General features: G+C 44.7%; 1 protein-coding gene across 1 annotated transcript; it reads left to right on the top strand.

Moving 5' to 3' along the window:
• Positions 1-32,534: 32,534 nt before the first annotated feature.
• On the top strand, positions 32,535-45,550 carry LOC144790675 (uncharacterized). Its single transcript, XM_078665400.1, has 3 exons — positions 32,535-34,833; positions 36,106-36,244; positions 41,858-45,550. The coding sequence occupies exons 1-2, from the start codon at positions 33,407-33,409 to the stop codon at positions 36,119-36,121; spliced, it is 1,443 nt and encodes a 480-aa protein (XP_078521526.1). The 5' UTR covers positions 32,535-33,406; the 3' UTR covers positions 36,122-36,244; positions 41,858-45,550.
• Positions 45,551-72,089: the final 26,539 nt, after the last annotated feature.

Genomic DNA, 72,089 nt, shown 5'->3' on the forward strand with positions numbered 1-72,089 from the left:
TGGTGAACGTCTCAGGCCTTGTCTGCTTTGAAGGCCATGGGACTAAGATCGTGGGTCACAGCTCTTGCCAAATAACGTAGACTCTGAACACTGCCGACCCCTCTTCATTTGTTGCATCACCCAACATGTACTTCATCTGTGGTACCAAAGCCTACACCTGGCTCCCAAAAGGCTGGGGGGCACGTGCTACATCGCTTTTGTTCTGCCTCCAACCTACACAGCACCTGCAGACCACCACAGAGAAAGGCGCTCCGAAGACACTGAACAAGCAGACTCTGCCCCAGCACAGTTCCTCGATGCAGCAAAAGGACTCATCCCACTATGGGGTCCGATGGCAAACAGCCGAGCCATCCGGCACCTAACTCAAGCAGTTGAAACAGCTTTGAACATCACTGCTGGCATCCTCACCAACAACACAGCTGAGCTTCAGGCGGTCCGCCTGGTGGCTTTACAGAACCGTGTTGTTCTAGATGTGGTACTAGCGGATCGTGGAAGAGCATGCCGCATCAGAGGAGCCAGTTGCTGTACTTATGTCCCTGACAACTCTCCCTCTGTTTTCAAGGCCATTGAACACCTCCACAGACTAACGTCAGAAATGCATCAGGAGTCAGAGACTTGGACACTTGGAAGCTGGTTTTGGGGCATTTTGAAAGAATGGGGCTGGGAAATAATGATGATCCTCTTGGTTCCAAAATTAATAATATGTGGTTGTTGTTTGGGGATACATTGTATACCACTTTTGTGTTCTATTTGCCTGAACTCCTTGTACCCTCAGACTATGGACACTGAGCTCACGAAGATGAGAGTAATAAATGATAGAGAGATACAGGACATTATGGACATTGAGATAGACTAACAAGCTGGCTGGACTATGTTCAAAGGGAGGACTGTAGAAAATAAAACGACAAATATGAACATTGCCGGCGCCATCTTGCTTAGCGAAGGCCTTTACGTGCGCGTAAGCAGCAACCATTTTATACATCGCGGCCATTTCATACTCTGCTGGTCACCTGTGAGTTACCCCGACCTCGCTATCATCCCCCCGCGCTCTGACTAAGCCTGAACACATGTACTAGGGTCGTAAGACCTTGTCAGCATGACAATGCCCCGGAGTCACTTCTCGCACCCAACCCGCTCATCCTTTCATCCTCCACGCACGGGCAAGCCCCCTTTGATAACCTCCTTCCCTGCACCTGGCCACTCAATCCGGTCCCAGGCACTAACCGAACCCTGTGGACATAGTTTATTACCCACACACGACAGAACTTGCTTCACCAACAAAGGGGCCGGAATTTAATCAGTGACACGACCCCTTAGATCTGACCGATTCCACATGTTTTAGATCCTGTCTGAATGTCCAGCTGCGAGATAGCGATCATCTGTTAGATCTGGGTGGAGGGACGATTGCTGCTGGGTTTGTGTGGGAACTAGCTTGAGGCGGGGATTCCAAGGATGTTTGAATATGCAATAAACTGATGCCAGGAATGTTTGACCATGTAATGAACTGACGAAAAAGCATATAAAAGGCCATGCCACAGAGATGCAGTTAGAGCACCTCCTGACGATAGCCCTGGTATCTGATGTGATGTGTTTCTCCTCCAGAGAAATAAACCTGTTCTTCGCCTTCCAGTGTCCAGCGCCTGCCTCGTTATTTTGATCGCTAATCTTAGGGTGAATTAGAGATGGTTTGCACCAAGCAGCATCGAAATTCTTGGGAGTCTTGCTGCTTTTCATCACTCACACACACCCTCACACACCCTCACACACCCTCACCCTCACACCCCCTCACCTTCACACCCTCACACACCCTCTCACCCTCACCCACCCTCACCCTCACACACCCTCACACCCTCACCCTCACACCCTCACTCTCACACACATTCACCCTCACACACCCTCACCCTCTCACCCACACACTCTCCTTGACACACCCCCTCACCCTCACACCCTCACCCTCACACCCCCTCACCCCTGTCACCCTCACACACCCTCACACCCTCACCCTCCCTCACCCTTGCAACCCCTCACCCTCACACCCTCTCACCCTCAAACCCACTCACCCTCACACCCCCTCACATCCCCTCACACCCCCTCACACACCCACACACCCTCACACACCCTCTCACACCCTCTCTCACCCTCATGGACATGGCTTGCCTGGGATGACGACTTCCCTTGTAAACTCCTGGCTCGTGAAGGGAGAGTTGGGCTCGCAAGACAGTTTTATCGCTCTCTGAAAATGCTGCGTATTTCACTTGGAGAGCGCGGGGTGTGTTTATGATTTCACTTGGAGAACGTGGGTGTGTTTTTTTACCCACGGTCGCTGAAGCCGCATCTAGGCGCTGTATAGCGTGCCTTCACTGTTCGCTGTCCCGCCTTCTCGAGGATTATCTCTCTCCATCTAGACATATGTCCCGGATAGCACCCCCTCCCATTGTCAGACGCTGATTGATCCAAAGTCTGATGGTCCTAATTTACACCTTTGCCTTCACATGTACTGACTAATTTGTGCCCCCCTCTCACTGCTAAAGGGAGTGCAGCCCCCTCTTACCCTGAAGTGGACGCCTCTCGCCAGTGACCCGGTCACGCCCACTTCCTAATCTGCCACAAGGCTTTCTCTCACTGAAGCGTGTGCTCTTCCTTTGACACCCCACCCCCACTCTCATATGTTCCAAGTCTTCACCCCTTCCCTCAAAACAGCAACAGGATCGCTATTCACAGAGTCGCAAATATGCAGAAGGTGGTCGACACCTTGTCCCCTCCAAGGTGACCCTGTGGGGTCTCAGCCCCAGACTTATAAAGGGCTCGGGGTCTCCTTCAGTGTAGGGACCACAATACCCCTGGAGGGTAGCAGAGGATGCCGGGATACCCAGAGAATGTAACCAGTGATGCTCCCTACCAAGGGGGTGTAACCTTAGAAGTCTGTCCTCACGGGAGACAGTGCCAAGAGGCTTGTCTGTGATTGCTGCTGGGTTTGTGTGGGAACTAGCTTGAGGCGGGGATTCCAAGGATGTTTGACTATGCAATAAACTGATGCCAGGAATGTTTGACCATGTAATGAACTGACGAAAAAGCATATAAAAGGCCATGCCACAGAGATGCAGTTAGAGCACCTCCTGACGATAGCCCTGGTATCTGATGTGATGTGTTTCTCCTCCAGAGAAATGAACCTGTTCTTCGCCTTCCAGTGCCCAGCGCCTGCCTCGTTATTTTGATCGCTAATCTTAGGGTGAATTAGAGATGGTTTGCACCAAGCGGCATCAAAATTCTTGGGAGTCTCGCTGCTTTTCATCACTCACACACCCTCACACACCCTCACCCTCACACCCCCTCACCTTCACACCCTCACACACCATCTCACCCTCACCCACCCTCACCCTCACACAACCTCACACCCTCACCCTCACACCCTCACTCTCACACACATTCACCCTCACACACCCTCACCCTCTCACCCACACACTCTCCTTGACACACCCCCTCACCCTCACACCCTCACCCTCACACCCCCTCACCCCTGTCACCCTCACACACCCTCACACCCTCACCCTCCCTCACCCTTGCAACCCCTCACCATCACACCCTCTCACCCTCAAACCCACTCACCCTCACACCCCCTCACATCCCCTCACACCCCCTCACACCTTCACACCCCCTCATCCTCTCACACTCTCACCCTCTGACCCTCTGACCCCTCTCCCTCTCACCCTCACACCCTCTCACCCTCACTCACCCTCTGACCCTCACACACCCTCTCACCCTCACACACCTCCTCACCTTCACACCCCCTCATCCTCACACCCCCTCACCCTCACACACCCTCACACCCTCACACACCCTCACCCTCACAACATCACCCTCACACACACTCTCACCCTCACACACCCTCACCCACCCTCACCCTCACACACCCTCACCCTCACACCCTCTCACCCTCACACACTCTCTCATCCTCACACCCCCTCACCCTCACACCCCCTCACACCCTCACACCCCCTCACACCCTTTCATCCTCACACCCACACACTCACACCCTCTGACCCTCTCACCCTCTCACCCTCTGACCCCCTCTCCCTCTCACCCTCACACCCTCTCACCCTCACACACCCTCTCACCCTCACACACCCTCTCACCCCCTCACCCTCACATCCCCTCACCCTCACGCACACTCACCCTCACTCACCCTCACACACTCTCGCCTCACACCCTCATGCTCACACACCCTCTCACCCCCACATCCCCTCACCCTCACACACACTCACCCTCACTCACCCTCACACACCCTCACCCCCACACTCTCATCCTCACACACCCTCTCACCCTCACACACCCTCTCACCCTCACACACCTTCTCACCCTCACACCCTCTCACCCTCACACCGCCTCACCCTCACACACCCTCTCACCCTCACACACCCTCTCACCCTCACACACCCTCTCACCCTCACCCTCACCCTCACACTCCCTCACCCTCACACCCCCTCACACACCCTCTCACCCTCACACACCCTCTCACAATCACACCCCTTCACCCTCACACCCCCTCACCCTCACACCCTCACACCCCCTCACCCTTCCACACCCACACCCTCACACCCCTCACCCTCACCCTCACACACCCTCTCAACCTCACCCTCACACACTCTCTCACCCTCACACCCTCTCACCCTTACACACCCTCACACACCCTCTCACACACTTTCTCACCCTCACCCACCCTCGCACACACTCTCACCCCCTCACCCTCACACCCCCTCACCCTCACACACCCTCAACCTCACACACCCACTCACCCACACACCCTGTCACCCTCACACACCCTCTCACCATCACACACCCTCTCACCCTCACACACCCTCACTCACCCTCACACACCCACACACCCTCACACACCCTCTCACACCCTCTCTCACCCTCATGGACATGGCTTGCCTGGGATGACGACTTCCCTTGTAAACTCCTGGCTCGTGAAGGGAGAGTTGGGCTCGCAAGACAGTTTTATCGCTCTCTGAAAATGCTGCGTATTTCACTTGGAGAGCGCGGGGTGTGTTTATGATTTCACTTGGAGAACGTGGGTGTGTTTTTTTACCCACGGTCGCTGAAGCCGCATCTAGGCGCTGCAGGGGCGCTGTATAGCGTGCCTTCACTGTTCGCTGTCCCGCCTTCTCGAGGATTATCTCTCTCCATCTAGACATATGTCCCGGATAGCACCCCCTCCCATTGTCAGACGCTGATTGATCCAAAGTCTGATGGTCCTAATTTACACCTTTGCCTTCACATGTACTGACTAATTTGTGCCCCCCTCTCACTGCTAAAGGGAGTGCAGCCCCCTCTTACCCTGAAGTGGACGCCTCTCACCAGTGACCCGGTCACGCCCACTTCCTAATCTGCCACAAGGCTTTCTCTCACTGAAGCGTGTGCTCTTCCTTTGACACCCCACCCCCACTCTCATATGTTCCAAGTCTTCACCCCTTCCCTCAAAACAGCAACAGGATCGCTATTCACAGAGTCGCAAATATGCAGAAGGTGGTCGACACCTTGTCCCCTCCAAGGTGACCCTGTGGGGTCTCAGCCCCAGACTTATAAAGGGCTCGGGGTCTCCTTCAGTGTAGGGACCACAATACCCCTGGAGGGTAGCAGAGGATGCCGGGATACCCAGAGAATGTAACCAGTGATGCTCCCTACCAAGGGGGTGTAACCTTAGAAGTCTGTCCTCACGGGAGACAGTGCCAAGAGGCTTGTCTGTGAAGGGAATGTAACTAGCGCCTGCCTACAAAGGGAATGTAAGCCTAGATGGCTGCCTGACAAAGCATTGTTGTTGTAGACGCCTGGATGCTCTGAATGTACAGTCCCAGATGTCTTAATACAAGGGAATGACTGTGGAATCCAACCATACATGTGTACACACTGGAATTACTAGATGATGTAACCTCCACAGCCAGGAAACGTAGGTATGTAAATGTCCCTGTAGTATGTAGCTGTATATATCCTGTTACGGCTGCAGTGTGACTACCAATGTCAAAGGTTACAAGGAAGCCTAACCGCATAATTCTAGGTTCTTTACGATTGTGGAAATGTCATTAAAGACTGTTACACACCCAGGGAATGTAATTGCAGATGATAGAGCGCGCAGGTCACCCGGCCAATCATTTCACCATACACGTACCGGGCCCATATACTTTTCAATTTGTCATATACATTAATCAGGTGACCTTGCACTCTACTACCAGTAACCCTTATTCCTTCCTATTTATTTCTACTGTACCCGACTTACCAATCCACCGTTACGGGTACCTATGACCACAACAGATCAGGGAGCTAGCTGTAAAAGAAAGGCAGGCAACAAAATACCAGTTTGTATATTTCCTTGTATTCATCAAATAACCACAAACTCAAAAAGTTTTAAAAGCTTTATCTAGATTTCAGATTCAGAGAGTATACAGTTTACGACCAATAGACAATCAATGATCAAGATAATAAAGATCACATAACCATATAAAAAGTAAATCAGGGCAACCATTTATGAGACTTAACGTGAGGTAAGAACAGGGAAATATGCTAAGCAGATTTCAGGAGGGTAACTTAGGAAAGAACAACTATAGATGGGGTAAAATGAAGGCACATACTAAAATTTTACTACGGGGAAATATTTTAAAAGTTTGGGTGAGAATTGGAAATCCTATACATCTAAAGGAAGGGGAAAAAAGGGAACACACTATAGTTATAGCAACCTTACTTCAAATTAGCTTGCAGGAGAAAATTATAAATCACATCTATATGTCATAAACGGTATGGTGAAAAGTGCATAAAGGAAGGGTAACATAGGAACATGCTAAGAAAAATAATGCATGTCTTTTATAAAGTGGATTGCGAAAAGCATGGAAATATAACATATGCAATGGTATGTCTTTATTGAAGCAAAGACAGAAAAATAGAAGGTGCAGTATAGACTTTTAGCACTATAATTACCTAGACTGGTGTGAAGACCAACCCTTGCCACGGGTCAGTTAAGGACAGGATAAACCCCACAGAAGGACAGTCATCGACAGGACAGCAGGTGCAGAATGGACACCCCAGGACAGGACAGGAAACCCAGGTTAGGATCAGGACAGGACCACCAAGGAAAACGACCAGCACCCGCAGTTTGGAAGCAACGCCTGCGCTCCACCCTCTCTGCAGCTATCAGTCAGAACCCTGATTGGGTTAGCGAAATTCCCCAGCAAAGTGCTCCACCAGCACTTAAGGTTTAGTAAAACCTCTCGAGTCTATGGTATATTTCGGACAGAGTGCTCCGCAGAGCTCTGTATCAGTCACCTATTGAGTGCGTTGGGTCAGTGACAGGTCAGCTATTCGGACAAGTCGGACAATTTCTCTAGCTAAACTTAGGCTAGTTATACTGTTTTCGGGTCAGTGTACCACCCCCCAAATGTTGCAAGTGTCAGAATCCCCAATTTCGGTTGGTCCCCAAGTAGGATAGGTCAACACACCAATCACAACTTACGTCTACAAGCCTAAATTTACATACTCTGGGACCGCCTAGTGATTTCGGGGTTCTCATAAGATAGTCTATAGAATACAATGGAAAAATTACAAATGTAACAATTGCGGTACAGTTCAGCTCCATCCTGCTGGGTCGCAGGTCACGTTCTCAGGAGCATCTTGACTGTGGCTGCCAGCTGGCGGTGTTCCACTGTTCAAGGTTGCCTTCTCTCTGCCAAGGTGACATGCGCAGTAGAGACTTTCAAGATGGCTCGCGTATCCCTCAGACCCCCAATATCGCGGTACATGAAAAGTAAGCGAAAACAAATTAAAACATAGAAATACATGAATTCACTGTATACCATGAATAGCTACTCTATACCCCTTATTGTATAATATACTATTGCGTGAGTGATTAGTGCAAACAGACAACAGTCTGCGCAGTAAGAAACCCGCCAAGCAGAGGCCATTTTTAGGAACAAGAGTTATTGAATTAGTAAACACATATGCAAGCGTCACTAGGACACCCCAAATGTCAGAATAAAGGGAAATTAGTAAGACAAACAGGTTGAATTACGTGATTATAAGTTATTCGAGGTTCTTGAATCCAAGCAAGTCGCGTAAAATGCGAAATCTTGCTCCATCAATCCCCTCTTTGATGATATTTACTATCATCACAAACTAATGGAATTAGATGCCAACTTTTTTTTTTTATACTTTGTTCATTTCACTCTCTTCCAACATTCGATTCAATTTCTCCTTCACATCTTTGTTAGGGTGAGAATTTGTCACCCTTTTGTAAATCTGATTATTCAATTCCTCCAATTCAAGTTCATCCACACTCCTTTTCACACCTCTCTTATTCACAGTGTACTTCTTTTGGTGTTTGCGGCATTTGCAACAGACAAATATAAGGAATATGATGAAACCTATTATGGCAATTGGCATCAGTACTTTAAACAACAAACCTCTACCTAATTGGGCAAACCAATGACCTACAGCAGAGAGACCATCAGTTAGTCTTTTCCAGGCACTGTCAACCTCCAGTGGTTTAAGTTCTTTTTCCAAATTTGTAATGTTCCTCACATACCTTTGAATTCCTACGCTTTTATCAGGTATGTAAGTGCAACAATGTTGCGCTTTCAATATTCTGCAGACTCCGCCCTCTTTTGCTAATAGAGTATCAAGGGCAAGTCTGTTCTGTAAAACCATTGATCTGATCGCAACCATTTCGGTATTGACCATCAGGAAACCCCCAGCAGTGTCGGTAGATAACCGATCTACTACTGTAGACAATTTGCAAAGTTTGTTCGAGTTTAGAACCACTCCCACTGCAGGTATTATTGCGCTAAAAATATCTCCTACAATCTCTCCAGCAGTTTCTCTTCTATTGCGTACTAATGGGTTAGTTTCTTCATTGCTTCCAGTGATTTTTCCCACATGGTATATCTTTGGGAAGACAATACCAAAGTAGCAACTCCCGTACCAATGGTCGGGCAATTTGAACGAGTATGCTTCTTCAGTACCGCCTGGAACCAATTTATGGACTGGAGTTGTTGGACTGGCGACGGCGTCTTACCCAATCTGGCGAGAGATAGAACGCACTTGGTCACCCAGTTGCTTGCAGTACTCAAGTACCAAATCATCAGAAATGCTTATCAGTTTATGTCCTGGTACCCATGCTTGTCTCATCACTCTTCCCATCAGGATTTCATGGGGGCTCAGGCCCGTTTTTCGATCTGGAATACTTCGGATTCCCATCAGAACAAGAGGTAAAGCCTCTATCCAGTTCATGCCAGTAGATTCACACATCTTTCCTAATCTCGATTTGAGAGTGCCATTTATTTGTTCCACCACTCCAGAAGCCTCTGGACGATATGCACAGTGCAGTTTTTGGGTGACCTTGAATGCTTTGCAGAGCTGATCGATCACTTCATTCTGGAAATGCCCACCTCTATCTGATTCAATTATGACTGGAACCCCGTACCTAGGTATCAACTCTCGTAGTAATAACTTGGCTACAGTCAATGCGTCATTCTTTTTGGCTGGGTAGGCTTCCACCCATTTTGAAAACAGGCAGACAATGACAAGGACGTATCTCATTCCCTGACAAAGGGGCAACTGAATGAAGTATATCTGTATTCTTACAAAGGGACCTCCTGATTTCCCAGTTTTTCCCAATTCGACTACTGTTCTTTTCCCAGCGTTGCACCGTTGACATGTTAAGCACCTCTGGCAGAGCGACTCTGCTACTTTCCTGAACTTCGGGTTGTACCATGTTTGTTGGAAAACCAGAACCATGGCATCCCTACCAACGTGTGAATCTCCATGTATCAGTCTGGCCATTGAAGAAAGCAGATGTCTAGGCAACACAGGCATACCATTTGGGCCAACAATGACACCATCCTCACTTCTCTGTCGACAACCAAGTTTCCTCCATTTTTCCTTTTCTTTTGATGGTGCAGCATGCTGCCACTCTCTCAACTCTTCCCATGTAGGCACATCCTCAAACATCATAAGTTGGCAGCTGTTTCCATATCCCCCAATTTTATGTTTATAGACATTCGATGTCTGGCACAATGTTGGGCCATTTCATCAGCATATCGATTTCCCACTGTTACATGGTCAGTGCCAGATTTGTGAGCAGCACATTTGACCACCGCCAATTCTTTTGGTAACTGGATTGCATCCAGTAATTCTTGTACAACTTTTCCATTTCTGATAGGAGTACCTGAAGAAGTCAGGAACTCTCTCTGTAGCCACAGTTGGCCGAAGTCATGCACAACCCCATAACAGTATTGACTGTCAGTATATACTGTTATTCTTTTATTTTTTCCAATTTTACAGGCTCTTGTCAATGCAATTAATTCGGCTACTTGTGCAGACTTTACTCCAAATAAACAGGATGCTTCTACAGAGTGTTTTACCGTGACCACAGCATAAGCAGCGCTTAGGCCTACAAGTTCGTGTCTCATACATGAGCCATCCACAAACAGCTCGCTATCTTCCACAGGCAGGGGCGTTTCCTTGATATCTGGGCATGGTTTAGTACTGAATTCTGTCAGGTCAATGCAGTCATGCTCGACCTCTCCCTTAGCTTCGGCAATTATTGAGTCTGGTAATAGGGTAGCTGGATTCAGAATATTACACCGAGTAATAACTACATTTGCAGCACCTATGAGAATCCTCTCGTACTTAGTCAGCCGACTAGGTGTGAGATACTGGGTCTTAGTTCTGGTCAGTAGGATTACAACTGCATGTGGGACATACACAGTTACAGGATGTCCCATAACAATGGATTCACTCTGTTCTAGACTCATGCAAGTTGCAGCTACTGCTTTCAGACATCCGGGTAATCCAGGAGCCACTGGATCTAAAGTGGCAGAAAAATATGCCACTGGACGTCTAGTCAAGCCATGTGCTTGGGTTAGGACTGACAATGCACAATTGTCTCGTGTATCACAAAACAATGAAAATTCCTTAGAATAATCAGGCATTCCCAAAGCAGGGGCTGTACACAGACATTCTCGCAGTTTCGTGAATGCTGTCAAGCTTTCCTCAATCCATTCCACTGGGTCTTTTGCTCCTTTCTTGGTCATCTTTATTCAAGGCTTTGCTAGGACTGCAAATCCCACAATCCATTTCCTGCAATAACCTACAACTCCAAGGAACATTCTGACTTCTTTCTGAGTGCGGGGTAACTGCATGTTCCGAATTATTCTGACTCTCACTGAAGTAACCTTCCTGATACCTTTTTCTATCTGGTGCCCCAGATATTTTACTGACTTGGTACAGAACTGAAGTTTGTCAGGTGAAACCTTGTGTCCTCCTTCACCTAGGTGATTCAGTAAGGCAATGGTGTCAACAACACAGTCTTTCTGACTTTTAGACGCCACCAAGAGGTCGTCTATGTATTGCACCAAAACAGATTTTCCAGGTAAGCCTAAAGATTCAAGGCACTTTTTCAGAATCTGATTAAAGATAGAGGGACCTTCGGTATACCCTTGAGGGACACGATTCCAAACGAACACGTGACTGTCGAATGCAAATGAGAAAAGAAATTTGCTGTCTGGATGCAATGGGATCGAAAAGAATGCGTGACACAAGTCAATCACGGTGAACCACTCAGCATCCCAAGGTATCTGATACAGGATCACTGCTGGGTTCGGGACAATAGGACAGCAAGGAACGACAATCTTGTTCACTTTTCTCAGGTCCTGCACTACCCTGTACTTGTCACTAGGTTTCTTGATTCCAATTATGGGTGAGTTACATGGGCTACTCATCACTTCTTGTATGATGTTTGCTTCTAGCAATCTTTTTATTTCAATGGCAACTCCTGCTCTCACTTCTGCACTCATTTTGTAAGGCTTGGTATTGGGGTAAACTGCATTTTCTTTTATAGCTATTTTGATTGGGTCTACATTTGCCATTAAACCTACATCCTTTCCGGTAAAGTCCCATACCTCTGGTTTCACTGTCTTTTGGAGTTCTTCAGGTAAGTCTTGTATAGTCAGGTGTTTAATTTCCGAGTCTGGTCTGATTAACATTAATTTGTATATGCCATCTTCGTCTGGGGTCTGAATTTCGACGCCTTTTGGTGTGCAAAAGATGGTGCAGTTCATTTTGCACAACAAATCACGTCCCAGTAAGTTTACTGGACTGGTATCACAAACCACAAATCTATGCATTTCCTTGAAGTTCCCTATTGTGATCTCCATGGGCTCAGTAACTGGGGTACTAATCAATTGATTAGATACACCCACTACTTGGATTGCTTCTCCCGAGAGGGGTAGGTTTGGAACGTCCGCTGTTCTCACAGTGGAACGGGTAGCACCAGTGTCCAACAGAAAGGTGACATCATTGCCTTCAACCTTTCCTTCAATGTATGGCCCTGACTGGTCTACCGGCAACGAGGCGCCAAGCACGCACTCCTCGTCCTCCCCTCTCAGGCCCCGTCAGTATTGATCGTCACAGAGGAAAGTATCATTCAATAAAAATTGCGAAGTTGCTGCATTTCTATCCTCATTGCCTCCCCAGATCTCTATGTCATCACCCTGCGGTGTTTTCCCCTTGTAATTCGGCTTAGGTGCACGGGGCAATTGACTTGCCTTTACCTGATGCTGGGTCTTTCTTGGTTTTTCATTCTGCGTCTGTGGATTTAAATCAGGGTTTTGGGGGTTACCATGCTGTAAGTATGAACATTCGTCTCTCCAGTGCCCGATTTCTCAATCACTGGTGACAGGGAAATTTCTTTTTTGCTTCCTCTCGACTCATTTTCACTCTGGGCTTCCCTCCACCCCCTGAACCTTGATTTTGGGAATTCTTATTCAATTTGCCTAATTGCTTTTCCTGCTGTTCCGCTAGCTTCACTTGTGCCCACATAACCTTTTCCTACAGAGCCTTTCGCTTATCAGCCATCTCGTCTTCACAGTACTTTGCGTAACGTAAGACCTCATCCATCTTCTTAGACTGCCAACAGATTTTATTGTCTTTGATCCACTGACAAATTTCGGGTCTTAAACCATTTACAAACCTGTAAATGAAGTGCGTCATATCCTTCATCTCGATGTTATCTATACCACTGTACGTTTTAAACACCTGTAACAGTCTTTCATAAAATGAGTGCACAGTCTCATCCCTTTCCTGCGTGGTTCTATACATCTTGGTCCAATCAGTTTCCTTTGCAGGCACCTTTCCCTTCAGGTGTAACATTACCTGTTCGTTTTTTTTCATTACCTCATTGGAAGGAGCTCCTGTAATAGGGTCCCTCGGGTATTCCTCACTAGGCCAACCTATGGCAACCTTACATTCAGTCCATAAATCCACAGGAACCACTATGTCGAAAAACCCATCCAGGTCCTTCCATAGGCATTTTTGCACCTTTACAAACCTTTCCACTTGCCTGTACCAATCCACAGGCTTTCCTCGTAATTTTGGAAAGTCATTGGTAAAGGACACAATATCCTGTCTGGACCATGGAACGTGCATATACTTTCCACCTGGCACTTCTCGCATGGGGTATAACTGTTCTGGCTTGTCAGCTTCCTTTAAACAAACTCAGAAGTCGTTTGTTTAGATCTAGCCTCATCCTTTTTCTTTGCCCACCTGGCTTTCCATTTGTCTATGTCTCCCCATTTCTGCAACACAGTCAACAATTCATTGATCTGCGTCTTTTTCCCTGACACATTCATATTTTCCAGGTCTTTGTCTGAGAAATCAGCTCTATAGGGTTTTTGTAGGGGTTTTGATTTTGAAATATCTATTCCCATACTAGCTGCAGTGTCTGTCAGTTTCTCATGGAGCACTCTGGTATTCCGGGTAAGACTCTTGCCGATAAACAGCAGCTCCTCCTCAGAATAGGTATTCAATCTATCTAACCCTACGTTTCCGGTCGTCAGTTCTTCCATTTCTACTCTCAATTTGTAAATATCTAATGCGTTTGTCTGTGGAGTTTGCTTTTCTAGGTCTCGACTCCATCTCTCAATTTCTTCAGGAGTCACCAATGTGACACTCTTGGTACCTGAAGTCGATTCCATTTGAATCTCTTTCGTATTGAATGGATTATGTCTTTTCTGTAACCTTTTTCCTGCATCCCTAATTGACAGATCCATTAAAGAGACCTCAGATTCGCATTCACTCGTCTGATTATCTACGATTAAGGGCTCTTGTCTCGGCTGTACTATAGCTGGGGTAATAACTGGAGTCTTTGGACTCCCTTGTCTATCCCCATACAACAGAACCACTGGTCCAATGGTTACCGGGATTGTCAAGGCTTCGGGGCTTGTATTTAACTGGGAGATTTTCTGAATTATTTCGGTTCTTTGTTTGGCTAGGGCTTCTCGCTCTTTTTCCTGCAGTATTATTTCCATGCTCATTTCAGGTACTATTTGAGGAGATAATGTTGGGGCAGTTGGATGTGACATATTTGGTCCTTCACCATAATAAGGTTTCGGGAACAAGCCTCCTGCGCTTAAGGCTTTTGGTTCTTCCGCATATGGAGGTCTTGAGAACGGATTCCCTGTAATTGAGGGTCTTGCCTCACCTTCATAGGGTGGTCTGGGACTGAAGTCTCTCTCACCTGAGTATCTTGACTCCCCACTAAATGGTAATCGTAGACAGGTGTCTCTAGCACCTATGGGTCCTAGGCCCTCATTATAGGGAGGTATTTGACAACTGTCTCTTGGGTTTACAGATCTATTCCCTTCCTGACACGGAGGTCGTTGGGAAGTATCCCCTACACTAGAGGATCTGGGTCCTTCATTATAAGGAGGCGGATTTTTCATAAACATGTCATCCAATAAATCATCATCGGAATCCCCACAGGACACCCAATGCTTGGACTTTTCGGTCTTTTTCTCTCCCGCAGGACCACCCATTGTCATCATTGGATACAGTCCCTCGACTATCATATTTTGTCTCCACTGTTTAATTTTTTTATCTCGGGTTTCCTGCTTCAATTTCGGATAAAATTTTGTTAACCCTTTATCCATTCGGGGCTTATCTCTCTCAAAAGCCTCGATTTCCCATTCCTCTAATGCTTCGTACTGCGTTAATCTAGGTCTGGGATGCAAATCATCCATTCGGGTTCTCAAATAAATAAAATCCTGCCATTAAATGTACCCTCTAACGGGAAAGCCAAGATTCCGTCATCCTTTGTGTATTCCGCCCAATTTTCCAACCACACACACGAATGGTACCCTTTATCAAACATCATGAAAGATGCGGGAGTATTCGGAGGCGGAATGACAACACCTTCTCTAGTTTTTATGGGCTTGTCCTTTTTGAAATAATTCTTCACTTTGTTTACAAGGGACAATTTTCTCTTATTTCCGTACATAATGTCGGTTTTATGGCCTTTCCACTGATCGTTTTCAAACCCTAACAGTCTTGGATCAGGTCTAGTCGCAGGTCTATACGAATGCCACATATAAATTCCTACAAGCGACTTTGTTTACAAAATCACTTTCAATCTAAGTGAGTCTTTTATTTTCGTGCGACCAATCAGATGCACGGGTTCAAATAATCTCAACCAATGGGTGCGCGGCCTTTTCGCGAGACAGATTATCACGCTTTGGCACTCACCACACCTTTACAATTCCAGCTCCGCTACACACCCGCTGTCTTGACCAATACCAGCGCGGCACGGAGTGACGTCAGAGCAGCTCCGCAACTGACTCCCTCCTTTACAAGGTAACGGAAACTTGATTTCTCTTTTAAAGTGCAAGTGCTTTAGTTATTTAACAACGTAAACACATTTGCCACTGTACTCGAGTGTCTAGAAAGGAAAGATTACGTTTACTGCAAGTAAACCTCTTCTGTCTACTTTTCACACTCTACGGATAGATCTCTTCTGCCTACCCTTCACTTAAGCATTAGGGAACCTGCTACTTCTTTGACTCATCCACTTCTTTCCGGGATATATACTAAGTCTAAAGTTTCACCAGCTAACCCCTTTTGCTGTCACCCAAGCTCCGACGAACCTGCTACTCCTTCCGGTGTGACCCTTACTAGGTTATATCACAATAGAAGTTTTGCCAGCGAACTCGTTGCTATCATTTATTCAAACATATATTCAGAAAACCCTAATTAGTGCTTCCAGTTCTGCCTAACCTGCACCAATTTTCCTTGAGCCAGTGACCTCAAAGCGCAGTGGATTCTCTTCACCACTCGCTATTCCATTCCCCGGGGATTCCAGACAAACATTTAAACGATTACTAACGAGTGGGTTAATACATTTATCAGTATATCAATAAGAAAAACAGTTTAAAACATTTCATATTTTTTCAAAGCGAAACATTTCCTGTGAGTGATCAATTCCCAAAAATGTTCACCGCTTTAGCAGCAATAAGATTTTAGCAGCATCCAACCTACCTAGCTTAACTAGTCCTACCTAACTTTAACTAGTCCCTAACCATAGCTCTGCTACCAGAAAATTACTGATAGAGCGCGCAGGTCACCCGGCCAATAATTTCACCATACACGTACCGGGCCCATATACTTTTCAATGTGTCATATACATTAATCAGGTGACCTTGCACTTTACTACCAGTAACCCTGATTCCTTCCTATTTCTTTCTACTGTACCCGACTTACCAATCCACCATTACGGGTACCTATGACCACAACGGATCAGGGAGCTAGCTGTAAAAGAAAGGCAGGCAACAAAATACCAGTTTGTATATTTCCTTGTATTCATCAAATAACCACAAACTCAAAAAGTTTTACAAGCTTTATCTAGATTTCAGATTCAGAGAGTATACAGTTTACGACCAATAGACAATCAATGATCAAGATAATAAAGATCACATAACCATATAAAAAGTAAATCAGGGCAACCATTTATGAGACTTAACGTGAGGTAAGAACAGGGAAATATGCTAAGCAGATTTCAGGAGGGTAACTGAGGAAAGAACAACTATAGATGGGGTAAAATGAAGGCACATACTAAAATTTTACTACGGGGAAATATTTTAAAAGTTTGGGTGAGAATTGGAAATCCTATACATCTAAAGGAAGGGGAAAAAAGGGAACACACTATAGTTATAGCAACCTTACTTCAAATTAGCTTGCAGGAGAAAATTATAAATCACATCTATATGTCATAAACGGTATGGTGAAAAGTGCATAAAGGAAGGGTAACATAGGAACATGCTAAGAAAAATAATGCATGACTTTTATAAAGTGGATTGCGAAAAGCATGGAAATATAACATATGCAATGGTATGTCTTTATTGAAGCAAAGACAGAAAAATAGAAGGTGCAGTATAGACTTTCAGCACTATAATTACCTAGACTGGTGTGAAGACCAACCCTGGCCACGGGTCAGTTAAGGACAGGATAAACCCCACGGAAGGACAGTCATCGACAGGACAGCAGGTGCAGAATGGACACCCCAGGACAGGACAGGAAACCCAGGTTAGGACCAGGACAGGACCACCAAGGAAAACGACCAGCACCGCAGTTTGGAAGCAACGCCTGCGCTCCACCCTCTCTGCAGCTATCAGTCAGAACCCTGATTGGGTTAGCGAAATTCCCCAGCAAAGTGCTCCGCCAGCACTTAAGGTTTAGTAAAACCTCTCGAGTCTATGGTATATTTCGGACAGAGTGCTCCGCAGCGCTCTGTATCAGTCACCTATTGAGTGCGTTGGGTCAGTGATAGGTCAGCTATTCGGACAAGTCGGACAATTTCTCTAGCTAAACTTAGGCTAGTTATACTGTTTTCGGGTCAGGGTACCACCCCCCAAATGTTGCAAGTGTCAGAATCCCCAATTTCGATTGGTCCCCAAGTAGGATAGGTCAACACACCAATCACAACTTACGTCTACAAGCCTAAATTTACATACTCTGGGACCGCCTAGTGATTTCGGGGTTCTCATGAGATAGTCTATAGAATACAATGGAAAAATTACAAATGTAACAATTGCGGTACAGTTCAGCTCCATCCTGTTGGGTCGCAGGTCACGTTCTCAGGAGCATCTTGACTGTGGCTGCCAGCTGCGGTGTTCCACTGTTCAAGGTTGCCTTCTCTCTGCCAGGGTGACATGCGCAGTAGAGACTTTCAAGATGGCTCACGTATCCCTCAGACCCCCAATATCGCGGTACATGAAAAGTAAGCGAAAACAAATTAAAACATAGAAATAAATGAATTCACTGTATACCATGAATAGCTACTCTATACTCCTTATTGTATAATATACTATTGCGTGAGTGATTAGTGCAAACAGACAACAAAATAAAACATCCGCGCAAGCTTCACCATGTGAAGACACAGACAGCCATTTCAGAAGCAAATGCGCAAGCGCACAGATTCCCACCAGAACTGCAAGTGCGTCACGTCACGTGAGTGTGACTAACGCATGCGCAGTATGAAACCCGCCAAGCAGCGGCCATTTTTAGGAACAAGAGTTATTGAATTAGTAAACACATATGCAAGCGTCACTAGGACACCCCAAATGTCACAATAAAGGGAAATTAGTAAAACGAACAGGTTGAATAACGTGGTTATAAGTTATTCGAGGTTCTTGAATCCAAGCAAGTTGCATAATATGCGAAATCTTGCTCCATCACAGATGCATCTTAAGCAGCTATTGTACATTTCTGGTGACCCATCGGGTGTTAGCGCAGCTGTTTGGGAATGTGCAGTGCTGCTGTGTTATTCAGTAGATGTGCAGAGGTGGGGCAGCTGTGGGAACAAGGTTAGACAACTCGGGCAATGAGTAGGTAAGTAGGTGATCGGCCTAAACTGGGGAATGACTGCCCGAATGCTGACTGACCAGCTTTGGAAATCTCAACTGTTCATTGATTCAGAGAGCAGAACATGCTGCTGAGAGGAGGGAGGGGGCAGGAGGAAGGAGGGGGCAGGTAGCCATGAAAAGTGAATACTGTGTAACCTGGTTCCTATGCTTCGAGCCTTTGCTGGCTCTTGGAATTATGCTCTGGGGCTCTGTGTATGTATGTGTGGCTCTGTGTATGTGTGTGTGGTCATGTATGTGTGGCTCTGTGTGTGTGGCTCTGTGTGTGTTGCGCTCTGTGTGTGTGGCGCTCTGTGTGTGTGGCGCTCTGTGTGTGTGGCACTCTGTGTGTGGCACTCTGTGTGTGTGTGTGGCGCTCTGTGTGTGTGAATTTCGTTGCTTGCACTGCATCGCATTTGGTGATGCAGTACGCGCAACGAAATTCATTTTATTTATTTATATGTTTACTTACCTGTTAAACTCCGTGATCCATACATTACTACCCCCCACCCTGCCCCTCCGCCTCCCCACGTCACCGCCCTGCAGGAACTCCTAATTCCGGCCGCGGCTGCCTAGAGCTACAGCATGCCGCCGCCATAACTGTGCAGCCTCAACACCACCAGCCCCGTGGTCCAGTTGTAATGCAGTGGCGGTATGCCGATGGATTGGCAGTGCTCTCTCAACCGCCGCCACTATGGGCTGACAGTGCCACCGCCAATGTCATAATCAGGCCCATAATCTTACCTCGATTGTAGACTGGGAAGGAGATTAAGGTAAATTTGCTCAACGGATCATGATGCTTCGGATTCTGTACCGGCCAGAGAATTCATCTGTAAATATTTTAGAAGCTGTAATATCTGAGCATAGTTTCCTCCATTACAGTAGTTGATTTAGTGATGGCTATGTCCAGAATGATACTCAGATTAATTCATATTTTCTTTTTTGTGGTGGATAAAAGGCTATTTCTATTTAATAAATAATCTGTGCACTCTCAAAGCTAGTTAAAAATGAAACCTTCAACCCCCATTTCTTCTCCAGCACTAACAGGAAGAGCAGACCTAACAAGAGGCTGTTCCATGTGAGATTTGTATTCTTAAACCAAGAAACGATTCTTCACTTGCCAAGGTGACTTTTTACATTCCTTTGTTGGGGTGTTGAATGAAAACCATAACATTGCAACACCGTTCTTTTTTAATATATGATACTTGTTCTATGAATCAACCTCACATTTTCATAAAATACTCGGTGGTCTGCAATTTATGTGTTTACACAAGTTCTGCGGATGAGTTCTTTGGACAGAAAAGATTCCTACAGCTTTTTAATACACATATTTCACACCCTTTCTCAGGATGTCACGACTCTGTTAATTGAAGGGAATAGACTAGAAATATGGATTGTGAGCAACAGGGAAAGAATAAGCATCAAGAGAAATGATGATCTCTTTTTTTGCAGTTGAAGTAAAGCCAACAGAAGAAGGGCTGGCATTTAATTTCTCACAGACAAGGCAATCTATAACCTTTCAGTTCAACCCTGAGGGTCAGAGGATGGCAACTCAAACTTCTATCTATCAGAAGTTGAGAAAGCCTTTTATCAATTTGATTTGCGTAATGAAAAAATATCTTACAGTGAACAGCACTTTGGTGATAAAGAAAAAAATATTTTGTGATCTAAACATGTCTTTATCAGCGGCATAGCCAGTGTGTCATAGGCCCTAACGGAAGGAAGGAAATGTTTAGATGGTAAAATATAGAAATAATGAGGGTTCAGTGGGCCCTTCATGCCTCTGGGCCCCAGTGCTACTGTACCTGCTGCGCCAATGGAAGCTATGCCCTTGGTCTTTGTGAAACCGAAAAGCAGATAGTGCTCGGTGCTTTTGGATACGTGAATGAACGTCACTCTAGGGGCGTAAACCTGGCCCCGCAGCCCCCCCCCCCCCCCCCGGTGCGGGGGGGGCCCCGAGCTGCAGGAAGCCCCCGCAGCACAATACTCAGGCCCAAAAGCTCTGGATTAAATCCGGAGGGGGGCCCCACCGTATACGTGGCAGGAGGCCCCCTCAACTTTCGTTACGCCACTGCGTCACTCCTCAGAAGTGTAACAGTGACAGAAGGACCTCACATTTCGACCTCCATTTTGAGTTGAGGCTGAATTCCCATGTTTTTGCCAAATAAAGGTAAGAGTGGCTGGCCAACGTCACAGCAGTCACTATATGGCTATAGGAAGGAAAGGCCTAGAGCATGCTGCTCCTGACTGAAGATAGAGGACTACCAGGAGAAATGGAAGCTGGTGGGACATACCAGAATGCAGAAGGAGATTGGTCTAAGCACTTCTTACACCAGTATAAGAGACACAAGTATGATGCCCTGTACAGATGCACACAACATACACCAGGCCTTTCACTGCTGGGGTGTTTCTGCATCACTGTGCCCGAGTTAAAAAAAAAAAGAAAAGTTAGCTTTTTTACACACCTGTATCTCGTTGGTCTCTTTGTGTACCCATACAAACTATTTTTTTTTGTAGCATATTCAGAGCAATGCATTGGTGTAAACTCCATATCAATATTTCATTGCAGACTGGAGATATAATGAAAAACATGGAGCTATTTTCATTTTTTAACGAATTTCCTCAATATGTTGTTGCATTGCCTAAATGGATAACCAAATAAGTCCTGGAACACTAACCAAAGAAATGTTGCCCTTAATGTCTGGAATCCTAACGTTAGTACTTCTAAATGCCTTTTGTGAATACCGAAAGTCTTAGTTAGGGTTTTTCTCAGTTTAGGAGTAGTAAAGCTAGGATTCCTAACTTTAGTATTCCTAAATGCCTTCTGTGAATACCGAAAGTCGTAGTTAGGATTTTTCTCAGTTTACGAGCAGGAAAGTTAGGATTTCTAACTTTAGTATTCCTAAATGCCTTCTGTGAATACCAAAAGTCATAAAGTTAGGAGTTTTCTCAGTTTAGGAGTAGTAAAGTAGGGCACCTGTATCTTGGTCTTAGGTATCATGGCTGGGCAGTATGGAAACATAACACAACCAGATATTTTTAACTTCTTCGCTCCACCTGAGTGGTTGGCTGGTACAGCGTCCTGAAAATTATACTTTTCAGATGTTCAGCAACTTTTTCCCAAAACATAAATATTCCATACAGCCTTCCTCGTGCAGCAAGGTATTCATGCCAGGGCTTGACCCACATGTGTATTCACTAGTATCCTGAGTTTATAGGTACCAGACACGCTCAGCTTGTCAATGTGTTTCAGTCTTGATCCATATAGTAGACACCAAGTAGTTTTTGATTGTGAATCTTCCATAGAGAATGTGTGGCTTATATGAATCCTAACACATTTGATTATAGAGAATAGCCAGACAATGTCAAAGGATGCTTAGAAAAATTTGCAGTACATTCAGGCTTCAGTTTTCACTTCAAGGAGCTATGCACACATGCAGAGAAAGTCAAGGTCGAGAGTGGCAATTTGCGCCTGTTTCCCCGTTATGGGTAAGGACCCTACCTCCAAGAATGAAGAAGAAGCTCTGCTGCTGTTAAAAGAAACAACGTGGGGGAGTACTGTACTCATAGATGACCTGTCCCTTTCGGCTAGAGCCTGAATTCAGTGTGTAAAACCTTGTAGTGAGGGGTGAATATATGGTGATCCTGCAGAGAACAGAGGGCTGCAACTGCTGTCTAGTCTGATCTGTATCCTCCCTTGTGAGCAGCCCCTAAATCAATGTGCTTTCCTTGCTGCAGGCAGAGGAGATAGGTCGAATAGCTTTACATATAGCATTTATCTTGCAGCTGCATTCTGTATTCTGAGTAGGTGTCGTATAACTGAAAGTGATAACAGATGAGTGCAGGGACATCACCCAGGACACCAATATTACCTGCCCTGGAGCTTGGAGCACCATCGTCTGCCTACTTGCTAAGACCAGTATGCTCTGTGAATGATAGGAGAGAATTCAAGTGAGTGAGGTCCAGTGGAGAGCCCTGCATGAGGATTCCCTGAGCGAGGTGTGAGACTGTGCTCTGATCAGGTCGTTACCAGTGTGAAATATCAGCTCTGTGACTCCCCATATATTAGGAGGTGGCCATCTTTTTCTGAGACGTATCAGAAGCACTGTACTGGAAGCACCAGGCCACACCACTGTGATGCCTTGACCCCGCCACCCGGAAAGAAGGAATACTGCTGTGACCATTGGGTCGGGCCCGCATGCTGTAATCTGCACATAATAGTTTCCCCCAGAACCACCAGATGCCGCAGAGGATGTCATACCCTCGTTGGAAGCTCTGGCCAGGAGCTGTAGGATCACACCAGCACACCTCTGAGTAGGGGAAGAGCAACTTATCTTTGTTTCCGCCGAGTGGGAGCAACTCAGATCACTGGAACAAACCGCCAGTGATGCTTGACAGGGAGAGAGTGTGCAGCTGGGCGCTGCGGCATGCATCGTGAGCAGCACAATTTCACCGTACAGGATCCAAACTCACAAGTAGCCGAGGAGAGGTCACTTGCTGCACCGCTGAACACCGCCAAACCGCCGGAGCAAATAAAACTGGAGTTTGGCCATTGGGGTACCAGGGGTATTGCTGCTAATGATATATGATATGATATGATATGATAAGATTTGATATGCTATGGTGTGATAGACTCTTGTAAAGTATGCAAATGCCTGGGGCGCCTTGGCACTGCAACTGTTAGAGAGAATCAAAGATTGAACGGCCAATACTAACTGGCAAACAGCCACTTTTTTTAGCTTTCCTAAAATGAAGAAGATTGGTCAAAGATTTAAAATTTAAATGCTGGCTAATTCATAGTTTGGAAGTGCAGCAAATAAAGCTACTGCTGCCCCAGGAAGATCGTTTGAATTTAGGAACCCTCAAATATTTTGCAAAGGTGGAGTGAAGCGTCCTAGTGAGAGTATGCCACTGAAATCTACACTTATGGTAATCAGGGCCCATATAATGAAGGGACTTTTGGGTGATACAGAGAGCCTTAAAGTCAATACGTTTCCTGATTGGTAGCCAGTGTAACTTATGTAGGGCCTAAGATACTGACTGGAACTTGGGGATCCCTAACACCTGTCGCTGCTGCACATTCATATACAGTGCATTACAGTAATCAATTTTGGAAAGAACAAGGGTCACAACTACAGTCTTCTGGAGTTGAAAAGGAATGCAAGGAAGAATTGTTTTAATTATCCTTAAGGTATGGAATAAGGAAGAGATGACTGAGTTAATTTGATCTCCAAAGGTCAGCTTGTCATTAAACATGACACCTAGACTCCTTACTTTCTACAGGGGTTGGGAGAATTCCAAGGTCATGTGGCCACCAAGTGGGGAACTACAAAGAGATGTCATTCCCGAACAGGAGGACTTCAGTTTTCCCAGAATTTAGTTTAAGACAGCTGCCCTTCATCCAGTTACTCACTTCCAACATACGGTCATGGAACCTGGTGGCTGCATCTCTGCATCTTGAACATTGCTAGAGATTGAGACGACAATTTGTGTGTCATCAGCATACGACACTACGAAAAAAGCAAAAGTTTTAATCAGACTGGCCAATGGTGTGACGTATATATTAAAAAGCGTATAACTCAATGACTACCCTTGAGATACCCCACAAGGGAGGGAGAAGGAACTAGAGACAAACGCATTCAGGGTGACAGATTGTTTTCTGCTAGAAAGAAAGGGCTTAAAATGCCCAGAGTGGCACCCTAGATCCAAATGTTTTGAGACGATCAAGGAGCAGATTGTGGTTGATCTTGTCGATTGCGGCATACAGGTTGAGAAAAATAATCAGTTTAGTAAGATAATGCTTTCCCTGTGATTTAGAATTACCGTAATTTACTCTGAGGCCACAATCAATGATAATTTGGTACTATAACCACTTCTAAATCCGAACTAGCTGGAGTCAAGAAGTTGATTATTATTTTTTTTTAAAAGGCTAGTACCAGTTTCATAGCCCTCTCAACAATTTTGGCAGACATAGGAAGATGAGAAATGGGGCAGTGGCTGCTAGGTTCCTCAGGACTGAGTGTGCTTTTTTAAATTAATGGTAGCACAGAGGCTATTTTCCACAGTTTGCGGAAATACCCAATCCGATCTGAACATCTCATAAAAAATATTTGTGAGATGTGAAGCTGCAATTTCAGGGGCCAGCTGTACAATTGCTGGAAGACAAGGATCAGGTGGAGAGCCCGAATTGACTGATTCCAGTAATTTCTTTACCTGCTCAGCTGTAAGAAAAGTAAATTAATTCAAAGTTTCAGTCACCAGAGAAGAACTGAGATCCTCCATTCCGCCTTGATTGGCTTGCTTGTTCGAAGAGAATTCATTATAAAACAAAAGCACTTTTGGCTGAATTTTTTGACGATTTTTTAATGAAGTAAGTTGACGTTTCTGCCTAGATCATGGCTTTACAGTGACTAATACATTGTTTATATTTATCTCTTTCCCTAAAATAATACTTTTCCTCCATTTACATTCCTGTTGTCAACAAAGTTGTTTTGAGTACTTAATTTATCAGTGAACCAGAGGGCTGGGGGATTGCTTCAGTGGTAGTTGCGTGATTTTAAAGGAACAAGATTGTCTACTGTCAAACCCAGGTTGGAGAAGTTCAATGCTGCTGGGTCTAAATCCTTCACACTATCCGACTGGGTACCTAATAGAATCTGATTAAACTGACCAGCTTCAATTTTATCCCATGCTCATGTTACAAGGGTTAAACGTGAGGTGTTAATAGGGCGCGATTTGTCAGTTTCCTTAACCTGAACATAACCGCCTTGTGATCTGACCATGTCAGAGGTAGCGTAGCAGTAATGGCAAGCAAGGGATTATTCATAAACATGTGATCTAAAGTATGGCACGCCAAATGTGTAGGGGAGTGTACTGATTGGACTAAGCCCAGGCTAGACACTGTACCCACTAAATTGTCTGTGTCTCTGTCTGCTAATGATGCTGTGGCACCATAGACACTTTCGACTAATTCCTAAAGAATCAAAAGGGACAACTCTCGAGTCCGGCTTAATAGTTTGCATTCCCTGGATGTACTAGACATTGATTTATTGCTTCCTCTGTTTGCACTTTGAGTTCTGAGTCATGTCCTGTTACCCATATGGACATCCTGCCCCTGAGGGAGCCTTGACTGTTCGACCATTGCTACCACTGAGAGTCAAGTGCAGAAGGGGTTCAATTGCTCAGGATCCATAGTAGGTTGGGTTCCGGGACATCAGGAGTAAAAGGCTTCTACCAATACTGTTTGGCCCAGTAGCCACCATATGCCTGGTGGCCCTCCTAAAGATGTTTTGACAATATAACAAAAAAGGTAGTTGCCTGAATCTTCTGTACGAATCCCACATGAAAAAAGTATATTGTAGCTTCTGTATGGCTCAGAATGCAATTATAGTCACTTGATTAACTTGTAGGACAATGGAGAGGTTAGAGGTCATAATAATAAGGAACATTTCTTGTTTGTCTTGTTGAGGTTGGGAGTAACCTAGGTTTCTAGGGTCAAGGTGCAAGAGGCTTATAATTTGTTCAGTCTCTGCATTTGAGAATCTCTGTTCTGGGTGCATTGTGTTTCAGTTGCTTTGTTAGGTTCCAGTGTTCAATGGCTCAGAGGCAATTGCTTGGTATTAAGCCATCGAGATTGTGCCTGCACTCCAATTTCTTAGTGAGGTGTTTATCATCTGCATAATTATAGCATGTGAGGTTAAAAGATTTGATGAGTACTGGTATATGGCTGAGGTATAAGCTGAAGGGAAAATTCCTCACAATTGTATAGCGAGGGGTACACTACCGCAAACAATATCTGTTTCAAACACTGTCACGAAATTCCGCCACCCTTTTTGGGTCTCCAAAATGGACCACTAAAGCTCCCAGGATATATATATAGAATGTTCACACACCAATACAAAAACATAAATATTTGTCTATCAGTAATGATGTAGAGTAATCACCAAAAAATCTTCAAGTGTTTTAATTTTCTCCAGAAGCAAGGTTTTTGATTTTGTCTCGCTTGATTCCAGCTAACATGTGTATCGTCAATTGGGTGAATAGCTCTTGGCTTCATTGGTGCTAAAGTATATGTACATTTTTATTCCAATAGTAAAAATTATTTCAACCATGTCATTTAAAATGTCATTATTGCATTTGTATTCCCATGAATTGAGACCGGTATAACAACCAATCAAAAACTTTCCGTGTCCAAGTCATGAATAGTGAACAACTTTCCTCCATTTTGGTGTTTTTAGATGCAACTTAGGACAGGATGGGTTAGCTAGATTTTTCTTTTCTGCCTTCCTTCACTCCAACTCCTTGACTGGACGTTGTCAGTTTCTTATCGATTGAGCATATGAGCAAACCGTCTGGCTCTGTAATAAACCCACAAGGGTTTGCTTTTAGCTGGGCACTCTTTATTGAGAGAGATTCCTAATGTCTACGTGACTTGTGGTACGGTTCCTAGTTATCTCAAGAATGCACTCGTCACCCCAGTTTAAAAAACAGCTTCCTTGGACCATGACACTGTGTCCTGCAGCCGCCCCTTTTCATAGCTCTAATTCTTGATCAATTTCTCAGAGCTTGCCGTTTTTCTGCAGTTTCAGGACTTTGTAAATAGGAGCTCTGCCCTGGCCTCACACAGAGGTGGCATTATCATCTATTGATGACATTCATTGCTGTGCCAGTCGCAATCTAGCTGCCACACGGATTCTTTTAGACCTCTCTGCAGAATGGTATACTGTTATTTACCTTATGCTTTCAATAGGCTTTCTGAAAATGGCATCAAGGGTACCACTCTCTGCTCTCTAGTTTTCTATATGACAGAAAATTTCAGGTTGCAATCTCCTTGTGTATGTCTACAGTCAGGACCCAAGATTGTGGAGTCCCACAGAAATCTATCTTCCCTTTTTTTATTATTCAAGCTGCGTATGATCTTGTACTATATAAACAAATAAATACAAAAATAATAAACAATGTTGGGGGCGTATTGGACAAATGAAGGAAGGAGTGGCATCCTACTGAGACCAGTTTTATAACCCTCCCCCCATGTCTGTCGACCTTGGTTAGGCACTATACAGTTTTCAGTTTTTTGGACTGTAGATGACTTAATGATATTTCAAATGACAAAGCTTGGAATCATTTATCCTTTTGTTATAAATACAATGTCCACTATAGCCCTGATTAAATCAAGGGGTCATACACTCAGTTGACAAAAATCAGGTGAGGCAAATTAAAAAATGGGATTGGCTTGTTTCTGGAGAGAATTAGAAAGACTTTAAGATTTGTTGTCATTACTCTAGCACATTAGTAATGTACAATCAAATTGTGATATTGTATTGGTGTGTAAACATTCTCGGCCTTTTGTTCACAAAGGTAATTTACAACTTTTCAGTAATTTACCTTTTTGAGTAAGTTTAGTACTTTTTGCTTATTCACTAAATCCGAGTTTAATTCTCACCTAAAGAAAACATGGCATGCATTAACATTTAATAAAAATGATGTATAGACTTAATTAAAATTAAGTTAGTGAAATGTAATTTTCAAATTCAAAAGAGGGTATTAAAATATGTTATAATTAAATAATGAATACATTTTTTTTAATTATCATTACATTATATATATTTATATTTTTTTACTATTTAAAATAATTGTATTTAATTTAACAATATTTCCTGTGTTTTATTTTAATTCACTATCTGCATAATTTTTTATGGGACTGTGTTACGGTGCCAGGAATTAGCACTGTTTTTGTCAGTAGTAACTAAGCATGGGCGTAAAATCCGTTCCGCTCGCGGATTTTGCGGATTTTCGGCAAATTCGCAATCCGCGAACTCTCGCGAATTTGCCGAAAATCCGTGAATTCGCCCGCGGTGGATTTTTTGCTTGGTGATACAATATTGCGGCGCGCGGCGTGGTGCACGGCGTTCACTTTCCGTCATTCAGCGTTTGCCGAGTTGTTTTTCTCGATCATATTTTGCGAGTGCTGCGCCATTTTGGATCTTGCTGCGGGATCCCGCGGGTGTTTGGCGCCCGCGAATACGTAATCGCGGCTTGCCACCTTGCAGAGCACGCCTCGCGAGAGTTCGCAATTACGAACACGTAGTTGCGGCGGACAGGAACAATCTCGCACTCACGAAATAGAGATTTTGCAATTCTGCACAAGAAATCCACCAGCAAACAGCATAAACCTTCAGAAAATGATGATTTTTATCAGAATCACTCCTCAGGTTGACATTTGCATGCCCTTTTTTTTTTGCAAGGAGTCCATTTTTTGGGGGGGGAGGAAGGAAGTGCCCCACAGTCTCCAACTTCCTGTTCCTGTCCAGCAGGTCCTCCCAGTGCTTTCTTCATGTGCTGGTCACTTTCATTTGGACCTTGACCTGGAAGGATTACTTTTTGTGGGTGCTGCTGGATATTTGGATTTGAGGCCTTTTTGACTTTCTTTGGATCACTTTTGGATTAGAAATCAACTTTCACAAGTAAGTTTGTTTGGGGCATTACAATTGATGCAACTACAATTTTGGAACTTTTTCAGAACATTTAATAAAATATATTGTGGGTAGCCACAGTATCCAGTAGGACCAGGGTTGGTTATGGGTGCATGATACAACTGTTTTATTGAATTTAAACATCATTGAGGCCATGGATGGGCTGGGATTGTGCTGAATTTTGTGGTTTTTGTCGTTTTTTTGGGGCTGCTGGTGGGGCCCTTTGCCCAGGGGTGGTGGTGCATGGACTGAGTCTGCCTGTGGGGTCTCACTCTCTTTAATGTAAACATCCTGGATGGCATTGGATTGTGGTGATTTTTGTGTGTTTTTCGTTTTATTTTGGGGTGTACTGTTGATGTGGACTGGCCATGTGGTTGGTGGTGGTGGCCATCTTGAGTGCTGCTGGTACAGGCCACATGTGCTTGGGGTGCAAGGGGCCATTTTGAAGAGAGGCAGTGTCTGAGGCCTGCACTTATTTTGCCTACTTTTCATCCATTATGCCCAGGGGTGGTGAGTGTTGCATGGGCCTAGTCTTTCTGTGGGGTGTCTTCTTGAATTTAAACACCATTGAGGCCATGGATGGGCTGGGATTGTGCTGAATTTTGTGTTTTTTGTCGTTTTTTTGGGGCTGCTGGTGGGGCCCTTTGCCCAGGGGTGGTGAGTGTTGCATGGGCCTAGTCTTTCTGTGGGGTGTCTTCTTGAATTTAAACACCATTGAGGCCATGGATGGGCTGGGATTGTGCTGATTTTTGTGCTTTTTGTCGTTTTTTTGGGGCTGCTGGTGGGGCCCTTTGCCCAGCGGTGGTGGTGCATGGACTGAGTCTGCTTGTGGGGTCTCACTCTCTTTAATGTAAACATCCTGGATGGCATTGGATTGTGGTGATTTTTGTGTGTTTTTCGTTTTATTTTGGGGTGTACTGTTGATGTGGACTGGCCATGTGGTTGGTGGTGGTGGCCATCTTGAGTGCTGCTGGTACAGGCCACATGTGCTTGGGGTGCAAGGGGCCATTTTGAAGAGAGGCAGTGTCTGAGGCCTGCACTTATTTTGCCTACTTTTCATCCATTATGCCCAGGGGTGGTGAGTGTTGCATGGGCCTAGTCTTTCTGTGGGGTGTCTTCTTGAATTTAAACACCATTGAGGCCATGGATGGGCTGGGATTGTGCTGAATTTTGTGTTTTTTGTCGTTTTTTTGGGGCTGCTGGTGGGGCCCTTTGCCCAGGGGTGGTGAGTGTTGCATGGGCCTAGTCTTTCTGTGGGGTGTCTTCTTGAATTTAAACACCATTGAGGCCATGGATGGGCTGGGATTGTGCTGATTTTTGTGCTTTTTGTCGTTTTTTTGGGGCTGCTGGTGGGGCCCTTTGCCCAGCGGTGGTGGTGCATGGACTGAGTCTGCTTGTGGGGTCTCACTCTCTTTAATGTAAACATCCTGGATGGCATTGGATTGTGGTGATTTTTGTGTGTTTTTCGTTTTATTTTTGGGGTGTACTGTTGATGTGGACTGGCCATGTGGTTGGTGGTGGTGGCCATCTTGAGTGCTGCTGGTACAGGCAACATGTGCTTGGGGTGCAAGGGGCCATTTTGAAGAGAGGCAGTGTCTGAGGCCTGCACTTATTTTGCCTACTTTTCATCCATTATGCCCAGGGCAGGTGAGTGTTGCATGGGCCTAGTCTTTCTGTGGGGTGTCTTCTTGAATTTAAACACCATTGAGGCCATGGATGGGCTGGGATTGTGCTGATTTTTGTGCTTTTTGTCGTTTTTTTGGGGCTGCTGGTGGGGCCCTTTGCCCAGGGGTGGTGAGTGTTGCATGGGCCTAGTCTTTCTGTGGGGTGTCTTCTTGAATTTAAACACCATTGAGGCCATGGATGGGCTGGGATTGTGCTGATTTTTGTGCTTTTTGTCGTTTTTTGGGGGCTGCTGGTGGGGCCCTTTGCCCAGGGGTGGTGGTGCATGGACTGAGTCTGCTTGTGGGGTCTCACTCTCTTTAATGTAAACATCCTGGATGGCATTGGATTGTGGTGATTTTTGTGTGTTTTTCGTTTTATTTTTGGGGTGTACTGTTGATGTGGACTGGCCATGTGGTAGGTGGTGGTGGCCATTTTGAGTGCTGCTGGTACAGGCAACATGTGCTTGGGGTGCAAGGGGCCATTTTGAAGAGAGGCAGTGTCTGAGGCCTGCACTTATTTTGCCTACTTTTCATCCATTATGCCCAGGGGTGGTGAGTGTTGCATGGGCCTAGTCTTTCTGTGGGGTGTCTTCTTGAATTTAAACACCATTGAGGCCATGGATGGGCTGGGATTGTGCTGATTTTTGTGCTTTTTGTCGTGTTTTTGGGGCTGCTGGTGGGGCCCTTTGCCCAGGGGTGGTGAGTGTTGCATGGGCCTAGTCTTTCTGTGGGGTGTCTTCTTGAATTTAAACACCATTGAGGCCATGGATGGGCTGGGATTGTGTGGATTTTTGTGCTTTTTGTCGTTTTTTTGGGGCTGCTGGTGGGGCCCTTTGCCCAGGGGTGGTGGTGCATGGACTGAGTCTGCTTGTGGGGTCTCACTCTCTTTAATGTAAACATCCTGGATGGCATTGGATTGTGGTGATTTTTGTGTGTTTTTCGTTTTATTTTTGGGGTGTACTGTTGATGTGGACTGGCCATGTGGTTGGTGGTGGTGGCCATCTTGAGTGCTGCTGGTACAGGCAATATGTGCTTGGGGTGCAAGGGGCCATTTTGAAGAGAGGCAGTGTCTGAGGCCTGCACTTATTTTGCCTACTTTTCATCCATTGTTCCCAGGGGTGGTGAGTGTTGCATGGGCCTAGTCTTTCTGTGGGGTGTCTTCTTGAATTTAAACACCATTGAGGCCATGGATGGGCTGGGATTGTGCTGATTTTTGTGCTTTTTGTCGTGTTTTTGGGGCTGCTGGTGGGGCCCTTTGCCCAGGGGTGGTGAGTGTTGCATGGGCCTAGTCTTTCTGTGGGGTGTCTTCTTGAATTTAAACACCATTGAGGCCATGGATGGGCTGGGATTGTGCTGATTTTTGTGCTTTTTGTCGTTTTTTTGGGGCTGCTGGTGGGGCCCTTTGCCCAGGGGTAGTGGTGCATGGACTGAGTCTGCTTGTGGGGTCTCACTCTCTTTAATGTAAACATCCTGGATGGCATTGGATTGTGGTGATTTTTGTGTGTTTTTCGTTATATTTTTGGGGTGTACTGTTGATGTGGACTGGCCATGTGGTTGGTGGTGGTGGCCATCTTGAGTGCTGCTGGTACAGGCAACATGTTCTTGGGGTGCAAGGGGCCATTTTGAAGAGAGGCAGTGTCTGAGGCCTGCACTTATTTTGCCTACTTTTCATCCATTATGCCCAGGGGTGGTGAGTGTTGCATGGGCATAGTCTTTCTGTGGGGTGTCTTCTTGAATTTAAACACCATTGAGGCCATGGATGGGCTGGGATTGTGCTGATTTTTGTGCTTTTTGTCGTTTTTTTGGGGCTGCTGGTGGGGCCCTTTGCCCAGGGGTGGTGAGTGTTGCATGGGCCTAGTCTTTCTGTGGGGTGTCTTCTTGAATTTAAACACCATTGAGGCCATGGATGGGCTGGGATTGTGCTGATTTTTGTGCTTTTTGTCGTTTGTTTGGGGCTGCTGGTGGGGCCCTTTGCCCAGGGGTGGTGAGTGTTGCATGGGCCTAGTCTTTCTGTGGGGTGTCTTGAATGTAAACATCATGGAGGGCATGGATGGCTTGGGATTGTGCTGATTTTTCTGTGATTTTCGTTTTTTTGGGATGTTCATGGGGACAGGCCATGTGGGTGGGGGCCATTTTGAGTGCTGCTACAGGCAGGCCCTGGCCATGTGCTGGGAGGCAGGGGGCCATTTTGAATGCAGGCAGTGTTCTTAAGTCTGCAACCATTTTGCCTAGCTTTCAACCTTTATGCCCAGGGGTCGTGAGTGTTGCATGGGCCTAGTCTTTCTGTGGGGTGTCTTGAATGTAAACATCATGGATGGCATGGGATTGTGCTGATTTTTCTGTGTTTTTCGATTTATTGGGGTGTATAACTGAACTGATGTTCCTCTGTCTTCCATTGCTTTTAGGTGCACAAGACTCAAGAGAACCACCAGTGCCAGGAAGAAGTCCTGCAGCGGTGTGTGTGTGCAGCATAACGTCACGCGACGTCACGTCTGGACACAGACAACTCTGCAACTCGTGCAACTGCGGCCTGCTGTTCTGACCCGCTCCGAAGAAGATGGCCCCAAAAAAAGTTCCCCGTAGCTCCTCTAGCAAGAAAGTTGCCAGTAAGGAGCAGAAGAAGCAAGTTACCAAGGAGACTGGTGTGCCGGCCACCTCTTTTTTTGGGAGGAAAAAAAAAAGTACGCCTGCAGCAGCAGCGGAATCTGCTGGGGACCAAGCTGGGAGCAGCACCCCCGCTCCATTGGGCTCAGTGCCACCACCACCACCACGACCACGCCAACTTAAGTCCAAGCCCTTGACTGCTGCAGAGGCACTTAGTCTAGTTGTTCAATCACCATCGACCAGTGATGTTGGCTCATCGCAAGAAAGTAGCAGCAATGTCCCTCAATCAACACAGGTTGTTGTAACTCATCTGACGAGTGTTGAACAACCACAGCCGCAACAAAAACCACATGTGCAAGTACAAGCCCAAGTACATGTGGAAGGAGAGGCAGCGCAAGGAGATGCGCAAGCAGAGGTGCATGGAGGGTCACAAGTGCCCACAATAGTTGTTCCTCCCGAAGTAGGGGCACATCAGGAAATCGACAATCAAGGCGAGGTATCATTTGAGGAAGCCACTCCTCCTGATGATCATTCATTGTCTTCCACACCCCTAGCAAGGAAGAGATCAAGGGTGGTGTCTACATCTTCTTCAAGCACACCTCCTTCTGATGATACGGATCAAAATTGGGAACCAGCACCACTGCCGTCTGAGAGTGAGGCACACCATGATCTGACAAAGGTAGTTAAGCGTAAAAGGAAGCTCGTCCAAAGTCTCAGAGTTATGGAGTGTGATGAGGCTCAACAAGAAGTGGCGGATACTGCTGCTGATGAAGACTCTGACAACGACGACCCAGTCATCATAAAGGTCACTGCAGCCCCAGCGGGCATGCAGCAAACAGACATTTTGACCCTAGCCCGAAAAGCTGCTGAGCGTGATGATGATGTTGTTGTTGCCGAGGAGGTAGTGGAAACACCACAATCATTGGAGTTAACTAGTACACCAACTCGTACCGCTTCCATATTTCTTCCTCGCCAGAAGGGACCTCCATCCACCTCGACCTCAATTAGTGGTGGTGAAAGTGCACAACGTACTAAAGTTCGGCAATCCACATCCTCCACTTCATCTGGCATTAGCAGCATGACCACCACCACCAGTATCGCCGCCTCCTCCGGCCCCCACAGACAATTCAAGTCCCCAGTTTGGGACTTCTTTAGTGTTTGCCCAAAAAGGGAAAAGTACGCCATTTGTAGCATTTGTAAGCTTGCAGTTAGTCGTGGTAAGTTTGGTACCAACTATGGTACCGGAGGCCAGAGAGGTCATCTTAGGAGACAGCACGCTGTCCAATGGTATGCGCACCTAAAGGAGATCAAGGAAGCCCAAATTGGAAGTCAAGAAAACGTTGATGTTTCATCTGATGATGACGAGGAGGAAGAAGACGTGTCAAACACTTCACTTACACCCAGTACCCCTGTCAGCAGCACACCCCATGTGAGGCACTCTAAGAGTGTGGGAGCGAGTGAGACACCAAAGCGAAAAAGTTCATCAGCGAGCATAACTGGGTCAAAGAAGTCATTATCATCCCGTAAATGCTTGGTCCAGGGCAACATTAGAACCATGTTTTGTTCAGACGCGCCATATGAACGCAACCACCCACTGACGCGTCTGTATAACACTAAGCTGGCTAAAATGCTAGCTCTGGACCTTCTCCCTTTTTCTTTTGTAGAAGCGGTAGGTTTTCTAGAATTAGTGGCAGCGCTCTGCCCTAAATGGAAGGTTCCTAGCCGGTTCTATTTTGCCAGAGTTGCGGTTCCAGCACTACATGAAGATGTGCTGGAGGTGATTGGGGCAGCTTTGCAGAAGAGTGCTGTTCACACTATACATCTGACAACAGACATGTGGACCAGTGGCGCAGGCGCTGATTACATGTGCATCACTGCACACTGGGTCTCTTTCAGGGGTTAAAGCTAAGCTAAACGCAGGTGTTGACCCGGACCAAGTTTTTAAAGCTGCTCGGAAACATGCAACACTAGCCATGTTTGGCTTGGAGAAACGTCACACAGCACAAAACATTTTGGATGAGTTTAACACAAAGGTCTTTCACTGGCTGTCCCCCAAAAAACGCCAGATTGGTTATGTTTCCACAGATAATGGCGCCAATGTAGTTAAGGCCATGGAGCTGGGTGACTATTTCAGAGTGCCGTGTTTGGCGCACTGTATAAACCTGGTTGTTAAAAAATTCTTGAGTGATGAAGACAGTCCAGCATGCGAGGTAATGGCCACCTGCCGAAAAATGTGCAACCATTTCAGCCATTCTTTTAAGGCCCGGAAGCATCTGAGGAGCCTGCTACATGAACGTCGAATGCCAGTGAAAGCACTCATCCAGGAGGTGGCAACACGTTGGAACTCAACCTTCTACATGCTTGAGCGTCTGTATGAGCAGTATACGGTACTCGATCACTATTTCTTAAAACAGGGTACAGCTCAGAAGGACCTGAGGATGGATGCGGCGCAATGGGACCTAGTTAAAAGCCTGACAGACATGCTTCGTCCTTTTGAGGTCTTCACGCGTGCAGTCAGCAAGGAGGACTGTAATTTGGGAAAAGCTATCCCATTGTTGTGCATGCTGGAGCACCAACTGAAGGCGGTGTCTTCTGTGTTTGAAAAAGATGAGAAAAACAAAGAGCCTTTGGTTTTGGCGGGGAAATTATTAGAGCGCCTACGTGGTGATGAACGTCTTAAAATGATCCACTCAGAACAGCATTACATTTGTGCTACTATTCTGGATCCACGCTACAAAAAGGCGCTGGCAGGCCAAGCATTCTTTCCTTTTGCTGATGAAGATGTTACAAAGTACAAACATTGGCTAGCCTGGTCAGCCAAGAGGTTTGAAAAAGAACGGCAGGATATTGAAGGAAAAGGCAGTACATCAGCATCAGCATCAGCAGGCCAACCCCAGTCAAAACAATCCACTTCTGCACCTGTGGCTGTGGCACAAGTGACCTCTCAGCCGTTAAAGACACCGGCAACCGGATCATCTGCACCAGACACAACAGTAACATTGGCTGCTGAAGAGGATTGGCTAACTTGGCTTGGGTTTGGTTCTCAAAAAGTCACAGCAAAAAGTAAGCAAAGTGGAGGAACCGTTGAGGACCTTGAGTCGATGGTGCAGGACTATCTGAATGACTCAACAGAGGTCTATCTTAATGCTGAGCCATTGGCGTATTGGCATGGGAAAAAAGATTTGTGGCCACAGCTCTCCAACCTGGCTATAAACTACTTGTCTTGCCCACTCGCAAGCGTGTCTTCTGAACGTGTTTTCAGTGCTGCTGGTGGCATTGTAACTCCCCAGCGGAGCCGCCTCTCGCCCAAAAATGTGGAGAGGTTAACAATGATCAAGATGAATCAGCACCTCATACCACCAGATTACAAAGTACGAGAAAGCACGCCGCATGAAGACGAGGAGGACAGCAACGTAGATGAGGGGATTTGTTCTCTGTTCGGTGACACTGACCTCACCCTGCCTGAATTCGCAGAGTATGATGACAAACTCTTATTCTTATTCCCTGACACCGAGCCCTGAAAATGAGACAATGAATCAATAACTTTCTTTTTCGTCCTTATTCACTTTTATTCCTGTGTGTCTGTCTTTCTTTGTTTTGCACAGTTAATTTAATTCAAACTTTAATCACCTAATCACAAAAACAAGCCCATCAGCAGAACTGTCTTCACTTGTTTGCTTATTGATTTGAAGGTGCCGCAGTCTGCATTCCTCAGGTTCACAAGTTCAGAAGAACATGCTCCTCTATCCTCCTCCTCCAGACTCCTATTTCCCTCAAAGCAGAGGGCTGGATTACGCCCAATAAAGAAAGACTCAGCACTTGTGGGGGTGTTCTACTTCTTTGCGGGTGAGTTGACGGCTCTGGGGCCATTGCTGTGAAGCTCTAATAACGGATAAACGTGGTTTGGACCAAATCGGAGGCGGAAATTTTTTGCCATTTTTGCTGACTTGCTTGCCTTTGAGGTGCTCTTTGGCGGGGTTCCGGGTGTTTGTGGGTGAGTTTTGGGGTCTGGGAGCACTGCTGCGACAGTCTAATCTTGATTGCATTTGCTTTTCAGGAAATCCGTGGTGGAAAACGGGAGTTATGACCTAGCTGCACAGCGCGTTTGGACCGAAGGCCGAGAAATATTGTAAGTATGAGATTTTCCTTTTTGGCTGTTTGGGGGTGTTGTGTTTTTTTGCGGGTGGGTTGGCGGGTCTTGGGGCATTCCTGGGAAGGTCTAATACCGGATAGAAGTGGTTTGGACTAAATCCATGCAGATTTTTTTTTGCTATTTCTGACATTTTGCTCAATGTAGCGTTTTCGGGGGCCTGTTTGGGGGGCTTCCTGGTGTTTGTGGGTGGGTTTCGGGGTCTGGGAGCACTGCTGGCTATGGATACTTTAGTTTGCAAGAGGTTTGAAGCAAATCCATTGTGGCAGAGGGGAGTTAGGGCCTAGCTGCAGAGCGCGCGCGGAGTGATTTTGGAAATTGGCAAGAAAATGACTGTGACCATTTTTGTACTTTTGCTTTTTGGCTGTTTGGGGGCCTTTTACTAGTTTTCTCCTGGGCTGACGGCTCTGGGGCCATTGCTGTGAAGCTCTAATACCGGATAAAAGTGGTTTGGACCAAATCGGAGGCGGAAATTTTTTGCCGTTTTTGCTGACTTGCTTGCCTTTGAGGTGCTCTTTGGCGGGGTTCCGGGTGTTTGTGGGTGAGTTTTGGGGTCTGGGAACACTGCTGCGACAGTCTAATCTTGATTGCATTTGCTTTTCAGGAAATCCGTGGTGGAAAACGGGAGTTATGACCTAGCTGCACAGCGCGTTTTGACCGAAGGCCGAGAAATATTGTAAGTATGAGATTTTCCTTTTTGGCTGTTTGGGGGTGTTGTGTTTTTTTGCGGGTGGGTTGGCGGGTCTTGGGGCATTCCTGGGAAGGTCTAATACCGGATAGAAGTGGTTTGGACTAAATCCATGCAGAATTTTTATTTGCTATTTCTGACATTTTGCTCAATGTAGCGTTTTCGGGGGCCTGTTTGGGGGGCTTCCTGGTGTTTGTGGGTGGGTTTCAGGGTCTGGGAGCACTGCTGGCTATGGATACTTTAGTTTGCAAGAGGTTTGAAGCAAATCCATGGTGGCAGAGGGGAGTTAGGGCCTAGCTGCAGAGCGCGCGCGGAGTGATTTTGGAAATTGGCAAGAAAATGACTAAGTGACCATTTTTGTACTTTTGCTTTTTGGCTGTTTGGGGGCCTTTTACTAGTTTTCTCCTGGGTTGACGGCTCTGGGTCCATTGCTATGAAGCTCTAATACCGGTTAAAAGTGGTTTGGACCAAATCGGAGGCGGAAATTCATTGCCGTTTTTGCTGACTTGCTTGCCTTTGAGGTGCTCTTTGGCGGGGTTCCGGGTGTTTGTGGGTGAGTTTGGGGTCTGGGAGCACTGCTGCGACAGTCTAATCTTGATTGCATTTGCTTTTCAGGAAATCCGTGGTGGAAAACGGGAGTTATGACCTAGCTGCACAGCGCGTTTGGACCGAAGGCCGAGAAATATTGTAAGTATGAGATTTTCCTTTTTGGCTGTTTGGGGGTGTTGTGTTTTTTTGCGGGTGGGTTGGCGGGTCTTGGGGCATTCCTGGAAAGGTCTAATACCGGATAGAAGTGGTTTGGACTAAATCCATAAGGAAAAGCCTTTTGGCACTTTTTGTAACTTAGGGTTCGTTAGGGTTAGCCCTAGCAGCAGGATTGCATATGTTTCGGGGTGTTCTAGATTTTTGCAACTGAGTTCTGGGGTCTTAGAGCACTCGTGAGAATGTGTAATGTTGGTTGCAAGTCATTTGAAGAAAATCCATGGTGGGAAAGGGGGGATTTTGCATAGTTAAAGAAAGCCTTTGCCACTATTCTTAACTTAGGGCTCGTTAGGGTTAGCACTTAGCAGTATTTCTATTGCATGTGTTTGGGTGGGGGGGTTTTCGAGTCTTGGAGCGATGCTGGCTATGGATACTTTTGCTTGCTTGCAAGTGGTTTGAATACAATCCACGGTGGGTAAGGGGGTATTTGGGCCTACTTTTACTTTCAAAGTACGTTTTGTCACCAGTTTTCTGCTAGGCCTCGTTTTTTGAGATCTGATTGGGGGTCTTCTACATTTTTGCGACTTGCTTTAGTAAGGGTCTGGGTGGGAGCACTGCTGGGAAGGTCTAATTTTGTTCTAAACACAGTTTACACTACACCTAGCTTGAGGGGAAAGATCCGCTAAATTAATTTGGCCATACTTATTTATCCTTCAAAAGGTGACTCAGAGTACGCACTTTCAAAAATATTGTACTGTCTATTAGGAAAATCAAAGTGTGACTTTTTGCACCACACAGCGTACATACCTTATATTTATTTATCAGTGGTATTGTAATAGCACTTCTTGTTTTTCGTTCAATAATTACAGGCCGGGTTTCAGTCTGTGCAATGGGGAAAAAAGATGGAGTCAGGCTTCACATTAACGAGCCGCAATTCAACATCCGCCAGGCAGGCAGTGGACAGGGTGTCTTCTGGTCACCAACATTGATGGACGAAGCGTCAGCTGGAATGGAGGAGTGCCGCTAATAAGAGGAATTGTTTGCTGCATGCAACTTACTTACCAAATTCAACAGGACAACTACAACAACATACAGATACAGTATCCATTGTTTTCTTCTATGAGTGTGACTGCATTTCTTGGATCTCTCTCTGCTTCTAAATTGATCCCTACAGCCAGTCTATAGGTTTTACTTCGGCTAATTTTTAAACCTAATTTAATGTAAGAAGTGATTCTCTGAGTGCAGAGATAGGCAAGTGAAAACGCTGCAGCCCTGTACTGTCGCATTCTAGTACTACTTACTTTTCAGTAACAATGCATGCAGTAGGGCATGCACTTCCTTTATGTCACTTAAAAGATTTGTGGTTAGCTTTGTACCCAAAGATTTCTTTATCTTCAATTATTGTTTGTCCATGCTGTGCTTTTTTTTCTTCTCTCAACAAAACCTACCCAAAAAGAAACCCCCATTCCCATCCATTTTCCAAACCCTAACCCTCTTCCCCCGGGCTGTGTGGTTTTGCTTGATGTGTGACTAAATGACATCAATAATTCCACACACTTGCTGGGGAGGATAAGGTCATAGCAACAGGCTGGTGAAGGAATCCGAGGATATATTCTAGACTTACTCAGCTACAGTACTATTTCTTGTAGTAGTTGCCAATGTCAAAGAAATTCAACGCAAGTACTAGTTATACTTGCAATACTTTACCATTTGTTAGGCTACATTGTGGCACTGTTCTAGTGTACTGTCACCTGCTATATTCTCTATCGTACCGTTGTAATGCTACAGTAAGGACAAACCAGGTTTCATTTTCTTTTTTTCCATAGGCATGCAACTGCCACTGTGTCACACCACTAGTACCACCGCAATGAGGACATTTCATCCGCCCAGGATTGCCAACCTTAATCCCCATTTCCCGTGGAGCCAGCCCTGGGCCTAGCCCTACTTTCAAACACAAATTACAGGTAAGATAAGCGTTTGGTGGGAGGTAGTATAATGGACTATTAGGACTAGACGAGAGATTGACGGTAGTACTACTAAAGTCCTAGGACTCTTCAGGAAAACAAACTTACTGTTAAACCCCCACCCACCAGACTCAAAAGCAGTAAAAAACAGGTATGGTCAGATAAAGTTTCAAAAAGTATATTTATGTAGCCCTAACAAAATAATCTCCCTCAAGACCCTCCCTAACCCCAACGATTGTCTTTCAAAAGTCCCAAAAAGAACCCAACTCCCAAATCCCACCCCCCAAAAGTCTCTAAAAAAGGGGCAAGGGACACTACACTACGGGAGGGTGCTGTTGACTTTAGCGGCCAGGGCATCATACTCCTTGCGGAGGGTGGCATGGTCGAAGCGGAGGCCCTCCACCAAGTTCTTATAGCTAAGGACCTCCTGCTCCAGGTAGGACACTCTGAGTCCTAAGCGGCGATGGCGTGCCTTGCAACTCCTGTGGGGGGCAGCTGGTGTCTTTGCTGCTTGGCGGTGGCGGTTGGCTTTGGTAGCCCGGCTCCGTACCGCTGGACCACTGCGCTGGCTGGCAGCCCGTGGGGGCACGGAGGAGGATGCAGCTGTGCCAGTGGATGTTGTTGTTGTTGTTGTACTGTTTGACTGCGTGTCCTCCTCCTCCAGGGCCACCAGCCGCCGATATTCGGCGACAGTGGCATCCAGCCTCCGTTGCCGGGCCATTCCAGCCTGCTCCCTCCGTGATGGTCTATTTGATTTGGAAGGAGCAACTATATGAAGAAAGAAAGACATAGTCTGTAACCAATGCTCCTTAAGATTAATAACACAAAGTGATTGAGCAGAAAGTTGTGTCACAGTACAAGTAGCAAATTGAAAGCACAGTACATAACTATTGAGGACAGTATCTATCTAACCTCCCACTTCTTCATCCTTGCTCTAACATTAGTGGGAGTTTAAGGAACAAATTCTACGAGCACTATGGACTTCCATTACAGTCGACTATGACAGTACACCAGTCTTATTCTTCTTCTTCTCTCTTGTTTAGGAAAATTGGTACGTTATCTTATGCAAGCCGGCATAATGCCAGCGCAGTGAACTTGCACCTGAGAAAAACAGACGCACACCATGATGAGTGAGACAGACTTGCGTTACTGTACCGGTCCAGTACATGCAGGTGGTGAAGCTCTTCCTTTTCTATTACGGGTGGCACTGAGAATACTCTGTTACAAGGGCTACTGCTTAATTAATTTAGCTTTCACCCTGCAGTGCAAATGAGTACTAGAAAAGGAAAATGAAGAAGCTAAATAATTTGATTATCTATCACTTCACATGGGATGTATTTGATGACATATGGGATGACTTTAGGTGCTTTGCTTATTATTGAGTGAACAGTGATACACCCACACATGAATGACGTACTACTACTAAACTAAAGTTATTAAGAGAGGTAGGGAGGGAGTGTCCACCGTAAGAACCGGATATATGCTGTGCTTGCAGTTGCAATACAAACTACTGCTACTATTCATGGTAGTATTTGGACAAAATTACAACTTCTTTTCCTTGCCTTTCCTACACTGGAACGGACGTGCGGGTGCAGTGTTACATGCTCTTCAAGGTAACACTTAGTTCATCCAGTGACCGTCTACTCTCTCTAGATACACATATGCTATCTAAGAGTCAGATAATACCATGATCCAGGCATCCATCCATTCAAAGTATATGCACACATACGGTTTCTGTTTCACCCACCCAGGCTGTTCTCCTTCCACCCATCCTTGCTTCATCATTCACCCAGCCATGCACCATACCATTTTCTTTCCTTCCCAGCCACCTCGGGGACCAAGCAAACACATATCATTGTTCTTTGCCAGCCATCATTAAATTTCTCGTCCTTCCACACTTACTTACACCCTTCTTTCGCTTTTCGTTCATCCCATCCATCAAGTTCATCTCAGATCTTATTGGGATTCTTCTCGCCAAAAACTTCACAGCTAAGTCGAAGTACATTTAGAGGAGGCTACTACCTGGTTGATTTATAATACACCTGTGCAGAAAGCACACTATGCAGTCTTCAATCTCAATAAGTAAGGAATATATAGCTTACCTCTTCCCGCCACCACCGTGTGAACCCTCACAGGAACGTCCGGCACTTGCACCGCCTCCTCCCCAGAGTCCTGGTCCAACACCACCACCTCCGCGCTGGCCCCGCCACCAGATGTTCCACCTACAAAGTACATTTAAGAATGTTAGAATACACCACTCACTACTATATAATATTTGGTCTAGGAGGAATAAAGAAATGTGAAAAAAACGAAATACAATGTAATAATTTATTGCATTATTTCGTGTCCATAGTTCTGTTTGTGCAGATTTGTCCCTGCAACAGTAGTAGAATGGATTGTCCTAGTATCCAAAACAAAAGTAAAGTAGTATCTTATTCTTTCTTGGTGGTCATTCACCTTTTTATTGTTGGCAATTGTCAAAGCATAAACATTTCGAAGACTTGAAAAGACATTATGGACAATCCCAGAGGACTGCACTCAGTGCATAGAGCTATTGCTGACTAGAATGGGAGTCCAATGGAATTGCCAAATGTGCAATCTTAGTTAGCTACACAGACAGTCTAATAAGAATAATCTAGTAATACCACAGGGAGTCATAGTCGAGGCAGGATAAGAATTTAGATCCAGTCTACAAGAAGATCAAAGACGATTTAGAAAAAAATCGAATGAGGAACGCTAGGAAAAAATAGGTACTCTATATTAAAATTAAAACTTACTGGGGCCAGCAAAGGAGCCCTCGCCTGCCCGATCCTGGCCCGCATCCTGAACAGCACCCTCCTCCTCCTCCTGTGTCCTCCTCTTGCCCCTGGGGGAAGCTGATGTACAACATGAAAGAAAGAAAGACCAGAAAACATGGATGATATTTGTCAACCAAATCAAACATTTCAAAATAACAATACAAAATATTTTGGCGAAATAGCAAATAGATAGACAACTATTCCAAGGGATATATTGACCGATCTCATGTGGTATACTACGTTATTAGTATTGCTTGATTTGCGGACCGTTGACTTTGAAAGTTCCTATGTAACTCACTAAACAGACTACTAAAAAGGTTTACCTTGGCCTGGCAGGCAGCAGTCCGCAGCACGCGAAGTGACAGACAAAGTCCATCGTGCTTGCAGATCAGTGAATACTCAAACTATAAATCCACCGACCACCACCACTATTTCTTCTTATAGCCATGTGTCTAAAGGAAGGACTGGACTTGAGTCTGTAGGGGCTGATTTTGAAGCCCCTTGCGGCTCTTTTGCTCCATTGTTGCGTGACTTTTGTGACGCAGTGGCAGAACAAAAGAGGCGCCATGGTGCGGCGTATATTAACAAAGTGACGCATATGGGAGATGCATCACGTTGTAAAGCCCTGCGCCATCAGGGGGCATTCCGGCGCAAGGGAGGGCGTTCCTGCGCAGGAACGAATCCTAAAAGTGGCTTAGGGAAATCTACAAGATGTCAATCAGTCACTTTTAGCACAATGATGCGTGACTCAAACCCTGCGCCTGCTTGAAGCCGACGTACAGCTTGATGCAGCATTGGGGAGATAGGGCACCCCAGAGCATTGCTGGAGCTGCGCCATCGTTGGCATGCAACTCCAGCAATGCGCGGCCTTTACGGCACAGATGCGTAAGGCTTCTGTGACGTTTTGGGCCCATTGGTGGTGGTGGCAAGGCGCACAATTACTGGCGCATCCTTGCTACTTTGCAGGGATGCGCCGGTAATTGAAAATATGACCCTTAGTGTCTAGCATTACGCAGTTCTTTACACTACACTCATACATAATTTCTCAGGCCAATGAAATGAACACAAAATACAAAACAAATAAGCATAGTAGCAAGGCTACTGAGAAGGAGAGCAGTGCACCTGAAATGCATAGAAGATTTTGAAATATAATTTACCTACAATGTAATCGGCAGCATTATTGCTCTTGGTAAAAAACAAACATTTGCAAATAACAGAGCCGGATAAAACAGAGTAGTGATGAAATAGCTAGAAATAGCTACTACTACTCACCAACCCCGGGGATCTCTACGCCAAGCACGTCCAGCAAGTCGCGTTCCCGGTCCATGACATCCGTCCAGCGGTGGGTGGCCTGGTTATAAGTGCGCCGGACCCCAGAGAGTTTAAACATGGCCCGGCACACCTTCTCCCACCGCTTCCGGCGCTCCCGGATGCCGTAGCCGGTTGCGATCTGGCCGCCTCCCATGATGGTCTTGGGGAGGCGGCGCTGGACGTGAAATATTAGTGCGGCCACCTCCTCCGCACTAAAAATCTCCCGAGCTGTCACTGTCTCCCCCCTCAAACGCCCGCACGGGAGCCGGGCACGGGGTGCGGGACCCTTCCCCTTTGCGGGCTTCTTCTCGGCTCCCTTTACCATGGTCTGGGCAGAAAGGAAGCAAAATAAGAAAGAAGAAATAGAACAGGGAAGAAGAAAATAAAAGCGTTTAAAAAAGTAGTTCAAAATTAACAAAAAGTAGCAGAAAACACAAAAATATAGAGCTAGAAAAATAGAGGGATAGATAATAAGTAAAATAGATTAAAAAAAACTTCAAAAAAGCAAAGGATGGCAGAGATTAAGAAAGGATACAGAGAGCATGCCCAGAACCATAGCAATGAATGAGAAACAAGATGGCCACGCCCGTTCACGACCGCGTGGGTAAGTTCGCGCGAGATTTTCCTCGCGATCACGAGCGAAATTGTACCAGCCAGCCGCACACTTTGCGAGATTACACATAGCGGCCGGAAACGGAATTACGTCACGCAAACAAGATGGCCGCGCCCATGTACGACCGCTAGGGTAACTTCGCAAACGTAGCGCTACAAGCGCCTTGCGAACACGCACAAACTCACGCGAACATACACGCCGCAAAAAAAATAAATTGTGTATTCGCATGAATTCGCGGCTTCCGAAATCGATCTCGCACGGATTCGCGCCCCGCAAATCGCGCGAAATTGCAGAAAAACGATTTTTGCAGAACTGAAAGCAATCTGCAGGTGCAAAAGTTCAATCTTAACATTAGTAACCATTCACTCTAGTGCTTCCTGAGGGGCCCCTCCAGAGTTCAGTTGCCTATTTGCAACTATTCTATGACCCTGCTCTGACCCAAACAGCAGGCTCATAGAATAGCTACAAGTAGGCCATAAAGGTCCTGTGAAAAAAAAATTGCACTGCAACAGAAAGCAAATTACAGATAAGGAAGGAAGCAGGTGCCAGCCAGACTGGAAGTTTCAAAATCACTGACACATTAATCAACCCCAAATTAATTCATGGCAGTTGAAGCAGGGCAGGTGTGCTTGCTTTTTTTCACCCCCATAATTTACAGTGATAAACCAACCAGAGGGTGGCAGTGAGGGTGTACCAGAGGGTGGCATGGGTGTACCAGAGGGTGGCATGGGTGTACCAGAGGGTGGCAGTGGTGAAACAGAGGGTGCTGTGAACCTGTGATGATGAACCAGACGTAGAAACAACATAGTCGCGGCCGTTGCGAGCCGACAAGTAAGTTCGCAATTGCGAACTGGTACACAAATCCTTGCGAACCCTTGCGAACACAAAAAACACAAAAATCCGCAAATTCGCGGATCTTGGGGATTGCGAATCCGTAAATACGCAAGTTCGCGTACGCCAGATTCGCTAAATCCGCCCATGCTTAGTAGTAACACGCTCTCTTTTTGTTAATAATTAAAAAGTAGTAACCTTTCTCAAAAGTGTGAATTACTCAATAGTGTAAGTAAACTTTCTAAACCAGGCCCTCTATGTATACAATTTGGAAAGAAGTTGGCCAATTATTATTAATGCTTCTTCTGACATTAAGGAATGACAAGATCCAGTTGAAGGTGCGGGGGTAGATTGGAGTGGGGTAGATTGTAGTGGGATAGATTGGGTGGATTATGGTAGGGTAGATTGGAGTGAAGTGCGGTAAATTGGAGCAGAGTGGGATAGATTTGGAGTGAGATAGATATGAGTGTGGAGCGGAGAGGGGTAGATCTAAGTGGAGTAGATTAGAGTGGAGTTGGATAGAGTGGTGTGGATTAGATTAGGATTGGGTGGGTTAGAATGGAGAGGGGTATATTGGAATGGAGTAGATTGGTTTAGTATGGGGTAGATTGGAGTGGAGTATATTGGAGTGAAGTAGATTAGGGTAGGTTGGAGTGGGGTATATTGGGGTAGGGCGGATTGAATGAAGTAGATTGGAGTAGGGTAGTTTGGGGTGGATTGGGGCAGGGAAGATTTGAGTGGGATGGAGTGGAGTGGATTGGGGTGGAGTGGGTTAGGTGGACTGGAGGGCATGAAAGGTGAGCCAGCTCATCCACTTGCCATCTCCAGGTAATAAGATTCCAAAAATGAAAGTTGTGTGAAAGATATTACTGGGGGCTGAGGGAGATTGTTGGAGTTTGTCTTTGGAGTGTTTGCACTTACCATGGATTTGGATTGATAAATGTATGTTTCCTCATTAGATAGAATTCCAATGTTGTAGGCTTTGCAAGAAAGTGATGTCCCATTAAGCTACAGAAATCTTGTGATTACTGTGTTATCAGGAAGGAGCATTCAGGATTGCTACACTCTGACATCATATTGTGGAGTTCTATAGGAAGGCACTTTTCTTTTAGCAATCCAGTTTCAGTAGTGACCATTGTGGTTTTTAGGTCGAGCTTGAGCCAGCACGCATGCGCTGCTCTACGAGTCTTCTTGTAAGCACTCTAAACTACTTTGAGAGGTCTGACTCCCCCAACACATTTTGTTGGTTGTTGCCTGTGTCATTTCGTTGTTGTAGCCTGCAAACAGCTAAAGGCGGGTACATGTACCACCTCTTTCACAAAGGTTCACTCCCACAGCGTTTTGCTTGCAGGAGCGAGCACCGCCACGCAGGGCGACAGCTGCATTCCTGTGCCCGCTCCCACCACTCCTCTTGAGCTGCTTGTTTTCATTTGCAGCCTGCGCTCCATGTTTGCGCACGCTCCCACTTTTCCTTGTTGCCTTGTCAGGTCACAACCCTGCCCCTTCTTTTTGGTGCAGTCATTCAATGGCTGCATCACTTAGCAACTGACTTTATTTATTTCTGTCCAGTCAACAACTCTGCTCTCGGTTTGGACGCTGCTCTTGCAGTGTTTTTTTCATTGTTGTCCCAACCTTGTAGCAATGTTGCATTTGAGCAACCCAAAAGATGCGTAAAAAATATATATATATTTGGTATCCTGATGAGAAGTTCTAAGTTCCGCAACTTTTTGCGAAGCAATGCAGAATTGAGAATGTACCAGTAGATTCTAGGCTCTGGTGCCCGTCACCACGTCCTGCTCCCCGATGCATCAGCATGGGTAAGTAGGAAAGGAAGGCTTTCACACTCACCTCGTACTGCTCCCCGTGGCTTCAGTACAGGTAAGGAGGAAGACTTTCGCACACTTATCGCGGGGCTGCACCTGGAGCGCGAGCTGCACGTGCACATGTTAAACACAGGGCACATTAGGATGCTGTTTACATCGCCTCAATAACACAACTCCCGTAGATGGGCCGATGGAGAGGGCCACTGTTTTTATTTTTTGTGTGTTGGATGATTCTGCTAACTGCTGCTTCCTGCTTTGTTCCGGCAAACAACGTATTTTGCCTATTACCCATGGAGTGAAATGTTAGACCATTGCAGGAGATGCTCATATTTGCTTGTGAAAGGCTGTCTGTTCCCTCTCATCCTCTGGGATGTTTAACCTGTGATTGCCTACAAGAACAAGCATTTGCAATGCAATAGGTCTCGCATTTACGCAAGTTTAAGCTGTTGGCATTGTAAATTACAATGCCTTTTATTTATGTTTTAAAAACTAAAACAAACATGAAAGGCATTTTCATTTGCAATGTCGTTAACTCCAACTCACGTAAATGCTAGACCTATTGCATTGCAAATGCTTGTTTTTTATGGTGTGTTTGTTGATCCTGTTGAGTCTTTCGTGGCAGGTTTTCTCTAGTAGGTTTCCTGATTTGTTCCATTGCTATTGAAGAGTGTGCAGGTGCATTTCTTTTACTTGATTTCATCATTGACCCATTGCGGCCCCTATTTATGCTTTTTGGTTTATTGAGGTTTTGGAGACAATTCAGTTTGTCAACAACTTTGTTCAGCTATGTATACAGCTGCTTGACACTATTTAGTTGTTCCAAGTAAGATGTAGCAGTCATGTGAGAGTCGAGATCTGCCATGTTGAATTTGTTCCGCTGCTTGCATGTTGTAGTGGGTGGTATTGTCTTGATATCAGGGTTTGATGGTATATGAGAGGTGAAAGAGATAACATGGCAGCCACTCTACAAGGTTGTTAATTTATTTTTATTGTAACCCTGCCCAGGAGGAGGAAAATGATACCCAACCTGTTAACTGCTGTGGTATAGTTCCATAGACATGTTAAGAAAGGCTGTGCACTTTCAGACTTGTTATATGACATTCCTAACTGTGTCATCGTTGGTATGTCCAAGTCTTCAAATATGCAAGGATTATCATGTTTGGTGGTAATGTGTGGTATGCCATCTAGGAGAAAATTAAGAAAGCTCTTTTGCTTAACAGAATCTTGTATATTTGTAGGAACATATGAGAAATTATGAGTAGGTGTGCATCTCACCAGCCATGATTCACAACCTGGCAGTTGTAGATCCTCAAATTTGTAGGTTGCAAGTGATTTTTGAAACATCAGTGCTAACTCTTCACCAGCTTTCGCATGTCAATTATTTATAGAGCCTTGGTATCCTGGTGGGATGCCTTATAGAGAACTGGTGCAGTTGCATCTCCAAATAATGCTTTGGCAATACATAGTGTGTCTGGCTTTGCATCAATTATTAGTTCATAAAAGAGTCTTTCTAGTTTTGCTCATTGATCTTCTGTTGCTCTGTAAGCAGGTCAGGTGAAGGCGATGTTGTGTGGTGGAGGGCGGGAGGCAAGTGAAGGAGGTAGTTAAGGCAGAATTTTATCATGATGCACGTGAGGTGTGTATCAGTGGCGTAGGATGTAAAGGTGTGTAGTGTGTTGGCACAGGTGAGGTCTGGACAATGAGGACTAAAGTAGGATAGACTTGTGGTGCAACCAGTAGTGTCCGGAGTGAGCTCACTTTCTTCCTCAAGAAGACTGAGAAGGGATTTAATAGGCTTAGTTTGGAGATGAGAAAGCAGGACGTGTATTTGGTTAGTGTGTGAAACTCTGGAAAGTTTTTTTATGTAGTGCAGCGGATGTGTGCAGATGTACTTTATTGTGATGAAGCAATGGAGAGGAGTAGGAGCGCAAAGAAAGGGGTGAGATGCCTTGTGGACCTTGTTTCTCCATTTTTGATTGTGGTTTGTGCGTTAGAGGCATGATGGGGATTGCTGGCTGGTTTAGGTACCTGCAAAACTGCTATGCATGTTCGTCTTGTGCTTGACTCAGCTTTTTAAGGGACTGTTTAAGGCATGGGTACTCACAAACATTTTCCCGGGGGCCACAAAGTTTGGCCTATGGTATGACTGAGGGTCACACGGAATGCCAGCGGCGGTTGTAAAGTGGGAGTAGAGGAAGCAAAGCATTTATATCTATTACCAGGTTACTGCATTTAACCTTTAACTAAGTGTTTGCTGTATATTTAACATCTTTTTCTATGTTAGTGCTGAGTCAAGTAAACCGCAGCCCAGTGCCCAGGATGCCGCCTGTAAAGGTCAGGAGGGCCGCATGCGGCCCCCGGGCCGTACTTTGAGTATCACTGGTTTAAGGGGTGATGTAAGCGAATTATATAGAGAACAAATGGCAAGGGCATATACTAGAAGTAAGAGAAAGCAATGAATGGCCTGATCAAACATAACTCACAAAATTACAAGTTTGTGCCTTAAACCAGACACACCATAAAGCCTTAAGCTGTGTCTGCGGAGGAGCCAACCTTTCCCATGGTTCTCCGGGGATAAGGCGTCCGTCATCAGACTAGTAACACTTCTTGTCCACACAAAGAGAAACCTTTTATGAGCTTCCATGCAGCTGTGTCGTTTATGACTTCACAATATTTGGACAGAGTGATGAAGTATATATAAGCGTGCATGGATATATATATTTATATGCATATGTTTTGGAATAAAATAAAATATTTCTTCAGGTTCACTTAAAAGCCTATTGTGCTTAACGCTTGCATTTTTCTTTATGATTTTTGCTGGTAATTGTAACCAGATGTTCCCTCGCAGTCTCATTTGGTCAGCTACATGCTGCTTTGCAACCAAGCGCTTACGAAAATGCTACATAATTATCAATAAATGTGTGTTAAAGGAGGCAACCTTCCTCATACACTCCCCTCCCTTCCCCGGAAATACTGGCCTTATCACTTCTCTTCCCCTTTCCATGTGTCCTTTAGAAACTCAAATCTGGCATCACCCTTCTGGGTGAACAACTCAGAGGTAAAAAAAGATGTAATTAGGATTGAAGCCCTTAATTAAAATAAATGGGCTCAGCGCAGATGTCCAAGAATGTCTACTTCTGCGTACATGTGCCAAAAGGTAATGGTCAAAAACTGGAGGGAGAGATCAGTTACCTGGGGAGGAATGAGTGTTTGGGATGTGGTGAAATATAATGGACGCTAGACGTCAGAGACCTGGGAAGAAAAGGGTGGTTAAGATGTGGCGAAATTAACCACACGCGGATACTTTAAGTCAAAAGTGCCAAGTATTCAACGCAAAAGCTGCCCGCTTTGGAACTGGAGAGCAAGGTTCGAGTCTTGGCGGCGATTCAACATCCTGTAATTCTGGGCAAAGCGCTTAGGGGCATATTATCAAGGGGGTTTATCTCCACTTTTTTGGCTTTAAAAGCCAAGAAAGCGGAGATAAAATGATCTCCCTATTACCTAGCTCTCGCTAACACCAGTTAGCGACAGCTAGTAGGAGATAGCGACCATCTTGGGCCCCACTTTGCATGTCAGTGATATTTATCACTAATGACATGCAAAGTGGGCGTGCCAAGATGTTAGCGACTGGAAACAGTCGCTAACATCGCTATCTCCTATTACCAACTTTTGGAGATATTCGCGCTAAGCGCGAATATCTCCAAAAACTAACACCTGCCCTGAGCAGTTCTTAGCCATGTTATCCAATGGGAGGTGGATAACATGGCTCAGAGCATTAGCTCGGTAATGCATGAATATCGCTGACTTTTCAGCGATATTCATGCATTGCGGCCGTTTTTTATCGCATTTGCGATAAACCTTGATAATAGCAAGGTTTATCTGCGAAAAAATTTGTTGCTAAGCATCGTTAGCGATAAATATCGCTTAACGTTGGTAATATGCCCCTTAATCTCCCCCTGCATTAAGAGTGAATCTGTGTAATGTATCTCGTGCCTATTTAAAATGCTTGAATTCCTTTGTGTCGAGTCCGGGCTATATAAAACTGTAAAAAGGGTACATTTCTAAAAGATATCCAGACGATGCTGTGTTGAATTTTCCTAGTGAGTGAGATTTAAAGAATTGTGCAGTGCGGATTTTCCAGAGCGTGGATCATCATCATGCGGGGTACTCAGAGGTTAGAAATAGAGGTTGTGCACACAGCCACTGGAATAATGATATTCCACAGCTATGGGTTTTTTGCTGAATAATTATGGCTTTACAGCATTCGCCATACAACACACCATGTGCTACATAATTTAAAAAAAATTACTAAAAAAATCTACTCGCATCGCAGCATACAGTGGTAGATCCTGTGCACTTTTTAGTTGCTGATTGCTGTAATTACGCGGAAAACTTGTATTGAGGTGAAAAATTCACTCAGACATAATTGATAAGTGCTAAATACAGCTAAATAAAGCAGCTAAATAATACAGCACTGAAAAATGCGGCATAATTTGCACTTTCTTGATGTATTACTTAGTCAATGGTATCGCATAATTTGGTCGTCCATTGTTTCATAATTCCAATGTCCCCTCTTATGCCTACAAGGTTATTGGACATGATAAAAGAGCAACATTCACGTTTAATCCAATGATAGGTTGAAATGAATGTGTGTGATGGATAGAGATACTTAGAAGTGCACTGTAACTTCACATGGGAAGTCCAATCTCCTTTCATGTTCCATCGAATTTGCACCTTTTCCACATAATTTACTCAAGTGGTTTGACGCTGCTAGTAACATAAGACAGCTCAGTGGTGTGTTCACCTGCATGCCATTGCCATGCAATGGCGGGTGATCAGTTTGCCAGTCGTGCAGGATGGGGCATCTGGTCTCTGCAGAAACCTGCTTGCATCTGGCAATGTTTATGGAGGAAGTCAACATCAAAACCTGCACCTAGTGCTCAAATTCAGAGAAGAAAGATGGACCTTGTGAGGACAGAGGGATTGGGCGGCTGCTGTCTGTCACTTCCATCACAGCTGATTTCCACGATTGCTTGCTCCTACTGTGGTAAATAAATAAATTATTACCTGATCTATTTTTGACTATAATCAATAAACGGTTAGCTCAATAAATAAGAGTCAAGATACGAGGTAGCTAGAGTATACAGGCTTTAATCAAGCATAAAGGACTGGAACAGGACAGCCTGCATGGGAATGGGATGGCAGGGCCCGGCAGCTGCCGGGGCAGGATCTGGGAATGGCTAGCAAACTTTAATAACAGTGCACAATATTTATAGTTAAACAAAATACATTACAGTCAATACAGTAGGCGTAGCAGTAGGCGGAGTTTGTAACAGTCGCGAAAGATAAGGCATAAAGTGGGTGTAACAAGAGGCGTATACAGGGCGGATACATAGACATGTGATGCAAACGTAACAGAATATGTCATAAACGGGGCGGAAACATGGAGGGGGCTACCTGAGCAGCTGGGACCTCTAACCTAGTGGTGCGCGCAAACTGGCAATGACGTGTTACTAGGGAGAACTGGGGGCTATGACTTCTGCGCTAGAAGAGGAGACGAAAGTCTGGAGTGTCAGAGCGACATGTACCTAAAGCCTATCTAGTATCTGGTGTTTAGAGAACATGTTGATAGAATCCAAAAGTTAGTAGAGCAAAGGCTAACAGACATTAAGACTGGTGCATACATAATCCTATATGTAGTGTGTGTGCGGGGAATATTCTATGAATATTAATACAGTATTTCTCTTACATGGAGACATAAAGGCTAGACCATGACGGAAACTATTGATGCGATTCAGTAGCTTAGGAATGCAGGGAAGGAGGGCTGGACTGATAACTAGAAACATAACATACTCTAGGCAGACTGGAGGCAGAGCCAGGCCGAGCCGGGCACTGTGAAGCATGAAAGTAAGCTAAGGGTCAGGGATACAGGTGGGGGCTGTATCGCTCCTCGGAGAGGGTTCAGGAAACAGGAGCTGAATCTGAGTCCGGGCCCTTTTGAGGCCTAGAAACGGGGACTTTCAATGAATTAACGTGCACACTGTGAAACGTGGCAACGTAGCTTGACATAGGCCTGATATTCGTTGTATTCACGAAAACTGGAAACTGGCATACTAGAGATGGACACAACTATAATTGCGTCTTTAATCGATCAGAGGGGAATACATGCATATCGATCATGCACATATAACATAACATGGGGAACACGTAGGCACATACAACATGGCAAAATTTACTTTTCCACATTCCCTCCTTGTGCCCTACGTTTCCATCAGGAAACATCTATATTCATGATACCATCTATCATTTCATACAGCATCATTTGCTCGTCTCGAATTGTCTTGGAACGGGATTTAGGACTAGGAATACAAGAGGTAGCACAAATGCCGCAAATCGCAGGGCCACATTGTATACAGAGGCAGCAACTGAATATGATCATTACTGCAATACCTAGGAATGACAATACTTTCCATCCCCAAGCAGATATAATACTCCAGAGCCAACCGGACCATGTCCAGGTGCCTGGATTCTGGTGTAACTGATGGGCAATTTTATGAAGTCTGGTTATAGCTGAATAAACAGACGGCGCGTTATTAGGAATGAAAATGCAGCAACTAGATCCGATGACTCTACATGCTCCTCCTCTATCGGCCAGTATGACGTCAAGAACGAGACGATTTTGGAGCACGACAAATCTCATAGCAGATTGCTCTTCGGTTAAGTTACCTAGAGCGGAAGTAGTCTCATTCACTACTGCTTCAAGAGTTCTGGTTAATCTACGTATTAGCTTACTATTCTGGATAGGTCCTATAAAGAAGAAGAAACCTTTATTAAAGTCTTGATACTGTTCTAGAGTAGTTTCAGTTTGATCGACAATTGGGGACGCGATCTCCCTTCTATGTCTGACGTGTACTAGATGTGTGTTTCTGTGATAATCAGATGGGGCTAGAAAAACTGGTGGCAGTAGGAAGGCAATATAACATGTTCCGTCCCAATCGAGGGGCAGACGAACATATGCGGTCTGACCACAAACAAAATAAGAATGACGTGAAGCTTTGAAAATAGATTTCCCACTGTCACTATACTCGACAGTAGTAGTACAATCACTATGTCCTACATGTGCGGAACCATTATTTCTGACACATAATTCGCCTTTGACTGGTAGTACTGAAATAGCAGGTAAGTCTGGAGTAGTATCAGACTGAACATTCAGGACCATAAAATTCGAAGAATAATTACCTAAATTATAAACTTCATTTTCTAGATCTAACCCTGTTCTATGGGGGAGACCTTGCTTGTCTGGAAAACATGTTCTATTCAGAAGGGACATATCATTGGAGGATGACGTTAACGTGGTCCATGCTCCACACGAACCATTATGTGAAAACGGATAAGGAAAAAGTGGCAGAACTCCCTTCGGTGTCTGGAAAGGGGGGAGTCGACCACACACCCAACAATTGGTAGCATTGCTGGTCTGGTGTGAATAGTGTAACATTCTAATAAATGTGTTATTTCTCATAGCAAGACGATAGGATAACTCGTGAGGAGGCAGATCACTAAAGGTGTGCTCTACTGTAGCATTAGAAAACTTATTTACATGAGAAATTGGAAAACATAAATGAAATGCATAACTTGTGCAGGTAACCATCAAACTTAGAAACAATAGAAAACTTAGAAAAACGATACATCGGATAGAGTGTTGACTAACTCTCTCACTATGGGGGTCTATCTCATACATGTCAGATACCTGTCTAACCGTTTCACCCGAGGGGGACTTAGACAATTAAACTGGCTGACTTATTTTACTAGACCGTAGTTTTAATTTATACTCCTGCTGCGGAGTTTTCTCTAACAGAGGAACTTTCAATTCGGGATTTGTATTAATGTCTGAATTAGAGTCTGGTTTCAGGCAGTCTTTAGAGATGGAACAGTCCTTGGAAATGTTCTTGGCAAAAGTTTTATCACGGAGTCCATGGAATTTCTTGACATGCGACAGATGGACCCAACCCTTGCGGCCCTCCAACTTCACGGCCGTACGGGTGGTCAGAAGGACTAGTTTCGGTTCTTTCCAGCGAGGCTCCAGCGGACTTGAACGATCAAAATTCCGTACGAGAACTAGATCACCGGGAAGGACCTCGTGTGGTTTCACTTCAGTATTGTCTGGAAATGCAGCGGCAACCTGTGAACGACAAGAGTGTAGGGCAGACATCAAGGAAGCTAGGTAATCTGTCAACATATTACTGGAAACATCTGTAATACTACGGGGTCTAGGTGTACCCCACATGTTTGGGGGGCGGCCGAATACGACCTCATAAGGAGACAGACCTGATCTGGAATGTGCGACCATGCACATAAAGAATAAAGCAACTGGCAGGGCAACTAGCCAGTCTACACCTTTCTCTTGACATATCTTGGCAATACGTATTTTCAAGGTCTGATTATGTCTCTCTACGAGACCGGCTGCTTCTGGATGGCGTACACAATGGAACTTCCACTGGTACCCTAACAATAGGGAAACGTGCTTCATGAGCTCAGATGAGAACGGCTGGCCGTTATCAGAATACACGACCCTAGGGAGTCCATAACGGGGGAAGAATTCACGAACCAACTGCTTGGCAGTGGTCGCTGCTGTGTAATCTGGAACTGGATATGCTTCTGTCCACCTGGACAAAGCGCATACAACTACAAGAACATACTTGAAACCTCGACATCGCTCCATCTAAATATAATCCATCTGGAGGACTTCAAAAGGGTGGTCAGGGGGCTGGAATCCACCTTGTTCCACCGGGACACTTTTACCTGGATTGAATTGACAACATATCATACAAGTACGGACTTTCTGCTTGGCTGCAGCTCGTAAATGCTTGTTAAACCAAAGGTTCTGAATACTGTCTAACATGGCTTTTTCTCCTAGGTGTGCTGGACTATGTGCGGTATTGATAATGACTTGAATCATAGAGTCGGGGAGAAACCATGTGGCTTTTCCCTTCGTCAACCATCCCTGATCTGTCTGGACCCCTCCTTGTTTGGACCATTTCTTGATTTCTTCGGGGAAAAGCATGTAACTGTATGTCTATGATATCTTGTGTAGGGTCCTTAACTGTCATACATGTAGTCTGTTCTGGAGTGGATGTCTGTGTCTTGTTAACTGGAATGTCTGGTGTCTGAGCTGTGAGCTTGGCTGTTCGATCTGCTAGATCATTACCTTGGGAAATACTGTCAGTAACTTTCGTATGTGCTTTGCACTTCATGATAGCGATAGCTGTCGGTAAATGTATTGCATCTAACAGAGCCTGAATGAGGAGACCATGCTGAATTTTGGTTCCATGAGAAGTCATGAAACCTCTCTCCTGCCAGAGTACTCCGAAGTCGTGTACAACTCCGAATGCGTAACGTGAATCTGTGTATATGTTTACTTTCAGGTTCTTGGCACGTATGCGGGCTTGGGTCAGAGCAACTAGCTCTGCTGCTTGGGCAGACAGGGTGTCAATACGGTGTGTTTCAATAACTTCAGTGTCAGTAGTCACTGCATACGCGGCTACTAGTTCTCCTGTACTAGTTCTCATACATGAACCATCCACATAAAGTGTCAGGTCGGGATCAGGTAATGCAATGTCTGTCAGGTCTTGTCTTGGCTTAGTCATAGTGTTAATGACTTCCACACAGTCATGTGTGACAGGATTTGAAGTAACTGACGGTAACAGAGTAGCAGGATTTAAAACGTTGCAGCGTCTGATGTCTATGTGTGGCTGGAACAATGTCAGTTCATAACCTGTTAAACGTGCAATGGTCAAGTGCTGAGTCTGTGTTCGGTTTAATAGAACTTCCACGGAGTGTGGAACTTGTACTGTCAGGGAGTGTCCTAATACTATAGAATCACTTTGTCTGATTGCTAGAGCTGTGGCTGCAACTGACTTGAGGCACGCAGGCAAAGCCTGGGCTACTGGATCTAGTGTGCTCGAAAAATAAGCACAAGGCTTGTACTGTCTTGTGTGAGAACAGATAATGCAGTACCATCACGTTCTGTGACAAAAAGCGTAAAAGGCTTACTGTAGTTCGGTGTAGCTAGAACAGGTGCTTGGCATAAGGCTTTCTTTAACTCATTAAAACTAAGTGTATGTTCAGATGTCCAAGGGAGAACAGTCGATACGGCTGCCTCCTGTGTCGTTAACTGTATCAGTGGCTTTGCTAGAAATGCATACTGAGGAATCCATTGTCTGCAGTAAGAAGTAAGGCCGATAAAAGCACGTACCTCCTTCTGTGTCTTGGGCTGTGGAAGACTCGCTATTAACTGGATACGGTCTGGTGTCAACTGCCTACCCCACTTGGACAGTAAGTGGCCTAAGTAGATCACTTGCTGGACACAGAACTGGAGCTTCGAAGGGGACACCTTGTGCCCCATCTCGGCTAGGAAATACAGAACTGTTAGTGACGCTCGCTCGCAAGCACGCTCAGAACGGGCTGTGATCAGTAGATCATCGACATACTGGAGCAGGGCAGTGTCTGTTGGCATGTGAATATTGTCTAGTTGTCTTTTGAGTGCTTGACTGTAAATACTAGGACTTTCTGTGAAACCTTGAGGAGCTCGTGTGAATTTATAGCTCCTTCCATTTAAACAAAAACCGAAAAGGTACTGGCTGTCTGGATGAATCGGAACACTGAAAAATGCATTCTTGAGGTCGATTACAGTAAAAAATACAGCTTCAGAATCAATAGCTGTCAATAAGGATGAAATATCTGGGACTACTGGATACTGGGGTATGATACATTTATTAAGTTCTCGAAGGTCAATCACTAATCGATATACTGGAGGTGCATTTGGATCAGTACGTTTCATGACTGGAATGATAGGAGAATTACATACATTGGAGTCAGTTTCTACAACCACTCCTTGAGCAATGAGCTCGTCAATAATTTTGGATAAGGCTGCTACAGCCTCAGGTGGCAATCTGTACTGTCTGATTCGTGGCAGGACTACACCTTGCTTGAGGGTCACACGATGGGGTGTGATTTGCATAAAACCTACATCAGTTGGACCTTGCGCCCATAAATGCTGCGGTACATTGGACAATCTTGGATCGAAATCTCGTAAAACATAGTGACCTTTAAAATCCCTTAAAAACAAGCGTATTCCTTCTGGGGAACAGCAAATAACTGCACCTAATTCTTTCAATGTTTTAATACCTAACAAATTTTCTGGACATGACTTCGTAAGTAACAAATCAGTAGTTCGGGACAATGGACGGTAACTTCTAGAGTAACTGGCTTTGATATCTCGTTTACAATAGGCTTTCCTGAAAATCCAAGGGAAACATTTCTAGAGCCTGAGAGCGGAGCCCCTGGAACCTCGTCATGACTGATAGTAGTCCTACTTGCCCCTGTATCAATCAGAAACTTTCTGTCTTTCCCCAATACTTGACTATGTACATAGGGACCCTCTTGATCTACAGGTATCTCGATGAGAGGCAAGCCAACCTCCCTCTCTAGGCTGTTTCATGAATACGGTTGATACTCTGGATACTCTGACTGGGCATACTGGTACATCTGCTGTGTAACATGCTGTGTTGCAGCAATAGGCTGCGGTGCTGGAACTGTCTGTTGTGCATTCTGTGGTGGCTGAGAAGTCTGTGAAACTTGCTCTTGTCTAGGCGGACGTGGTCTTTCTTTAGTTTTACCAGTAGCTATATTGTGTTTCAGAACTGCACACTCGTTTATAAAATGACCTGGCTGTTTACAATAATTGCATGTCCCTTTAACGGGAGCTGCAGGATGACTGGCTTGATTTGGACCCCTCTTCTGACTGTCTTGTGGAACAGATTGTGCAACTAGTACTTTCATTTTCGTGTCTTTCATACGTCTTCTTTCGTGTTCTTGCTCTTCCCTGATTCTATTCTGGTGATACTGGAGCATCTGGAGCATCTGTGACGGGGTACTAGCTTGCCAAGTACTTTCGACTTTCAAAACCCGATTTTTAACTTGTGGACTTGAATTCTCAACTAGTTTAGTAACAAAAAGATGAGGGTATGACTCGCTACCTGTCTTCAAACCACTGTTGATAATAAAACATTTCTCGAATCTAGAATAAAAATCACTAGTATCTTCATCCTGTTTCTGTTTGCATGCTGAGATTGCATCCCAATCTTTCTTTTTCGTGGCTAATAACCTTGGCAAAACCTGAATCAATAACTCTGGTAATTCTTTACATTTGTCCCCAAGACCGGTACCTGGTACTCGTATTTTATCTTCAGCTTCTAGAGCTGTCCAATCAATCTTTTTCTCTCCCACCTCCCATTATTTTCCTTGAGTTTCTCATATACCCCTGCGGGCAACAGGACCTTTAACATTTTAATAATATCTGGATACGTGTATTCTCCCATACGGAGCATGTCTTTTAATTCTCGATGGAACCCTGCTGGATCTTTGTCGTGACAGGGAATTAATTTCTTCATCTCTAAGAGTTCCATCTTTGTAATAGGGGTGTAAACAAATACTCGTTGCATTTCACCATCCGGTGTCCTAACTGGATGTACTTCTCGTAACGGATTCTGTCTATCTATGTAAAATGGTTTACTTTCTGGAGGTGAGACGTGAACAAAATGCGGATTCAGAAACGTTCTATATTTGTGGCGCTGTTCTAGAATGACACTAATTAAATCGGTACCTAAACCTTTCCATTTATACTGGAGTAACTCGTTCAGAACATCATGTAACGGACCTGGATCAGAATGCTGTCCCTCATATAATGTAGTGAGGTGCTGGATCATATACATACCCACCAGTCGCTGCTCGGCTGGGGGCAGTTTCAGAAACATTTGTGCCACTATTTCGTCTGGAAAAGTGGTAGAATCAGTAGTCCATCGGACTGCTGATCGGGCTAGTTCTTGTTCATGCATGGTACTGAGTTCCCTATAACCGATACGTGATTTCAGTATGTGATCGGTAGCTTGAAATACTTGTTCTAGAGAACCTTGTTCTGGTGCTGGAAGATGAAAGACCTTCTTGTGTTCTAGGCGTAAATGTCGGTCTGGAAATCTAGATTTACCTACATACGTTATTCTGGCGGTATTCTCGTCTTCTACTTCTTCAGTATCAGTGATATCTTCTTTCTCGGACACTTGCGCTGCTTTACGATTGTCGTGTAGCCTTATTATTTCCTTACGTATTTTCTTGTACATACTCTCTATACTACTGAGTGTCCTGTGTTTACCCTCGGCTATATTATCACTCCACCTTGTCAGAACTTTCATTTCGGTCGGATCTTTAGTCGGACAATCTTGTTCCCTTATTAAACAATTGATTAGAAACTTTAATAGCATGAGCTGGGTCTCAGCTTTCCTTAGAGACATGATTTCGCCAATACTTTCTGGATCTTCTCCTGTACGGATGAAGCGATACATTCTGTCTAGATCTTCCTTCATATTCGGTAGGGTGTCCAAATACTCGGTCACCCGTCTTACACGTAATGAATATAAAACCATACTATCATCGCCTGGGACTGGATCATAACAGCATTCGGTAAGAGCTCGTCTGATTTCTGCGACGGACTGATATTTGGGCGTACGCTGTAACGCACGTTCATGTAACTCGACTAACGTTATACGTTTGTTTGGCGGCGGGGTACCAGGAGGACCTCCTCCCGCGGCCCCTAAACTAGAATCGTCGACTGATACTCTTCGTGCTGGCAGAGTGACCGATGTGGCGGGTACATGTATTACTGGCTGAACCGGGGGTACCGTAACAGGTGCTGTAACAGGTGCCCCAGTGACTGGAGGAACAGGAATTATATTATTTACTGGAGCTGGCGGAACAGGATTTGCATATTCTGGCACTGTGTCGTCCAAATAGGACCAGAGAAAAATATCAGCTGCGGTCGGTTTGTGACGTAGCTTAATCGGAACTAATGGCGGCGGAAAATTACATGGTGCTTCCGGGGTTGCTTTTGGCAAGCCCTCGGCAAGAAGAGGATACATACCCTTAATGAGGGCATTTCTCTGTCTGTCCGACTGTTCGGCTTTAACTCGTTCACCTACTTCGATTAATTCCCTTTCTTGGGCTCTTTCAGAGGATTCTCTACTTAATTCTGACTTTCTGATTTCTTTCTCTGTTCTTTTGTGAGATTCTTTGCGCCATAACTCGATGGCATCTTTCTGGGACTGTCTGGCTTTCTTTTTCCATAATGCTTCTTCTACTCGCATGATGCACTCGGCATCCCACGTACCTGATACGGGCCATCTATACTTTTCCTCTAACTGTTTGGTGTATTCCACCCATAAATCTAGATATAATATGGCACTTATGCCATGCTTTTGATACATAAAATGACCTGGACTGTCCCTAGGCGGGACAGGAACTGCTTCTTCGAGCAGACCTTTTCTAGTTTTTAACTGACGTAACCTTGAGAACAGAGGCATGACTGGACTGGAGTCTAGACACAATACAATACACAATGAACACAATAATAACTGTAATACGAATCATTCATACCACGACATTGAAAACACATGGAATAACATTTAGAATAACAGTTCGGACAAAATACTACCTGGAATATTGAAAACAGAATACATGAATTTCTCGAGAACAGAACTGACTAGAGCAGAAACTAGAATGACTGGATGCACTGCTAAAACAGTACGAAACTTACCGGTCTCATAAAGAGACACGTCAGGACCCGCATCCACCTAAGTGGACACTTCGTGTTGGATCTGTGTACCCAAACCCACGGACCAGAGACAATTCAATTGACCCTGTCTAGATACTACCCCAGCAACGGTACTCACCGGGCAGCAAGAACGGAAGGCCTCGGACTGGACTGGACTGCTACGACGACGGACGGACGTACTTCGGACTTCAGTTACAGGTGGGCCTCCGGATACCTCGGACCTTGGACTCTCGGCTTGGGCTCTGGTCGGGACTCGCCGCGTTCCTCCACCGCCTCGTCTGGACGCTGGACCGCAACCTCCGTCTCCTCCGTGGGCCTGAGGGATACTTGAAGCAGAAATATCTGCACGTGCACGGTATGGTTCCGTCACGGCTGCAGAGGATCAGGGGGCCTGCGTGGCTTCTCCGGCGCGTGGGGAAAGGGCAAGTCCCTATTCGGGCGCCATTATGTGGTAAATAAATAAATTATTACCTGATCTATTTTTGACTATAATCAATAAACGGTTAGCTCAATAAATAAGAGTCAAGATACGAGGTAGCTAGAGTATACAGGCTTTAATCAAGCATAAAGGACTGGAACAGGACAGCCTGCATGGGAATGGGATGGCAGGGCCCGGCAGCTGCCGGGGCAGGATCTGGGAATGGCTAGCAAACTTTAATAACAGTGCACAATATTTATAGTTAAACAAAATACATTACAGTCAATACAGTAGGCGTAGCAGTAGGCGGAGTTTGTAACAGTCGCGAAAGATAAGGCATAAAGTGGGTGTAACAAGAGGCGTATACAGGGCGGATACATAGACATGTGATGCAAACGTAACAGAATATGTCATAAACGGGGCGGAAACATGGAGGGGGCTACCTGAGCAGCTGGGACCTCTAACCTAGTGGTGCGCGCAAACTGGCAATGACGTGTTACTAGGGAGCTATGACTTCTGCGCTAGAAGAGGAGACGAAAGTCTGGAGTGTCAGAGCGACATGTACCTAAAGCCTATCTAGTATCTGGTGTTTAGAGAACATGTTGATAGAATCCAAAAGTTAGTAGAGCAAAGGCTAACAGACATTAAGACTGGTGCATACATAATCCTATATGTAGTGCGTGTGCGGGGAATATTCTATGAATATTAATACAGTATTTCTCTTACATGGAGACATAAAGGCTAGACCATGACGGAAACTATTGATGCGATTCAGTAGCTTAGGAATGCAGAGAAGGAGGGCTGGACTGATAACTAGAAACATAACATACTCTAGGCAGACTGGAGGCAGAGCCAGGCCGAGCCGGGCACTGTGAAGCATGAAAGTAAGCTAAGGGTCAGGGATACAGGTGGGGGCTGTATCGCTCCTCGGAGAGGGTTCAGGAAACAGGAGCTGAATCTGAGTCCGGGCCCTTTTGAGGCCTAGAAACGGGGACTTTCAATGAATTAACGTGCACACTGTGAAACGTGGCAACGTAGCTTGACATAGGCCTGATATTCGTTGTATTCACGAAAACTGGAAACTGGCATACTAGAGATGGACACAACTATAATTGCGTCTTTAATCGATCAGAGGGGAATACATGCATATCGATCATGCACATATAACATAACATGGGGAACACGTAGGCACATACAACATGGCAAAATTTACTTTTCCACACTACTCCCAGGGCAGGTAGGACCATGCAGGGGATCAAGGAGGGGAGCTCAGACATCAACGTAGAAAATTATTCTCCTTGAGTCAGTCAGTCAGTATAAACTTTATTCAATTTTTCTATAAAAATCTTAAAAGTAAACATACAGATAAATAATCCAGAAGGAAAATGTAAAAACATATCATAATAAAAATACAACCACAAAGATAGTAAGCAACATGTGATGGGAATGATCCTAATCATTCATTCTCATTACACCTGATAAAAATCAAGATAAGAAGAAGCACACTTTAGCTGTTGATAAAAATTGTAAAAAAAAAAAAAGCTAACAAGAGAGGCCGCATACATTTGTGGCGTAAAGTGATAAACCTAAGACAAATCAAAAAAATATACAAAGGTGTCTGGGATTGAAACATTGTCATAGACAAATGTTGCGAGATCTGATTGTTTTATCCAACCGCCATTAGAGAACATTAGGTGGTAGATTAGTTTTAGCCTAAAGTGGGTCAACAGCCTATGATGGTCTGGGCATATTCTGGCTCAAGTATGGCTCCATCCAGCTCACTGATTTTACCAGAATAAAATGACGCATGGAATGCTTGGTCAAAGAGAGGGCCTGTTGCCCTGCTGCCCCCTGGAGGTAAAGACTTGCTTGACACAGGCAATGTCAGTTTTAACAAAGCGGCTAGGATCATAAAAATTTTCCAGTCGCCCAAATTCTCTCAAGTTATTTAGGATATATCGCAGCCAAGGGATATATAGCATGTTATCCAGGACCATACAGTCAAGGAAAGTTAGTTTATTGAGAATCAGCTCGTCCTTCAACTAGTCTGAGAACCATAATAAGAAGGGACGAAGACAAATAAGGTCGGATATGAAACCCATGTCCAACTCTTCATGTGCAATCTTGGATGATGTACTTTGTGGGATGCTTAAAAGTCCTCTAAAGAACTGGTTTTCCACCATATGTGTGGATGCAGTGAGCCTGTATCCCCAGATTTCACATCCAAAACTAGCCAAGGGCATACATTTGGCTTTAAAAATATCTAGCATCGCCTTTATAGGTTTATGCCCCAACTGTTGTGAGAAGTCACCAATGCTGTAAATGGCCCTTTTAAAGGTCATTGTATTATCATTCAGCAGCAGTTGAGAATCAAGCATAACCCAAGTAAGAACAATTTTCTACCCTACTAATGTGTTGTTCCTTAGCCTTGAAATTACGGGTTTTGGTGCTTTTGGACCCCACCACCATAACATAAGATTTCTTATAATTTGTTGTGAAATCAAGACTGTCCATAAAATGAATAAAAAGGCCTCAAATTCACTGCAAAGCTCCTGCTGTACACGCCTGCAAATAAAAGGACAGGCACCAGTCGGCCACCAACATTTGGGACATCCTGCCTCTGTTCAATTAAAACAGATTCTAGACAATTGATATAAAGAAAGAAGAGGAATGGGACCAGGATACAACCCTGATGAACCCCCTCTTCAAACTAACCTGCTGTGTGCACTCCCCATTGAAACCATACCTCACTGAGGCTGTTAGGCCGTCGCACAAGTCTCACAAAAAAGTGACGTGTGCAGTCAAAACTCCCAATAACACCAGCACGGCTGAAGCATAGCTCTGTTCACCTTATCAAACGCCAAGCTGAGGTCGATGAAGGCCAAGTGAATTGAAACCCCCTTTGCCTTGACAACCTTTGTAATTAGCAGATGTCAATTAAGATTTTACTCATTGGAACCCAGGCCTGGTCTAAACCCGTATTGTATATCTGACAGAATGTCTTGGTCATTTGCCCATGCAGTGAGGTGATCCAAGAACACCTGGCCTTTGATTTTCACCTCTGAGTCCACCAGTGAAATGGGTCTTTAACAGGCTGGGTCCGCTCTTTTCCCCTTTTTAAATACCAGCACAATTACGGAGTGGGGCCACGACGTTGGAAGAGAGCCTTAATCTGCAGCATGTAGGTGCTGAGTCAACAGGGATGCCCATAGGTCAACTTGAGACTTGTACAGCTCTCCAGAGACCCCACCAGGTCCAGGAGCCTTTCCTAGTGGAAGGGTTCAGATACCTTTTACAGCCTCCACCCACTGGAAAGTGAGCCTCAAAACCTCCTGAGTACAGGAAGTATTTGGATCTGTGCCATCATAATCGTATATGGCCATAACATGCTCAATCCGTGCCAGAGCTGTGATAATTAAGACCCGAGCTGATAGTTGTTCAGAGCTAAACAGTGGATGGTTCACTACCCTCCAGAGGGCTGCGCTATCCCATGATTCACTAGCCTCCAATAGGTTTTCCCATGCCTCCTTTTTTAAACTACGTTTTCATTCTTTACGTGCCAGGTTGTATGTGATCTTTACCATCCTCACCTCTTCCTGATTATTGGGTCTCTTTTGCAGGATCGCTAACAGTTCTTTGTGGGACCCGGAGCACGTCTTATCAAACCATTTGCAATGGGGTGGAGAAGCCCCCCCCCCCCGTCCTGGTCAAGGCAGACTTAATAAACACTCAAATAAAGACAAAAGCTGTCAAAATGCTGGCATCAGTAGCTTCCACATTTAAACTAGTTAAAATATCAGATTGACAAATAGTGACCAGATTAAAGGTGAAATTGGCAGGGATAATCTTGGACCATTTAAACCTTTTACCCCGGTCTGTTGATATGACTGATTCCTTAAATAGGCACCTAGCATCCACAGGCATTACGGTCCACAAAAAGTTAGCCACGAGAGGAGTATGGTCACTGTGTATATCCCATGTAACCTTAAAATTTCCATTAAAAAAATAAACAGGCCGGCACAAAAATATGATCACTTATTTACCTGCCATCCCTCCCCTTGAATGTGGGTGTTGTGTCTTCAAGGCTAGATTCCCAAGATTAACTAAATTGTAATTTGAGATCATGTTGTTTAGCATATCGTCCTGCTGGGTATGTTTGAAGTGTATCTGGTCAATATTTGACTATGAGTTACCCGTAACCCTATTCATATAATCTCCCAGCTTTCCCGCTCCTACAGCTTCATGTAGCTGACTGTACAGGTTAGAGGGAGGGACTACAGGCCCAAGCCCCCGACCGGACCCCGTGATCGCAAACAGAATACGCGTCATTGCCACAGCTAACCGCTATCCTTTCTGCCATAATAGTGCCTCATTAACGCTAACCTAGTTGCAAATGAATGCTAGGATTTCCGAAATTAAGTTGGGCGAATAAAAGAATTAGCACAGACATCAGATCATGCAATAGATAAATGCTAGTCAAGTGACATCAGCTGCTGAGCCCTTTTAAAAGCCATTAAGTGCAAGGCAATCTAAGATGCAGGGATAGATGTAGGTCACATCACAGACGCGATCCCTTGACGAAGTAAGTGCCTTAAACTCTTGAATCCACAAGTTTAGAAGGGACATTTTACAGGTCCTACTGCAAAGCAAACTGCTTGTTTTTCTTTTTCTGTCATTTGACTACAGCGCCCCCCCCGCAAAACTCTATGATACCTCATTAATATATAGGCCATGTAGGTAGACTGTCACTATCACCCCTTGGTGTATGCATGCTATACACTCTCAATTTTGAGTTTGATTTTAATATTATTTCTTAATTTGTCCATTGTGCCTTTTAATTGTATATATTTGTGACTTCCAGAAATCAGAATTGATGCATTGAGGGGTGACTCATATATGTTTGCATGCTTTACCACACTCTAGAGGGAGATTGTGCCTTAGCAATAGGACAATCAACATGGAATGTCTTATAAATTCATGCCTCTGATACCTATTCTCTTTTCAGTCATCACCATATTAAGTAAAGTGGCCCAAGTATGGTCTGTATACATGCATGCATGGTTCCTTAAAATTATTATGAATGCATCTAAAATGTTGAAAAGCTCAACCACACCCTGCAGGGATTTAACATATAGTAAAAACGTGGTCTTGAAGACAGCCGGTCTCTAACGTGGTCTTGAAGACAGCCGGTTGACCCTAAAGGGCAGATAAATGGCTGAAACATGTCAACCTTCTGACGACCAGGACCATTCCATTCAAATGACATCTCACTGTTTTTATTCTTGTACAAGACCTTACTCATTAAATAACAGTTTTAATATCTATGAGGCAATTTTAACTCAGTCACAAAATCCCTTGCCTTTCACTTTTCAAGTGCTCCACTTACAGACCCGTAGAGCCCACCCACTCACATTAGGTGATGTGGGTCCAATGATAAAGCAAGCCCCAGGTGGTACCTATGGGTGAGGACCAAACAAATATATCCATGAAATGTGGTGAGAGCACTAATTTACCTGGGTGCCAATCGCACACTCACTTGAGATATTTGAAAGGTCATGCATAGTACTAGATGGGATTTAAGAGATTTGGGTAAACCCTCCTTTGTGTATATTTTGGAGAACAGTTTAGGAAGCTGAGTGTCCACCCTATAGATACTTCTCACTTCTTCTTAGTGTTGGCGTAAAATCCCCATCACCATAATTACTGTAAAATTTAACAAACAATGAGAAAAATCACCTAAAACTTTCTAAGATCCCTAAAATCATCGTGCTCATCTCTAACTGAGGTGGAATTATATACGTTCACAGTTAGCACCCTATGCATATTAGGGAACATCAAATGAACACTTAAAATATTAGGTGAGTTAGAGGTAATTAACTTCAATTTACAGTTCAAGCGCAGATTAATAAATGTCACTAGCTCCCCCTTAGCTCTACCATGGGTGGGATAAATGCCAGTGGAGGCAAACGTAACATATCCATCTAGGCGCTGGACCTCCTGTGTGTCCCAGGTCTCCTGAAGGCTAATAATATCATAAATGCAAAGCATCTTGATTCACGCCTCATCAAGTGCTTCACCGCGATCACCAGCAATATTACAGCTTAACACTTTAAGATCACTAAGTGAGCGCGGTGCCTTGGACACCCCGGCGTTTCCTGTCCCATGAGTAAAAGTCACTCAGTCTGGGTCATCTAACCCAGTCAGTGGCTCAAAGCGATTGCTAAGATGCAAACTAGGAACCTGTCCCTGATGGCATGTTCTAACAGTGACACCACATTCTCTCTGGCCGGGATTTGCCCCTCGACCGAAACATCCTTGTATTTAGCGGTTGATAAAAGAAGCCCAGTGGAAGTACTGTAAATCTACTTTTGGGGCAGTGCTAATCCTTAAACTGTGTAGGATATAGCTCACCCTCACAGCATGATAAACGTTTATAACTATGTAATCCCCTGAACATGTCTTATTGCAATTTCCTATCCAGCCCACTCTCTGGACCACAATAACTCTTTTTGAATAGGGACTAATCAAGGTTTACCCTGGAGATCAGCCAAGGTGTGACTTTGTTTTGGAGCTTCTGACGACTTTCCAACTCCTGGCCCTTAAGGGTTGGGGGGACATTGCTCATCACCAGTACATAGGGGGTACATGCAGGTGGTAACTGAATGACTACATCCCAGGGTTTATTCCCTGAAAAAGCCTCAACAGGATAATCCCTCCCTGGTCATCCAGGGGCTTCACTACAATTGTTATTATGAAGAGAATACTCACCAGTGGGGTCACTGGGCTGGGTCGCATGAGAAACTGACTGATCATTCTGTGGTAGTAGAGTTGTGTTGGCTATGTGGCCGGTTATACTGCCAGTAGTCCCTGCCCCCTTAATGGTCTCTATTTTTTTTAAGTTCAAAATGATTTTATTGAATTTTGACAAAAGGAGAACATATAGCTACATACAAAAAACGGATTAAATTACAAGGAAGCGAATGAGAACAATCATAAATAAGCAGTCACAAATAAATTACATCGCATAGTACCATCGTCAATGAGAGGATAAAAGAAAGAAGGGGAGGAAGGAAGGGAAGAGGGAAATATACAATTCATATCATAATAAGTTAACCAAATAGAGTTACCAATAAACAGCTACAAAAACAGTATGATAATCAATGAATAACATAATAACATTACAAGAACATGAATCATAACTGTATATATGAATCAATAGGTGACCAAAAGGATTGAAAATGCAAAGAATTATGATGAACACCCTTTAAAGATAATTGAGCACCTCTTCTTGTAAAGATAATCCAAGACCACCAAGTATGAACAGAAAGGGAAGTAGCATCCTTCCAACAAAAAGTAATTGATTTGAGTGCAGCCTAAACCAAAAAATTAAATAACTTTGCTTCAGCATCTTCAAGAGGAGCAGCCAATACAACTGATTTACATATTAACAAGTTATAAGAAAGCAAATCAGAAATAGGCAAAATTTTCAATATCACATTCCATACTTCAGACCAAAATTTCATGATAGTAGGACAATCAAATAACATATGACGTAAAGAGCCAGGATGTAAATTACAATACCAACATAGGTTTGATGGTAATAATTTAGCTTTAAATAACCGTAATGGAGTCCATAAAGAATTAAACAAAATATAAGCATTGGTTTGATAAAGTGAAACTGGCAACGATCCAGAAATACTATTAGTCCAAATTAATGACCATGAATCAGTTGAAAGGGAAATGGAGAGTTCAGCATTCCAAAAAGTGGAAATTATATCAACGTTGGAACCTAATGAAGAGGTAAGTTTTTTATAAAATACAGAAACTGCCTTTGAAGATACAGAAACAGTTTTGATATAAATTAAAAAATCAGCTGAGGATACAGACGGAATACCATCTGGGAAAGAGTCTAAAATGGAATTACATAGAAATTGGTATTTTAACAAATCGGACATTGGTAGATTGAATTTTAGCTGGAGTTGAGCAAAAGGAATAAATGCATCATCCAAGAAAACATCTTTAAGAAAGAAAATACCCTTAGCAATCCATGAAGACCAAAAAGAAACATTTCTGTTTAATTTTATTAAAGCACTATGCCATAAGGACAAATGCACTGTAGAAAGTAAAGGAGATGCAAAATTAGAATCCAAATCATTTAAAATTAATCTTGAGGATTTGATTATGGACGAGGAATGTATAATCTTAGAGGTAGGAGACATAGTTAGTAAGGATGGCAAAGGAAAAGGTTTTGCAAGGGAAGTTTCAATATGAAACCAAATAGGGGGATTAGCAATAGGTGAAATATTAAACGATAACGAGCTCTGTTTTAAAATGAATGCCTTATGATATAAATAGAAATCAGGTAGGGCAAAACCAACTTGGCATTTAGGAATTTTCAATTTTTTATAAGCAATACGAGGAGGTTTATTATTCCAAAGAAATTTGGATAACAGTTTATCAATATTTTTATAAACTTTGAGTGGGAATTGAGTTGGTATCATTGCAAGAGAATAAAATATTTTTGGGGCAATATTCATTTTAATAGATTCCATTCTCCCCCACCAGGAAAGATAAAGGGAAGACCACTTGGAGGTTTTTTGTTTAATATAATCAAGAATGAAATCACTGTTTAATTTCAAGGTAGCAGGCAGGGAAGATGAAAATAATATACCAAGG

Source organism: Lissotriton helveticus, chromosome 11 (genome assembly GCF_964261635.1).
Source record: "Lissotriton helveticus chromosome 11, aLisHel1.1, whole genome shotgun sequence".
Classification (NCBI taxonomy): domain Eukaryota; kingdom Metazoa; phylum Chordata; class Amphibia; order Caudata; family Salamandridae; genus Lissotriton; species Lissotriton helveticus.

Excerpts from the sequence above, each read along its gene's own strand:
- LOC144790675 (XM_078665400.1), top strand. The coding sequence starts at position 33,407 with ATGGCCCCAAAAAAAGTTCCCCGTAGCTCCTCTAGCAAGAAAGTTGCC.